Here is a 72,089-nt window from a genome sequence, read left to right as displayed (position 1 = left end):
TCAAATTTAATGGAGAACCACCTTTCATGTTATCGTGGCTCGTATAAAATCATTAGATCGGTTAATGGTAGGATTGGACGTTTAATGACCGGGGATAACATAGATGGGCCTCTGATTTACATCCAGCGATATTTTTTGACGATATTGAAGTATATATGGGCTAGGGGATCTCTTTCATTTATCCTAATAACTTGTGATTAAAAATAATAGATGACGTATTAACCAGAGTGTTGCATATTCACATTGTTTCGTTGACAGAGAAAAAATTGCTTTTTGACTGTTCCTCGGTCGGTCCTTTATTCTTGCAGCTCTACGGTTTTCGGTTAACACGGTATATTTGTCGCATCTAATTAACTTCTCTAAAGGGCAGTTTTTAATCTGGTTGATGTTCACTCGGTCTTCTTGGTCTAATTCTTAGACATCAGACAGTATGATACCCCATAGGCTGAACCTACTATTACTTTGGTCTAATTGCCATTTTGTGTACACTGCAACAGGGCCCTGTGAACGATTTTTTTGTGGGGATGCCGATGTAAATTTGAAAAGCCAAAAAAAAAATGAATAAAGGTTAACGTTTCCACTACAAAATTGAAATCAAATTGGTCCGAGAAATTTGCAAAGCAAAAAAAAAAAAAACGTTTCCACTACAAAATAGGAGTATCATTGGTCCCGAAAATTTTAAAAAGCAAAAAAAAAAAGGGGGGAGGTTCATTTCAAAATATAGGTCATTTTTCCATATTAACACGTCTTCCAGAATACCTAGGGGTGCTGCCTATGGAGAACAATACACGTATTCACCCCCAAGGATTTTTTTGGGGGGGGATGGGGGGGGGGTTCACCCTCTGACCCTCAGCACCCCCGCTTCCCAGGGGCATGCACTGCAATTGCGTTTATACCCAATAAGTCTACATCTCATTTACTCGAATGCCCATTGCTTTCTCAACTGCATCGGTACCGACCGTCAGACGTAGATTAGAACATAACATTCATGTCATATAATCTGACTAGAACATCAAGCCATGTGTCCGGCTGTAAGGTTGCAACATGCATGTCGCTAGCATGCAATTCCAGTTCATTTCATCTCTGGTCTTAAGTGAATCTTGTACGTAGCTTTACTGGTTTAAGAAAGTCCCCTTTTCATATTTGAGCAAGTACACATCTAATGTAGATAGATAATGCGTACATCTAAGTTAGATATAGACGTATCATATCCCTAATACATCCAGATATTTGGGAAAGAAGATCAATGCTGTTGATCAAACCCGAGTTTTGAAATGGTTTCAATATGATTATGATTGGATTCTCTCAATCAGCTGTAAGCGGAAAGTTTCTGCTCAGCATTAACAGATCTTCGATATGAATCAGACGACACCGCGTGCCTTTAAAAAGGTGGCGATTTTGTTTGCGCGCGCCGTGTTCTCGCAGAAATTTAATTAATGTCGCAAATCAAATGTAACCATGCACCCTACGACGAGAGGTCATTCTATAAACAGAGCGGGTCAAATGATATTAGCTGGGTTTCGGTGACTGCCTTTATGTCTGGCCTACTTGACACATTGTCTGAGTTTAGGAATGAAAGTGGGTTGCAGAACACCCCCCACCACACACACCCACACGCACACCCACCCACCCACACATACACCCTCCTACAAACGCAAACGCACTCATATACACACGCACACTTAGGCCAAATTTGCCTTAAAAACAGAAATCAGGGCCAAATAACTGGCCCCATTCTGATCAACGTCCCACTATAGCAGACACCAATGAACATCGACAAGTGACGCTTGGCTATATTTGGAATGGAGAAATAATGGTACGTATGCATATCAAATATATGAATTAAATTGGAATAAAGAGAATAGGTTCCCAATTAAGTAAAGTTGTATGTTTGCAGTGAGTTTATACAATCAACATTTACCATTCTCATCATCCACGGCTCCCATATATAGTTCAACATAAATACCTTAGACTTATCATAATTATGCAGCTTAATCTGCATACTGTTAATCATGGTCAGGCAATTATGATTATTTTTCTTTTCTTCATATGGAATGCAAATGACATAATTATTTGTTCAGCAAAAAGAGGCATTTATGAATTCCCGTAATTTTCAAGTAAGAAAACAATGGATATACCGTAAGAACTACACTCATATACGTATCCATACATTAAAATGACATAATTATTTGTTCAGCAAAAAGAGGCATTTATGAATTCCCGTCATTTTCAAGTAAGGAAACAATGGATATACCGTAAGAAATACACTCATATACGTATCCATATATTGCACATTCGTTGTATACGTAACCTTTTGAGAGAGACAATAAGACAAAAAGGAGAGAAAATGGCAAGACAATCTCATAACACCACATGGATCATTCACGAGCGACCTCGTACAGAGCATGACATTTCTCCCTGGCATAATGCATTCATTGGGAATATGCATTCATTGAGAATGTGCATAAGGCTTGCCTAGTAGCAGATAACCTGTTGCGTTTAACAGCGGTACAGTTGGGAAAGTGCGCTGCGCACTGCCGCGTGAGTTCTGGCCCGCCGCCACAACCCACCCCTGCTTGTTGATTCAAGAAGATAAAATTCTAAACAAGTTCTCGAGGCTTCCCAGTTTGACGTCATCAGGGATAGATTATCTGTAAATTATGATGCTCCTCGCAAAAGGTTCTGGGGATTCCAAATGGAGGAAAGCTATTTATAGGGCTCTTGTGTATTTTTCCTGCCGCATATTCAAATCGGGGAAAATGTTACTCGAAGACAGAGACTTGTTTGTATCTGTGAAATGATTGTATCATGTATTGGGGTGTTTTAATCGGGACGTTTTGAAATGTCAGTAAGTCATGTAAATTACATGGAATATCGAGGATTTTTCATGGCTAAGGTCATTTACCCCGATTAAACTTTTGTTACTGATCCCCCCAATCACGATTATCGTGATCATCATTGTCATCAATGCCGATGTTAATGAGTATCATTAAATTGACCGTTGTCATCACCGTCAGTATTATCATGGCTGTCATTCGTCAATATGAATACCCTCATGATATTTGATTACTATCATCATGATCAACCACAATAAAGACGATAGTATGATGATTACATAATACACACTTTGCGGAAATATTACAAACAAACCAGGATCAGCGAACGAATTTTTTTTTTAAATAGCCAAAACATTCGAATATTTCTGCACATGAGGGGACTCAGTCTGAGGGTGTGCCATGACATTTTCAGATCAAATAGCGTCGATTCTGCCAAAACTCTGTTGGACAACCTATCTCTCTCAGATCCATTGTCAGAAAGGTTCATTCCAGTATTAAAAATCCCTCCTAACACTCTTATCATCAAAGATATTACAATCGGGTAGTGCCTTGTCAATGTCTATAAAATTTAACAGGAGTAAAGTTGTTTAACTCCACCCTTTTTAGTATTCAAAATAAACGAATTGAAGTCTTATTTCATTAAATGTAGCCTGTATTCACCTGGCCAACCGGTCCAAAATAAAGTTTGTACTTATCTTTTGGTATAAAAATCTAATCCTCAGTTTGTCTCCTTTTTTTTACCTCAAAATGTGTTTTATTCACTTGTTATACTTTTCCTCTGTCTAATTCACAATATGTCATTCTTTCTACATGTACTTTGTTTCAGACCAAAAAATATGTATTTAGTAGATAGTAAAAATCACCTTTGAGAAGTTGAGCATCTTTTCACCAGTTCACGAAACATTTTTTTATGAATATTTCTGAAGACGGTGTCCTGAAAATATCTGTTTGCACCTTTCGGTTGCAAGGCAAACACAATCGTGATTCTTTCTCTGGTCGAATCTCACGCCCTATTTAATAGGTGATATAATGGTACACCATCCCTTCCTCAGTATCGACACCTTTCCATCTTTTGTATACCTTTAATATCCTCATCCCTGGTCAAAGTTTCTTAAGTGACGCCGTTGTCACTCCGTGTAGTCGAATACCGCGCATCTATCAATCTATCAACAATCCGCACCGGCGTCATGCATAACTAAGTTACCTTAATGGATGTCACATGAAGGGGCGACGGTGGCGTAACGAGTCCTTTGGTGTAGCCACGACCTGGTCATAGGTCTACCGGGGGCAAATGTAGACTCTTAAAAAATGTTGGAATACATACCGTCCACTCAACAATTGGTTAAAACTTCTGTGTAGTTTTAAACCAATAATGTGTGCTTTGGGTGAAAACTACACGGTATTGGTTGAAAACTACTCAGAGTTGGATACATTTTGTTTTTACCAAATGTTGTGTGGACAGTATGTTGCCCAACATTTTAAGAGTGTGGAACCATTTATCAGCTGTGATAAATCTATTATTTTGATTGTTTGTACAAATTATATGGTGATGAAAATGTATAATTGTTGGCTTGATCTTAAAGTTCAATCACTTTTTAAAAATCATTTTCATCCCTAATAGATGTATATCTGAATGACAGGGAAAAGCTGAAGTTAAAAAATAGAACAAATGAATGTAAATAGCAACACCATAACTTATTAATTGTAACTATGATAATAATAAAAATAATAAAAGAGCATTTATATTGTGAAGCTACTATAATATTCTGTTGCGCATCACAGTATTACTGAAAAGATAAGTCTTAAGATGTGTTTTCAACAATATACCTTCCGACATCCTTTGAGAGACAGAGAGAGAAACAACGAGAGAGAGAGAGATGGATATAGAAGGGAAGAGAAAAGTAAAGGGATTTTTTACATTCTATATTTATCGTGCAGTGTGAAAGCAGTTCATTCAAAGCCGAATAAATTCGAGGCTTCACGCACATGACAGGGGGGATGCTTCATCTTCACGCCTTTTGCATTCCTGGAATAGACGCCTCAATGAAATAACACCATGTAATTTACTCATGTCGGGACACCATCTTTCATTTTCACCTCCGACTCACCGTCCATATTATATCCATCATGGACCCATCACTATATCATCCCATCCATCATCGATTTAAAGACCCTACACTCTAAATCTCTTCCATTGGAAATTGATTTCAAACGGTTGCCTAAAGATTCCTACATCTTTTTTTGCGATCTGATTCCGTTTTGACCATCACTATTATGAATTTTCGTCTGCAAGTACTCCTTTTCAAGTAATAATGCTTTATAATAACAGGGGTACCAGCACGATCGTGGTAGCGGAAATCGACCACACAATGAGAACAATATTGGCTAGAATGTTAGCCATCTTATCAAAGAAACCGATCATCAATCAATAATAATCAATATTCCTGATACTGATATATTATTGATACGAATCTAGTACCAATTTCGAGGTTCAAGTCGTGTAACTTGACTAGAGCAATGCATCTTATGGGCAAGTTCAGGCTCTGGACCTATTTGTTACCAAAGTTAAAGTATTTTCTAAATTGATTCAGCCTAGAAAGTGTTGGATGCTTCATGCATACGACACTTCTCAACTGTAGCTTCATCGTCTTTGTGTATGACAGGCCGTTCACGCCATAAGCCGTCATTCATTCAGTCACTCACTAGGGTGAGTGAACGATTTGAACGCACTATTGCGGGTATATATGGGCGGCCCGCCATAGTGTGTAACACCCCCTCCACCCCTTGGGGCACGCTTTTCATACAACTTATCAGCTTTGAATCAACTTGAGACTACAAAGGTTTTTGTTACAATGACTTGGGTAAGGTAAAGTAAGGTGTTGTTGGGTGTTTCTTTGCGCTGTTATAAAGTTGAGCATGAAATTAAAAAACACCTGAATTTAGTTTATCAAATGCGTTACTCCATCATAATATACAGTTTTCGCTCTACGACGCACGACAGATTTAATAACATAGAAATGTATTGTCAAATGCCATTCATGACAACTAAAAACCAAGAAGTCTTTGTCGAGTATCGTTGAATAAAAACGGGTTGGTGAATCAAAACGCCAGTCTCATCCTGGACTCTGGACAAAAGACATATTGCAATTTTTAGTCAGCTTTGAAACTTGGGATGAAACTACTCTTTCGGTTAACCCATTTTCGAGAAAAAAAAAGACCTCCCACCTTTCATTGTCATTTGAAAACTTCCTATTGCATTAGATTTATATGGATACCCCATGAATGCATAATTTTGATTTGCTGTTTTGCTGTCGACCCAATATTACCAATCACTGGCTGGATAGTAGACTTTTGCCCTAATCATTTCTATTCAATGCCACCATACTTTGTGCAACCGTCAGCACAGATTCGGAGCTCACAATTTGGAACTTGTAATCTCGATAAAGGAATGCTAACATGAAGAAAGCTTGGTGAAACACCCTGTCATCTCAAACAGGAGCTGTTTTTAAATTCATCGCTGGTCTGATGCCTATTCTCAATGTGGTCAGGTCTAGTGACTTATTATGCATGGACTGGTGAATAATGATCACACCGTCTCCTGAGTCGTATCGGTGATATGATGCTAACAATCCTGGTGACACCAGTGAGTCGCGACGTGACCGGCACAAGACGAGAGTTTACCTGAATGGTTCACTTCTTCTTCGTTTTGAATGAAGCGTATAAAGACCGATTCACAGCAGGGCTGATAGCAAACTGGCAACAGACATTGACATGATAGTATTATCTACGACAGTCCAACGGCAGACCGATATGAAAATGGAGAGGAGATGGATAATAGCACGACGACAAAGCGACACGATATTAACGAAAACACAGCGACGATAAAACGACAGTTAAACTGCAACAGAACGACAACTTAGTTTAAAGTAAGCTTCATGTATGTATCATTCTTTATGTTAACTACGCTTCCCCTGTCGGTGTACAGGGTTGGTGAAATTAGGAATATCAGCTTGAGCCTTTCTTCAACCACATGCTCATCCATCACATCGTTATGTTATACCCCCGTACTCTTGTTTCTCTTTCTCCCTCTCGCTATTTTTTCTTCTTTCTTTCTCTCTTTATCTGTATCTCTCTTGCTTCATAGTTATCTGTTTTTCTGACACACTGTTTTCTCACTCTGCCAACCAGTGTCTATCTATCTTGTCCTCTGCATTTTCCACCTAATCCTTCACCACGAAACATGGGCCAGATTCTACTTCATCCCTAAAGACTCTCTAAAAGGAAGAAAGCCCCTTTTATTTTTAGTGAATTAAGAGCGATGTGTCCCCTAAGCCTTTCTCCTTGTCTCTATATTGGTTCGTCTTGTTATATCGGCCTCATCCGTGCAAGGAACCATGTCACATACAACTTCACCTCCACATGCAAACACCAAGTGCACAACTACTTTCGCCTCGTTTACCATGTTTACGGGCGACGTAGAGGCGGCTACGATGTCCTCGGAACGAGATGAATGTTACTTATGTGTTGCATCTACATGTTGCATGTAAACGGCCCCTCGAGTCCTTTCCAAGCAAGGATAACAATTCATCTGTCAAGCCGAGCACATTATGCGTTCCATGGAGCTCTCGAAGAAGGAGATGTTGTTAAACACCGGTGACGTCATTCACCTCGAGACATGTATGTTAGGTAGCCGTTTCATCGGCAACCTTGGCGGAGTGGGATCGTCAGTGACTGGATGCCCTCTGGCGTTCATGAAGGCACGAATGAGCTGTGTATGAATATCGTTATGTCTCTGCCCTGAATTATTTCATAATTACCGATGGGGTGTGGTACGTATACACAGTTCTGATGGATGCCCAGAAGATGTCTAGCTTCAGCGATGCGCAAGTAAGGGGTTGTGGGTAGAGAATAGATACGAGTTAATTAGTATTTCAATCACAGTTGTCAAGGATTAGAGGGGTGATAAATGATATCAAATTCGCATGCAACTGTAAATCTTGGCAGAGGGAAGAATTGATAGAGTCTGATTGTAGTATAGACCGAATGTGCTGTAGTTAGTGAGGACTTTGAGGAGTAATCGACGTGAAACCCGCTCTGAGAGTAAAGGACAGTACTATAAATCAAAAGATTAGAGGGTTAATTGGCATTGCAAAAATGCGGGTGCTCTATAGAAAAATGGTGAAAATGAGAAAGACGGAACGAGAGAAGAAGGGGAAGAGGGAGAGAGAGAGAGTAAAGACGAAGAAATTGATAGTAAGAGGCACAAATAAGGAGAGAAAGAATAGAGATTCATTAGAAGAGATGGATTGATAAGTCGGGATGAAAAATGATCGTCCTCGTGTATTCGACCCTTGCAATGTTTCAACCTGTCACTGAATGTTTACAATGATTTCTAGAGTTTCACGCAGTAGCGACTGTAAATGCTCCAAGCATATCACCACTTGTAAATGTAACCAAACCGTGCCTCCCAGAGGGATACGATTTTTAATCTCCTGTTTGCTAGGAAATACTGCTCTTGATACTTTCAAAGGCACCATAAAAAGCGAAGGGAAAGTAAAGCCATAAATGATAAATAAAGGTCAAAGTTGTTTATGATAACACGTAGAAAGTCCTGAAACGAGAAACTGATTGTCATTTTGCTACATTACTAGTTTCTTTCTATAGCTCCCATGGCTATTTCAAAACGATATAAGTAGCATCACAAGTACACAACTCGAGCTATGGCAATGGGGCTTGGATCCTTTTTTTATCAAAGTATTTTTTACATAGGCATTCCGATTTCTATTGTTCTTGCACTCTCTATCCACTCATTCATCAAATCTACCTGTTGGTTGGTTTAAAAATCTAACATTTCTTTCCTTTCAGTAAAAATTACACGAGAAAACATTTGATCAACATTGTGGAGGGGTTGTTTATTTATTTATTTTTTTATTAGAATTTATTTAGTCAGGTACAAAAGATCAGCAAAAAGCCGTTTTTCATTAATGATTTTATGAAATCAAAATCAAATTTACAACGAAAATCATCAATGTCATACATGTAAATAGAATCAAATTATCATGTGAAATTCTGATCTGCAGATTTCATGTAATAGGGATTGTAGACTATAAAATGAATATTGAGAGATTTTTGGATATACACCGGAGAAAATTGGGCTACAATCTTCGTCCTTCGACTATACTAAAAATAAAACCACTTGGGACACGATGACATGCTCCGACGACAGTTTTTGAAGTGGCAGTCTATGCCAGGTAGTTTGTCTTGCGACTTTATCCTTTTCTAAAATACTGATGGGACCACTGCGGAAAGTCCTTCAAACCACTTATATACGAACATTTTTGGTTTGTAAGACTTCAAAATATTGGATTTCCCTTGAGAAAACACATGTTGTCGGGGATCATGTTATAATAACATTCGATATATACATTGACTTAACCTAGCTCGACGTCCTTCTTTCTTATAGAGAAAATCTCGCACGGCAAATAATGATCAAAAGGATCGCTGGGGCACATTATCTATAACGCTAGCATTCATCATGTAACATAAACAACATAGGATTAGAATTGAATTAATTCAGTATATTATCCTACGTCGATTGTGAATGTTGAGAAACAAGTTCACCGGCGAAATCTAGAGTAGATATGAAGAAAACTGTACATATTAATTTATAAATCGCTGACATCAGGACATGTTGGATATTTTCAGTTGTTCTATGATATTACGGTAATTTGTAAAATTATTTTTATATAGTATAGAAAAATCCGAAATAAAGTGTAATTAGTGCTGAATTAGTCTATTGAGATACTGTTGAAATAAATCCATCGACCCTTCTTAATTTGCCTTGTATAGGTCATTCAATTAGAACTACTTGAAACAATAAATTTCGATTACCTTGAACATTTAAACATTTCATTAAAATGTTCGTGAACCAATAAGATTTGTTTTTCTGTTATGATCGATTTTTCATGGAATGATCGATACAAAAAAGATCAAGATTCCGTATTTAGCTATCGGTCCATATGGTGTTGTTCGTCTTGTGATCATACTTGTTGCACACACAACGCAAGTGCTAGAGTGTGCGCACGTTTCGATCCTCGCGCGCGCGTCGTCTGAGCATTCGCAAGTCGTTGACTTTGCCTCCACCGATTGCGGTTAATGTCAACCAAATAAAGCAATTTCGCCCCGAGCTTACAAGGGAGCGAAGGGTAAAAAGACAAGACAAGGGTCTGAAATGCTTTAATACCAAAATCCAATCGTACACACAGGCGGAGGTCTGTGCTTCAATGGGGAAGGCGCTGGAACTCGAAATCTCATTTTCAGGCGCTTGAGTCGGCCCGGAGGGTTCTTAATAACGAACATGTCTTCTTGTTACTCTATGCGTGGGCACACAGCAGTTAAGGACTTCTATTTCTTAACCCTGCATTTCTATTTCTTTTCTTTAACTTTGTCTTTTAGTCAGAGCCATGTGGAGAATGATAATCAATGCGATACATCATTTGTAGTCTGAATTAAATAAAAAACGCATTGAGATGTATACAATGGTAATCTGTAGAAAGAGAAAATTTGACAAGATTCGGTCGATTTCCAGAGTATATTTTCAGATTTGGTACTCATCTTTCTTGTTTCATATCGGAATTAGAAAGGCAAATGGAAAAAGCATTCCCTTGTAATAGATATATGTGTTTAGAAAAGTAGAAAAGTACAGTTGCGCCCGCACGTTTGCGCCCAACCTCACATACACACCCCAGCTCTCACCCCCACACACCCTCCCACACATCCTTCATGTACACACATACATAGACACTACACAAACGTCTCTAGTGTACACAAAGGATCTACAAACTTCAATATAGTGACATGTTCCCTTTCGAGGTTCACTTGCAGATTTCATATTTTGATTTAACGTCTTTATAACTAGTAATGCTTACGGTGTGTGATTTGTGATTCACACCCATATCGATGAGAGGGGGGTCGAACGAACGATATTAAGTGAAAAGAAGAATGACACCGGAGACGATGACGATATTTTAATATTCAAACTCGATTTTACTGACCTCTGTATCAAGCGATGTCCGATTTGTAATTTGAGCACGCTCCAAATATTGATTATAGAGGTAAAGTCTCTCAGATAAACGAAATATAGAATTTGATATATTATACGTGTGACATGAATTATGTGTTCTGAAATGTTAAATATCAATTGTCTCCTAACTCTGCTTTCTATCATATACCCCTCCCGTATCTATCTTTATATCCACCTTTGTTTCTCATATTTTCTTTATTTTTCTCCCTATCTGTTCTCTCTCTCTCTCTCTCTCCGCTCTATCCTTTTTCATCTCCCACCCCCTCTCCCCATTGGTCCCCTCTCTTTTCTCTTCTCGTCCTTCCTCTCCCACTCCCTATTTCTATCTCTCTCCCTCAAAGTTATATAAATATAAATATAGCACAATTGCAATCTCGTTACCCACAACATCTCTCCCACATTGCCTATGTTTTCTCTTCTCGCCCCTCTCTCTCTCCCTCCATATTTTTCTCTTCTCGTCCTCCCCCTACCTCATTTTCTATTTCTTCTTCAAAATTTTTTTTATTTAGAACGAGTGTCCTCTCCCCTCTCTTTCAATTTCCCTATTTTTCCCTTCCCGTCCTTCCCTACACCTTTTTCTCGAGATCTCTCCTTCAAAGTTATACATTCAGCACATTTATTGTCCTCTCTCTCCCTCCTTCTTGTCACATCCTGTTTTTCTATTCTCTCATCCTTCATGCCGTACTCGTCTCCGGAAGTTCTTTTCCTATATGCTTCTTTATATCACTCCTTCAACTACGATCTCACTGAATAAATCACTGGACACGCGTTCGCTCGTTTCTACTTGTTGATGCATTATAATTCGCCTCAGATGAACAATTATGAAAAAAAAACTCGAAAGACCTGCCCATATTCATTTCCCAATGTTACAATCAAATCCAAGAATTGAAATAGAAGTCTGCATTTTAACTACCTAGAAAGTCCCTCAAAACCTGTTTTAGCATTGATTTTTAACAAACTACAGTAACATTAGTGAACCAATAACGGCCGTACGCAGCGGGGGGGGGGGGGTTGTTGGCGGGGGGACAGTTGCCCCCCCCCCCCCGGAATTTTGAGAACTTACATTTTGTTGCTGCAAATTTTCACAAATTCACCGAAAATATGCATAAAATCCATCAATTACACTTTTCAAGATGCAAAAACGCCAAAAATGACTAAAATAAAACCAGGTCGAAGGGTGGGATATTGCAAAGTGCAAGTTCATTAATTCAATACAAATATTTATTCTCCTTTTATTAGAATTAACAATATTTTACGTAATAACCTATTACGTCATACATTATATAACAATTGAATAACCATGGTTCTGATATAAATCAGCAGCTAATACACGCAATGCAATTTGGTAAAACGTCAATGGAAAGCTATTATTTGCTAAATTGAACGACCATTTTACCTTTCAACTGCTTAACATTGTAGAATGCCAAGTAAATAAATAATGATTTAATCAAAGTTGCGACAAGAAAAGGTGTACATTTTGAATTCCATGAAACAAAGGATAACAAGTGATTAGCATACAGTGTGTGTGTGTGTGTATGAATTAAAAATTATGTTTATTGTACTTGATTTTATAGTTTTCTTGGCTGCACGGTATTTATAAGGTACATACAAAAAATAGAAATTGAGGTATAGGAGTTAGGACATTCCAATTCTGTTCAAATTATTCAAAATCTCCATTCCCCATTTTCTAATATACTGTAGGGCTCATAATGAAAGGCCATTGTTAATGTAGATTCGTCAGAGCATTTTATAATCTGTGTTTTGTTTCTAATTCTCTTTTAGTCCAAACACTTGCTGTCCAAATGCTTCATTAGATGTTTTTTTATCTTTTCAAAAATGTATGCTGGATCAGAGCTATCTATTTCAATGCTCTTCCTGAAGAGTGGTAACCAAACAGTCTACTTCCTTACATGCAAAGGTGGTAGGTTCATTCCTACTGGACCCTATTTCATTGAACAAGGCGTCGTTTACTCTTTCTAACATTTATTTGATTTATCCATATTTCAGTCTTCACGACATACTAATATTTTCAACGATATACAAACACTGCAAGACAAATGATACCAAAACAAAGGATTAAACATAAAAATGGTCCATAAGTGGAGTGATCTACTGAAAAGGTTAACTTGTGTGATTAGATTCCCGAGACTAGTTAAAACGACATTAAATACTTTTTTTATTAATCAATTATAGTAATTAGTCCAGGGACAAAATTACGAAATAAAATGTATCTACATTGTATACAAATGAGCAAGCATAATGTGCAACAAATGGTAACATGATAAACAAATAAAATTAGCTTAATGCAGTGGTAAATACGACATTAATTATTCACTATAAAATGTCAGGTGTTTCTTCAAAATATATTTGTATTCAAGTTGAATTTAAAATTATGGCGTTTGATAAATGCATACGTTTATTGTACATGTGCGGGGGGGGGGGTAACGGAGCTGGAAAATGTACATAAATATACATTGCTCAGATATACTTATGGACAAGCATGACAAGGGTTCAGTATGTTAGGACGCTGAGGAATTATGAGACCAAACCTTATAAAAGAAATGCTTTATAGTAATAAATGTCCTTCAATATAAAAATACATGAATCTACTCTAACCATTAAGTTACTCGTTCATCTCTCATACTTTGTGTAATTCATATCGATTATCTTGTTCTTAAAGTATATATCGGGGTTTTGGGGAAAAGCTCTAAAGCACGATATATCGTAGGATTATAAGACTTGTATTTATATTCATACTCATCATATCATCCCAAGTAGCCTATTTATTATGATGAATGATTTGACAGAGGAGAGATATAAGTTTTTTTGCTCTTGGAAAACAATTCTTTGGGTAAGATAACGTAGGATTTTTTGCAAAGCAGAATGAATATTGTAAATCAAAGCAAAAATTCAAATGATTTATCCTGATTTTGGTTTATTATTTAGCTAATGTGCCATTTTTAGCTTTCTGATTATTGGAAATTGTAATCTGCAATTTAATTTGATAACTTGTGCAGTCGTGGAATCGTAAAACAGAACATAATGTGTAATACAAAAAGACGATTTTAAATTGATTGGGTTTTCATATCATAGGCTACAGAGAGGCATACGAGCGTATGCACGATGCAGTTTGCACTTAAAATATGAAATATGAATTTGTGCCAATTTATCTTTTTTCTACGATCATAATATTCCTTGCTTGAGAGAAACGCATAATAAAGACTTCAATTCTAGAAAGAACTCGGTAATAGTCTACACTTTCTACGCTCAGTGAGTAATTTATGACGCCGTAGGGCTCCATTCTATCCAAGTATGACGTCATCATGCTTCATCATTTCCAAGAGGTAAGTGAATATTCCGTTGCCTTGGTGATATTCAAGCTTGGAATTGTCTACAAGTGAATTAGCGAGCTTTCGCGCCCGGTTCCCCTGATACATTATACATTGTATGCCTTACATGCTGTCAACTGATAAAGATTGTATATTAATATTATGCTGAAGATAAATGATGAGTGAATGTGACGTCATACATGTCAATATGGTCAAGATGTTTATGATGGGGAGTGTGATTAGTATGTGACCAAGCGGAATTGGACGTTTTTAGATCGTGTTTCTTGTTTTGAGGACCTGCTTCATTTGTCTCAGTTTGATTGAATATCATTCAGATGAGGTTCGTGTTGTCTTGATCATATTTTAAATCACTAATTTAAAAACGGTAATGCTGCTCCCAAGGCCTTTAAGCAATGCACTATTTGTGTGGTTTTTTTTCGATCACAAAAAAGGACGGTTTGCTTAGCAAGATGAAACTTTATTGCAAATAAGAATCAATGACATATTAATACATATATGTATATGTATTTCGGCAGAGCTTTGTCTCAGTGCACATTGTAGCAGCATTAAGAATTGCAGTATTACATAATTATGTTATCTGGGAATAAACCATGAAGACCTGATCTTTATGAACAGTATGTTATATAACTGAACCGTCGGCCATCTCATCCCTGATTTGTTAGCATTTTCCGTTTCTGAAAAGCACATTTGATTCGTCAGTAGTTTCTCTTTTCCCGATCGACAACCCTAAACATATTAATCGAAACCCACATCTGACAAAGTATAGAGCCGTCGCCCAAATTACTCATAACGATGAAGCAATGTAGATGGTAAAACCGGCTGGCTGCGGCGACTAACGAATTTAGAGAAAATGACATCATAAACAGGTTTTGAATAGAAGAGAGTGAGGAAAACATGGAAGAGGGAGAAAATACTGTTTTCTTATTGGTCCCCGGATAGTACAGGGGTAATGAAGCATGCGCAGTTCATCGATCGGCATGGCAGCTTTTCACCATATAGACCACGTGACTAAATTTTGTTCTTTACCTCCAGGCTTACTCACTTTTAACGAGTAGTCATTATGAATATACTAATTACAGGAGACAATAATGGAAGACACAGCCCTTTTTATACAATATTGAATAGATTAGGGACATTTGATTCCCCTCCCATGCAGCTTGTTCAAATTTGACAAGTATTATAGTTATTTTTGCCTATGGGGGCGGTATTGACTTTTAAAGGATGGGGATTTGGTGGTTGAAAGGAAGGAAACCAGAAAAAGAGTAATGATGTTATTTTGTTATTAAACTGAATGAGGGAAATGATAGGTAGGCAATGTGCATTTATTTTTATCAAGCCTATTTTTCTCATAACTTTAACACTCCTTTCCTGAAGTCTCATACTTACCACTTGATGACTACCACGACGGTTTCGCTGCAAAGACTCTGAATAATTGATGCAGGAACTATAATACATTTCGAGAGTCTTGAGTGTTTTGACGTCACCACAAGGATTTTAGTTGACCCGAACCTTTACCACGAACAAATGAATAATTTGATATTATGGCTTCTCATATAACCATAAATACGAATAATGAGTAATTTACGTCAACCTGGAATGACGAATTTCTGAATTGCATTTTGCGTATGTGACGATCTACAATGTAGCTTTCTTTATCCCTAATCATCAAATTGTGAAGAAAGTCGTAAAGTAAAGTATTAAGTTCTACTAAATCCTTCTTAAATCGATTGTCATCGCTAATTTTGAAGGGAAAATAATTGTGTATCAGTTATAATCACCTTGTTATCGAACATTATGGGCTCATTTTTATGATATATCAATTCGACTTAAGATTGTGGCATGTGGCGTACATTCAGCCGGAACGGGAGATGTTGAAAATGGGCTTTCCCGGCCGCGAGGCCCATATGGGCCCTTGGAGTCTTCAATATATTTGTCTTAAATGTGCGAAGAGTTAAAATGGGGAGGAACAGATATGGATTATATGGTGTTCTCTCGTCATCATAGTCAAGGTGTTTACGCTGTAAACCTTGAAAAGAAAAAAAAATGTAAACATGCTGAAATAACAAATTACCTTTTTTGTCGTTACTTATTCCATTTACACATGCATAATAATTTATGTTAGTCTACTCTGTGTTGTTTAAGCAATATTAATTCCAACTTTCCTTTTTTTGTAATTTGATGTGACTCTGCAGTGGTCTTTGTCTAATCCTATCTTGCCTATAGCGTACGATGTTAAAAAAACGTGATTTTACAGAAAAGAAACAGAAGATTTTGCAGAAAGCAATAACAAAATCATTCTGTAAATTCATAAAATAGGAATTTTTCTGCAATTTAACAACAGGTCTGTTTAAAAAGGGGAAAATTTGTAAGATTCCATACACCAAATACCTATTTCCTGTAAGATTACGCAATCTGGTATAAAGATTACATGTGTTCTGGAGACTCTGCTGCAGGAACTTCTTTTATTTTAAGAATAAATTTTCTAACAGTGTATAAGATTGTTATCTTTCTTAATCTTGTTCGATCAAAAAAAAATTAATTAATTCAATTTAATATTATGTTTTCGAATGCTATCTCATCATATCTTACCTTGTTTGATATAATTTTGTCTTAATGTATCTCTCTTATCTTAGAATATCGTATCTAACTTGTCTCGGGCTTCTTAAAATAGCTTACCTTTCTTTTTGCTGAACATGTCATTGCTCAGCGCTAGTTTTAAACTTTTTCGGGGGGAGCAAACGTTTTTCATTTATCCTAACTTATCTTATCTTGTTTAATCCTATGTTATCTTAATCTTATCATATCTTATCCCACGTTATCTAAACCTATCTTACCTTTATCTTGCATTTTCTTATCGTATTTTATCACATTTGTTTCGTTCAATTGGCATGTCTTTCAATTCTCAGTGCTGTTCAATGTTGGGGAAACAACAAAATTTTCGTTAATTCTTTTTCACCTCATCCTTATCTTGTCTTTCCTTTCTTTGTTTCATCTTGTCTTATCTATGCTTACATTATCATGTATGATTTTACCCTTTTTTCTTTCCTATTATCATATGCTACATCACTTAGTTTTATCTTATCTAACTGTAATTATCTTATCGCATGCTATCCCACATTAACTTAGCTTTTTTATCGCACCTTCTCTTATTTTATCGCCACTTGTCTTATCTTATAATTATTATATTTTCGTTATATTATAGTTTTCAATTATATACCTCATGCTTTCAGTTCATATCTGTTTTTACTTTAATCAGTACAAGTGGAAGGCTCGAGTTCGTCTTTTCAGATTTTGTTGTTATACTAAAAATCTTTTATTTTATCTTATTTCATCTTGTTTTATCTTCTTTTAACTTATCTTATTATCTTATCTGATCTTATCTTAATTTTTATTCCATGCCTGCCTTTATTGTGTAGGCTAATTTTTTAATGGACAACGCATAATGAAAAATGTGTTATTACACATATTACAATGTAGGAAACATGTAAAGATTGCCCTCTTTCCATCATTTCTGTCAGAATATGACAGAGACGATTAGCAAAGACGCCCGAATTTGAGAGGAATTCGAAAACTAGTTCAAACTGAACAATTGTTTTATTAGAGAGGTATGTAAATTGATCTAGGACTCATGTTCTTCCCTCTCGCCCCCCCCCCTCCCCTCCCCTCACACTCTCTCTCTCTCTCTCTCTCTCTTCTACTCATCCGACAGATATGTTCCGTGCGATAAAACATTGATAAAAAGGAGAAGCATCAAAACAACAACAGTCAAAACAAAAACAATTAGCAACCATCCAAAATGAATATACAGTCCGTTTCTCCCGAGGCATGTCCCGATGGGCCGTGTGCTGACTATTCGCAGTCGCAGGATTTTCAACCCGGCTGGGATACGTCTCAGCAACTGCATGCTGATTATTAGACAGCAGACCGAAAGAACTTGTCGTTGTTTACGATTTCGATTTCTCTTCCCTAAAATACATTATTCATCTTACTCAGTACTCCGATCTCACCCTTTCTTGCCATATTCAGCATTTCCACTCTTTTCTCCTTTTCAGCACTTCTCGTTTCCCCTTCTTACCCTCTTTGATTATCCATCTCAACGGCCAGCCCTCTCTGATCTTCTCTCACGTCTCTTTCGTTTGTATAATTCCCTTCCTCTCTCCGCCAAAACTATTCATCCCCCCCCTCCCTCTCTCCACTCTCTCTCCCTATCTATCACTTCCTAATTTCGTTTTCTTATTCGATTTTTCGAGATTTTGGTCACCTAAAGGCAAAACCCTGAATGATTGGGGGTACTCGTAGTTTGAATTCCCTTAAATTCCCTTAAATTCTCCTCTTTAAGGACTACCCATCCCATGCCTCCAGAGCGTTCGAGTTAAGAGTCTATAGAGTCCATTCAACAAAGCGAGACGATCTTATTGAATCGGAGATGTCAAAGCACCCTGGCAAATCAGGAACACCTTTCTTTTATAAGATGAAATACCTTGAAACCATAAAAAAACTATTCATACTGAATCTCGGTTTTTTTTTTATTAAACAGATCATATACGTAGGCCTACCAGTAGATATGATTACATGACATGGATGCATTGAAGGAATCCCTAAAATCCTAATGTAATCATGGTGATATTTATTCTGTTATGACCACGTCTTATATGTCATGGGTGCGCGTGATCTTTCCGCCGTATTTTGCGCCTCTTGGTTTTCCCGCCTTTTTCTGTGCATTTGCAGACGATGTCACTTGAGACATTCGGATTTGAAGCAAAAATGTCTCCTTCCCGCCAACTGAGCACCAAGTCCACTTAACCCTGTCCTCGTTAGGCTTCCGCAGTCCCTCTGCTGAACTTAACCATGTTGTCAAACGCTCTCTTTTCTTCAACGTTCTCCCCTCGTATATATATGCATTGTGCATATAAAAAAAATCTTGTTTTCTTGTTTCCTCGGCATGCAGGAATACTCATTTGTTCATAAACCTCTCTCTCTGCACCCCTTTCAACCATATTAAATATTTTTCTCTGTAGGATATCCTTCCCGTCGTTCCCTATACCTTTCCCTTTGATTAGAGAGGAAGAGGGGAGGGGCGGAGAAAAGAGAGAGAGAGAAGAGTTCTGCTCAGCCTTGTGTGCGCTGTGGGAATCGCGATCAAAGTAAACGAGATAATGCGCACAGGAGCACCCTCGCCATGTCTGTGGCGCTATCTGTGTCGGCACGGAATGGATCACACTAGCTCACCATGACTCGGTGGAACGAACGCCATCCAAGGTAAATTTGCCTCGATATTGGGAGATTTGTTAGGATTATCCCGACAACAGGATTGCAATTGCATTCGTGACCGGTTTGTCATTTTTAGCGGCAACTTGTTGGGCGTATTTACTCCCTGTCTGTGCTTTTTTCTGGCCGTTTATGTTCACTTGATCGCCAAAGGATAAGCTGAAACATAGGTTTAACATGGCCCCTCATGTTGAAAAAGGATCATACTAAACCGAGACTTAGCAGCCCTTGTAAGTATTGACTATTATGCAAACTGCTTTTCGTATGTTTTTTTTTTCGAAGTCGGGTTCTCTCTATCTTCACAATGTTGCCACAGTGTAGTCATTGTGAGAAATGATATCGAATGAACCTAAATACCGTGATTTTAACAGAATTTTGTGTCATTTTGATTGGAATTATTCCACCACGAGCTTAAAAATCATGATTTAGGCCTCGCTTGTTGTACATAATGAATTGTTCCAGTGATGCAATTTATCGAAATGGACAATGATTAATGTATATTATGTATTTCCTTGTCTTTCCGTTCTTCTTTTGACGTCAACACCGGGATAGGTTGACAAAATGTAATTATAGTCTTTTGTTACAGCATATCAAATTGAGTTTGTACGTGAAGGAGGACAAAGCAGTATACATTTTTATTGTGTCGCTGTTGCTGGTGTAATTGTCAAATGATTCATATCTGTTTCACGGATATTGGTGTATATTTACACTGCTAGAATTAATAACTGATGTAAACAGCTGCTTTAACTGGAAAATATCGAATCAACGTATTTTTTTCGCAAAGAACAACCATATGGACACAATTTGATGTGATGAATATCAAATAGATTCCATGTCATTTTCAGTAATCATGGTGATATATATGGTATACGCAATTATTGCTTGGTTATGCTAATGTATTCAGCTAGATGAATCTACATGATATAACACAATGAAGGGATATATATCTGTATGCATAACACGCAATGGGTGAACAAGGAGCAGGGGACACGCGGAATGTGGAGGTTCTAAGCATAAATAAAAGGGGGAAAAGACTTCGCTTATATAATCGTCACCTCGTTTATCTTCATCCAAAACCATAATGGCTATTGGGGGAAAAAATAGAAGTTCCAAAGAAAGGGTGTTTTGTGCAAGCTTGGCATCGCAGTCGGCTAAACTATTATGCAGGATGAAATACAGAGAAGTCTTTGAAAAATAAAAGGATGGGAAGTAATTGAGATGCATGTAATATATTATGATAGTAAATATTTATTAAATTATGTATAATTTATTATTTATTCATTTATATTATTGGCAGTTGAAAATGTTTGAAGGAAACAGGAAGAGGGGAAAGAGAGAGTTTAATAAGACGTATAGGATGGGGTGAGAAATAATATAGGAGAGAAAGAGAAAGGAATAGATAATATGAACATGGGATGAGGAGGGGGGGGGTGGTAAAGATAGAGATAGAAGGAGAGGTGTGTATGGGTGAGTGTGGGTGGTGAGATAAAGTCGAGTTGCTGATTTGAAATTTGTCGAACAAGGACGCATCCTATATACAGTTGCAATTTAGTGACACACAAATCACATATTGCTGTTACAATTGCGCGTTGATTATATAAGATTGAACATTTTCTGTTAATATTCAATTAAAAACATTAATAACAAGAAATATTTCTCTCTCTTTCTCTTTGACGGTCTGTACTATTTTTCAATGATAGCATTAAAATACATTTGCATGAAACGGGATATCGTGATATTGAATTTAAGCATTTAAATGTTATATATAACCCAAAGCTTCAAAAATACATATATTATTCACAACGAATATGTCAAGTATTATGCAGCTGTGGTGTTGTTGAACCATCTACCTCCATGGTTGAACCGTGTACTTTTTCATGTCAAGTTACTTCAAGTACATATTTCATAGGTATCTGTTGCGTCATCGCAATGCATAAGCCATTGACTTTCATTAACCGTTGAGCATATAATATGCTACGACAGGATCCACCAAATCCCTTTCATTTGTATTCTTGCGTACTCTATTATCAAAGGGATGATGAAGAAAAGATTTTGTTCATTTATCAAAACGCGTTGTAATTATGTGGCTGCATAGTTTGTGCCAGACTATAATGCCTGTACTTGTCAAAATCGTTGAAATTACAAATAACATGTCATTTACTTTATGCATTTGATAGCAATAGTGAGAGAGGGTTAAATGAATGGAGGACGGGTGTTAGATAGAGTGAGAGGGGAGGGATCAGTGAGATACTTTTAATGTACATTAGATTATCATAAGAAATGAAGAAACATTTATTTTGTATCATTTTAAGTACTAATAGAAAGAAAGAGAGAGAGAGAAAGGAGTTTAATAGAGACAGATTGAAAAATAGAAAGGGAGTGGGTGTCATGTATATTTCAGAAAGGAGAGAAAGAAAAACACATATCGTAGTGAGATACGCGATAGCAAGGCCATTTTAGTTTTGCATTTTGTATTTTGCCATGCTATTCATCAGCTTTCATAATACACATACATATTCTTCACATTACATCGAAATGATAATAGGTATTCCTTTCCAGTTACAGTTATATCATTGTATTATGATGAACAATGAAAGCAACTTTCTCGTATTTTGACCTCGTTTCCTTTAGGCAACAATGTAGTTTATTTATAATGAATTCAATGCCAATAGAAAAGGCAGCACTTTAGATAATGCAATGCTGTCTATGTACTGCAATCTCAAGGTACATGGGATTATCCAATTAGATGTATACTATGAATAGTAATATCAATGTAATGCAATTGAGTAAGATATAACTATTTAATTGTTTGATTGAAAATGGAGCAATTAATTTAATGAGATTGCATTGATTAGCAATTGATTTTCAGCTGAGCGTGAGAAAGCATTTACGTTTACAAGATCAACAAAATTAGATGGCACATTTCCTGGAGATCTCCACATGTCTACTACGGTAGGCAATATTGAACACTGGCGTGTTATTTATTAGAGCAAAATGAAATTATTTTAAAATTAATTATGGTTTGGGAAGATGCTGAGGTAAGAAACGGATTTTAATTCATTTTTTTTTGTTTACATAAAATGGACACAATCTTTTTTCCTTCAAATCATTGCAGAGTGTTGATAGGTTGAAGAGTACTAATACATGGTAAGATCCCTCCAACACATAAGTCATATCATTTTGCAAAGCATTGATTTCACATCTATATTCTTATAATGATTTCCTAAAATTTGAAATAAAGGAAACAAAATAAAAAATAGAAGCGAATCATATTAGCTTTTCATTTTTTTTTAACATTCTCTGGGTAAAGTTTTATATTCATATAACATTCAAACATTGAATCAAACTTCTAAGTATCCTTTTCTGTCTTCTATTTTTCTTACTCATATATATCTCTCTGTTCGTATGTCTCTCTCTCTTTCTCTCTCTCCTAAAGGTATACATTTATAACTATTCTTCAAGACTAGGATGGTGCAAGTTTGTATCTTTTAAGAATATTCAAATGTGGCTTTGGGTTGAACCAGTAAACAGTTTTTCTTAAATTGCATGTCTTTTTTGTATCCTATATTTGGTAAGAAACCTGTTTTACGCAGCATTTGCGTAAGATTACACAGCATCTGGCGTTATTTTACCCAACAATCAAGCATGCTACCCCTCAGCCGAGTATTGGATAAACTTTTTAGAGTGTACGTTTTATAGTCAATACAAAGTCCCCCATCCCCTCTCTTTCTCGCTTCCCCTCTCCCTCTCTCCATCTCTTCCCACCCCCTCTCTCACTCCATCAGTACCCCTAACTTTGAAAACAAGAATTAATCTACATGTATGTAAAACGGAACCATGTTATTGGGGTATGTTCACTTCAATCATTCAGAACATGTCCTTCATCGTGCAAACTATGCTGCATACATTTCATGCATTTTTATAACCCCAAACACCCACCCCATTCCCTGAATGACTATATAGAAAGTGCTGTTAATTTCGCTAGTTGCATAAATAACTCGTTTGACCGTGAAATGCAATGTGGACAACAAAATTGGGGTTTTCCCTTTAGTTGGTAAACATCTTCATGAGGTATCCGAGGTAGTTGACTCAATAATTAAAGATCCTTCTCATGACAAAGGTGACCTCGAGCACATGATTAGATTTTATTCATTTAACCTCTTAACTGAAGTGCCTGTTTGCCGATTTCTTTCTTCTTCTTCATTTTCATTTGTTGGTCTTCTCGATTTGTATCTTCATTTAGATCCTCTTCATCAGTGTTTTTATAGAGAGAGGTATGACACAAAACCACTTCATTACCACAAATATACTTTTTTAATTGTTTGAGAGCAACTAACTCGCCATTCAAATTTTGGTCTCCCTTTAAGAGAGAATCCATAAATATTACTGTTTCACATAACGGGATCCGAAAACATGCCATGGGGTATTTTGTATATTTAATATCAAGTCCATTCGATGTTGCAAGATTACCAATTTTTTTGCATTTGCTTTGACCTTGCAAGGGTCTACGGCTCGTATGATTATTATTATTTTGTCTTTCGAAAGACTGTGATGAAAAACCGATATACAGATATGAGAGTGTAATGATTACCTCGGGAAAGGTCACATAGTCCTCAATGATGTACTGTCTGAGATGTGCTTCTACAAAAATGTCCATTTGTAATTTTGAAGTTGACCTTTTCGCACTTATTGTAATAAACCTAAAACCTATTCAGGATTTTTTTTAAAGGAGATAAAAGTAGCGTATAACGTTTTCTTATGTCACTTCTTATTTTTTTTTTTTTTTTTTTCATTTTAACGAGTTAGCTTTTCATGCGGAAATGGATAGAGGCGCTTTGCCATAAACATCGAAAAACATCCACATTTCAATTGTGATATTTGAATATTTGAGAGAGATTCTAAACAAATTATAAGTTTATAGGGTATGCTCGTGTTTAGTGATTAAGTGTTTAGAATTTTACCTTTAAAATATTATAATGAAGGAACAATTGAACGAAATTGTTATAAACCAAGAGAAAGATTGCATCTTAATACTTGTTTCAACGTTTGTCATAACTTTATTCAAATTATATTGAAACGTGGCTACACGAAACATTGCATAACCTCTTTATCTAATTGGCAAACTTGTCAGTAATATAATAATAATAATAAACTATGATGATAACTTGAACGATACTTACCACTATACATAATTAAAAATAAATTATACGGTTTCAGCATCCCACACTCTCTCTATGTACATAATAGTACGATGACAATTCATGGTTGAAACATAAATCATCATATATCATTGTTGCTAATCAGATTATATTCGTATTGCTTTTGGATGTACCTGCTACAATATGCATACATTTTATGCAATTCATTTCATATATGCAAAATAATTGTTAGACGGGCATTTGGATGTTGCCCGTTTTCTGACAGCACGCAATCAGTCCGAGTCCTTAAATCCAATTAGGTTAACTTTAAAAAAGGACAAGAATGCCTCGTACTATCCAGTGTATAATTTGTACTAAACTAACACAGAAATGAACTCTTGGCAAAAACAAAAAATGCTAAGCTAAAAACAATTTAAAGAAACAGTGTTTTTCCTGTCGGAAAAGTATTTTTTACTGTCAAAGTTCAAAGATTTTATTTTCTAAGGTTACGATGCGATTGCAAAGAAACAAATGGATTTATGAATTATTAATCATTTTCAGCACACAAAGATTTGTGTTTACAGTCGACTGTGTAATGTATGCATTCCATATGGTAAATAATAATTTAACCATACATTGAACAATCAAGGACATGGGAATGATTTGTTTTAGCCGCCACTGTAATCATTAATATTTGTGTTGCTATTTTACCGTGGGCCTTAAACTAAAAATAGTTTGTTTTTATTGTGATTGATATGAAATAAATGTACCCATTATCATTATCATTGTCATTATTATTATTAATTCTATTAATAATAACAACAACAACAATAATAATAATCATCATCACTATTACTATTGTTGTTGCTCTAGATTTATAAAGTCACTTAAAACAAATGTTTCTTAGCGCTCAATTTTCTGACTTACAATTAACTACCGGAATTGTAAAAAACAAGTACTAGTATTCAATAAATTAAGATGTGCTCCTCCAACCCACCTATTCATGTGCCAATGACTAATGACATAAGACAAACAATTTTAGGGCTGATTTTTTTTTGTTCATTCTTGAATCATTCTTTGATCTTGAATCCTGGTGAAAACTCTCTTGAGAAATTTGCGAGTGAGTGAACCATATAACTATTAATACAAAAAGTGATTTTGTGATATTTTGACATCAGAAAAAAAAAAAAAAAATTCTGATGTTCAGCAAAATTCCACCAGAAATGAACATTGCAAATTATCATTTAAATATTTGACCACATCTGACTCCATGCAGATAATACTTATTGTAAATACAATAAAATAAATAAAGGAAAGAAACTTAATGAAGTATATAAGGAATATCCATGTCAAAGTTCAAAGATTGTAATATCAAAGGTTGCGTTACGATTGAAAAGAAAGGAATGGAATAATTAATTATTAATCAAAGTACAAATTACGGGACCTACCTTTTCCAACAATTTTCTGAATAATGTGTGACATACTGGGGAGCCGGCGCCTTCGAATGTTTTTTTTAACAGATAATTGGCGTTATACAAATGCTATTCATCATCACCATCATTTAGAGTAATATTTTTATTTCAGTTTTAACAAGAATAGTGTTCGCCCTCGGTAGGTCATAAATCATATTCAATTTACTTTTAAATCTGGTTATATTGACTATGTTTTATATGAATAGAAATGTTTTGTGAACTTTGGGATTTGGTCACTTATACTCCGGTTAGATTTTATAAGTCTTTTATAGATAATGTGCCGTTTGATCGAATAACTTATCCAGTCGGTGTATAAAATATACTTTTTTAATGGATCGAACTCGTCCTCCTTTATAAAGTAAGTCACTTTATTATTTTCTTTTAAACGAGAATCAATAAATGACGAGACTAAGTATGTAATTGGTACTGTTTGTTTCTTGAGATGTTTTTAAACCATTGTTTCCTTAAAAAATAAAGACGAACACAGAGTGACGTCAAGAACTAAAATTTCATTGAATAAAGGCAATGCCTTCTATTTTGTTTAGTGTATTCAATTCAAAACATGAAAAATATAGAATGTTATTGAAGGCAAGACATTTATGGTGCTAATTGCTCCTTTTGAAATTTTTGTTATTTCAAACCACTCAGACGTATGTTGGTTTAGATAGATCTCCATGTAATGTGGGCGAAGAATATGAGATAGGAATAGTGGACATACAAATAAAAGAATATCGTCCTCGGCCTCTGGTAGCCTATATTTCTTTTCCCATGGATAGTGCTGCGCTCGATAAGGCATCCATTTTTTAAATATACCTTTCTTGATTGATTCGCTGCCTTACCTTCTTGATCTACCATCTTTAATCTTTCTCAACATTATTGCAGGTTGTACATTATTTTTATACATGTTTTTAATCGTGATATTTATTCATTGTACTATAATATGTCACCCCCCCCCCCTTTTTTTTTTTACCCTAGGGGATACCCGCTTTTGTTGTGGGGTTTTTCAGTGAGGTAAAATGACTACCGACTTTTTTTACTCTCAGATTTTCAGGGTGATATATACATATCTAATCTCTCCGGTCGACTCTGTTTTTCTTGGCCCTCTGCCCCCACCCACATTTTTAAAATCTCGAATCCGTCGCTGGGCAACACACTCTCCTACAAAATAAAATGTGGGTAGGAGAGCGTGTGTTGGGGGTGAGAGGGCCTTTGTACCGTTATAAGGATTTTTTTGAAGTATTCAATTACCCATGTAGAAAGGAAACCGAGCATATACAGTTAGTATCATCAATTAACATGTCATTTACATCAGCTTTGAAAAAAACATTTTCTAGCAATTACACAAGCAGGTTTTCACTGACCCTTCATGAACATCCAAATCATTTAGTTTCGTGGCAATAAAACTAGGAATCATTATAACAAAATAATAATTAAAAACATATATTATATCAGGCCTGGCATTTGCTGCTTTTCACAGTAAAGTTCAGTTTCAGTTAATAATATCCATGAGACTTTATAGCCATAAATTGGAAGCCTTCAAAATAAAATACCTACAGCGTACAAAAACAAAACGTAACGAAACGACTGCGAGAATATCAAGTTTTGGAAGGAAGATGTTTATGAAGATAGATTAAATCTCAAAGGAAAAAATCTCGCAGAGGAGGGGGTGTCCATTGTCAAAAATCGATATTTTCTTCTGGTGGCATTTACCAAGTCATCGCAGCCATCGCAAACCAAGACAGCTGCACCAACGCTCTCCACGTCATCCAGACCTCGAAGGAACATATCCCTCTTAGTCTCTCTAAAAGTTTCTACCTTCTTCACCTAATACCTCCTTTCCTCCTACTTATTCCCCTTCTCAACATGCTGCTATCCTAAAAACGCACTCGACTAGTCCAAACTTATTTTCCCGATAACCATGATAACTTCTTCCTTCCGTTATGTTCGTCATAATTCCCCCTCTTTTGCACCCAGAGTCCCTATGTCACTCCATGTGTTTAATCCACTCCAATAGCACCCCTCCCCCCGTCATGTCAATCTCACTCTCAGCTATACACTTTACCTTTCTTCATCCCACTTTTATATTCCGCCATCAGTTCATTCTGCTTCTCCCAACCAGCTCGATTCTGATCATAATACACATATTCATCTTCTCCATCATTTTTTTAATCAGTTGTTTTATTGTTTCAAATCAAATCATAAAAATTTAATATAATTGGCGGTCATTTGGAGTAAAAAAAAATAAAAAAGTGATTCCTCCTACTCTTCCTCTTTCGCCCCCTCGCCATCTTTCCTTGGTTTATCTTTCCTTGGTTTCCTTTGTGTATTGATATTTCCAACAATTTTTTTAGTCTTTATGGAGTACGCAAAATTAAACCTTTTTCAGACGAAATATTATGCACTATCAAGGTTGCAGTGAACTTTTGGAAGGTAGATTTGGAACCTTTCTAAACCCCTTAAACTAGTATTATTACATTTGATTTGGGGTGCAGGATATTTGTGGTTGCAAAATGGGCATATCTTATTTCTATCATGAAGGTTTCAAAATTAATTCTTACTGGTGCTGTTATGATTTGGGGGTAAGAATCAGATCTTCATATCGTTTTTTAAATATTTATTTTACAAATCTTTACTTGTTTTTGCTTTGCGATGTTTTCTAGCAGATATCCATTTTGCTATTTTCACTTCCCTCTTTCTCCCTCTCTTTCCAGATATTTCAGTCATTACTTCAGCCTTCATCTTGCTTTTTTCTTCTGCAGAAAAATCAATGGCTTGCATTAATACAACCTTAGAGAGATGGGGGTAAAACCAGATAGATCTGGAAAATAGAGAAATTTGGAAAAGAAACACAAATATGGAGCAGAGATTTCATATTATCGATTACAATATTTACTGGAAAGAACACAGTGTCCTAAAGTGTGCGCCACAGTGTGCTCACAGTGTGGATCACAATGTGAAATCACCTTCACACTGTTAAATTTGAGCATTTCAACAGTGTGAATCACATGTTCACATAGTCGACCATGTGAACACTCTGTTTACAGTCACACTGTCAAGGTGTGAAAATATCTCGACACTGAGTTCTCACAAGCAGGGGCTGTGACTTGAAATCATTCTAGTATGTTCAAAATTTCAATTTTTTTTTTCTCTCTCTCGTTAAATTTGAAATATAATTATTTTTGTATGTTTAGGAGTAATTCTTGGATAGGGCATTGAACTAACAACATACGAGGGAAGAAAGGTTATTTCCTTGAGGATATTTTTTCCTGATTTCACTTTCTTCTTTATTCCAATTTCTCAAGATTAGCTTTATTAAAAGGAAATAAAGAAATCTCTGATGATTTGGTATTTTTGCTTATGTTTTTCCGAGGTCCGCTAAATCACGAACTTTCGATATTTATATATTACTGACCGAGTATAAACTGATTTCTGGGAGTTATTAGTTAATGATTTTCTTTGTAATAATTGGAGAGTGATATCAGGGATTACAACAACAACAACACGGCCTTAAAATACAGTTGAAAATTGTATTGATATTAAATATCATGTTTGGCCCTTTGCTGATAAGCTCTCTGCTTTTTTTTTCTTAAGAGTATGCATGTAAGCTTTATGTATTAATTTTTCATGCAATTGAAAACATTGTAAATATAAATTTTCATTGATTTTACACAAGTCATGAAGTTTGAATGAATGAAATGAAAGATAAAGATGGGCAAAGGACGAATGGGAAGGAGGGTGGAAATACAGAAAAGGAAAAAGGGCAGTAGATGTATAAATGCCTGACACACGTAGATGAATAGAGAGAGAGTGAGAGAGAGAGAGAGCTGGAGAGCTGGGAATAGGGAACAGTGCAAAAAATAAACTTGAAATCTGATTCGGGCGATTAAGATATTGGTAGGACATTCGGCGCCATGCAGTACACCCGACTAACAGAGCGACTCCATCAGAAACATAAAAAGAAGGGAGAGGGGCAGAGAGGTAGAGAATACAGAAAGATGGAGACAAAGACAGAGATGCAAAATGGGACAAACAGAGATCAGAGAAAAAAAAAGGATAGCTAGGAGACAGGAAAGAAAGGAAAGACAAAAGAACGAAAACAAGAGAGAGAGAGAGAGAGAGAGAGGGAGAAAGAAAGAAACAAATAAAGAAAGAAAGAAGAGACAAATAGGGTAAGAGAAAGACAAACAGATAGGAAGACCGACGGTCGAGAAACAGCGAGGGAGTGTGTACGTGAGGGTGTGTTGTGGTGGGTGTTCTTGTGTGTTTATACATTGCAAGCTGCAATGGAAATATTTCATCTTTCTAGCGATGACAATCATCTTGTAATGGTCATGTAAAAAAATAACACAACTCCAAACCGTGATTGCAAGAACAACAACACATGACTACAATACGTTCATGGTCGCGGTAGTGCCTGCATCTAATGTGCCTTCTTTATGCAAATCTGTCCAGTCAACGTTACAACATCAATCTTGGGAGATTTCGGCGAAGGATCTTGTATCTGGGCGCTAAGGCATACTGTCAAAGATTACCCCACATTTTGGCGAAGAGTGTTTAGCTTGGGGCGAGTTCTCCTATACAAGCTTGTGAGGTTTTTTTGTGTCTTCCTTCTTTATAAAAGCAGGTGAGATAAGTGATCGCCATCATGACGCTTATCCATTTCTGTCGGCTGACAGCAAGGGCTCCGGTGTTCGTTACTGAAACCAATGAGTATAGAACAGCTTCCTGAGTTAGAGTCTGAATGTATATGTATGAGAACATGTGAACATAGTGACAATCAATGTTGGTGAAACACATTCATTTAGATAACATCCACGGACAGTCACATTCGGCGATTCACTCGAATTAATTTTATTCAGAACCTTCTTATCTTGTTAAACAGTATAACATACAATATGAATTAGGCAATATGTTCCCACGGTCATGGATAAGAGTTTTCAAAATAAACCTAATGAATTATTAATAATCTAGAGCAAAGGGAAAAAATACTTATAATACTATATTAACACAACCTAATGATCCTTTTTATATACAAACACACAAACACCCCACACCCACACACGTTTCACGAGCGATGTTCATCCGTTCTAGATGATCAAAAAAAAATCCCAATGCGAAGAAGATGCATGCCTTTTCTCATTTGACTCAGATGAAAATCTCCAAGTGGTTGCCCTCAGATAAAGGCAGTTCAGGGGTATCGTTTTGCCAATAACGAGGAAAACGAACCTAGAAAGTAGGTTTATTACTAATTTAAACTCCAAGCTCAAAGTGTAGTCATTGACGTATTCTACATGTAGAGGCCCCAGGCCTAACCTTGATCTTCCTTCAATACGCATTTAAAGGCAGGATGCGATGTACACAAATATCAATTGAGCCATCATAATGATGACAAAATGTCTTTATTAGGAGGAATAATATGAAGCTTAATATTCTGGTGGTATTGTCAATCTAGATATTTGTGATTGTATTTTTATGGCATATCCTTTGACATAATATGCACACTGTATTTATGTAAACTAAGGGATTCAACTAATTTTCAGAAGATAATACTGTCTAATCAATATCACACTACCAGTTCAACATAGCATGACTTTACACACTGGAAACCATTTAAAGAATGAATGAAAAGCGAAAGCTAATAAAATGCTTATATTCTTTATGAATGAACCATAGGAATATTTGAAAAGAAATTTAGTAGAATTAAAGAAATTTATGGTCGCTAATTTTGATTTAAAAAATCAAATGCTGAAACTCATACAAAGTAGTCATTTTGGTTTCTATATCTAATGATAAATCGCGAATTATGGAATTCATTATCATTGTCAGGCTGGATCTTGGCCATAGATTACGGGAAGAAAATTTGCATGTGATGTTTATAAAGTATACATTTTAATACAATAACACAAATCTGTTTCTCTTCAATTTAACTCTTGTCTATTCTTTGATTGATAAATCAATTATGTAGGGTCATTTTACATAGTGTTTTAATTGTTGTTAATTACAAACAGTTTTTACACATCGGCCTTGCTGGCCAAAAGCAAGCCTAGGATTGGACAGAAATGATATAAATACATTATTCCGAATTTCTCATTACGACAAAGTAATTGTTTCCAAAGCATATCCAATATGGGTTTATCGTTTAGAGTGGGGATATCATTTTAGGTAGTATAACAAAGACAACCCCGCATTCTGTGGAGCATGCATGCATCATATAAATACCAAAATGAGATTTGAGCCATTATGATTATGATAATGATTATTTTAAGGTTGAGTTGTAGCAGATTCTCCAAGATTTATGTAATCAACGAGCATGTATCTGGAGCACGCTAGCTAATGTATCCTTATGAATAAATTAGAGAGGTAATGGTTCTGTCGTGTCGGAGAGCTGCAGCGTAGATCCTGAGATTTACCCCTAGGGAATTCATATCCTCTCGTTTTTTCGTGTTTATATTCTATTTTCTCCGTTGTTTGTCTTTATACGGTGGTTAATGGGGCGCGACAGGCCTTGCGCTTTTGTATGGTTCTTTCATTGAATAAAGGAGGCGCATAATGTGATTGCGAATGTCAGGGATTGGAAAGGTCAGGTTTGAAGGGAGGAAGAGCGGTGTCAACCTCTTTCATCGTCCTGGGAAATGGCAGGGATGGAATTGGAAGAGAATGATGGTGAAAGCAAAGATATCTTTTAGCCACCATCCTCATAGGTAAAGAGGGAGCTAGGGAAGAAGGAAAAGGTAAAAATGTGATCAAACTATACATAATTGCGTTCAACTGTAGCTACATGAAGAGGGAATTAAAAACGAGGATTTACCAAAATGGGTGAGGAGAGAAAGTTATATACAGTAGTTTGTGCAGAGGAAGAGAGACAGGAGGGAAGGGCGTGATTGTCACACTATATTATTACACGTCTTTGTGTCGTTATGACCACGCAATGTTTCACTTAACGCTTGCAGTAAGTAGCCTTCAAGATGATATTATTTCCCACTTTACAGAAAGCCATGATACTGGTAATGCCACACTTGTATGTAGTATTTTTTAAACTAACTTGCATTTTTCCTTAAAAAATAATTGAGTCTGAGACCCTTAAGAACTTTCATTCCAGTCGGTGGTTTTGATGACACCTGATACCCAGCCCTGTAATTATTCTTTACCATTAGTTCCCAGAACCCGCAATCTTGCCATGATTATTCAAGAGCACGGGGCGTGAGACCGCATCATCTCTCCTAGACACACAGAAGAGGTTAACCCGCTACGAAATACACCACCCCTTTATTCCTAACCGCCCATCTCCCGAATCTCATCTCAGTTAAATAATAAAAAAAGAAGGAGTAGATGCGGTAAGCCATCAGCATTCTCCGATGTCGATGGACTCTAAGAGGCTCTTATGGAAAGAAGTATGTATAAATTCATTCTTAGATGTCACTATGTTCCAAAGTGACTAAGATATTCCGTCGCACGATTTTGATGGCGTCTTCTATGCCACAACAGACTATTCCATGCCAAAACAGACCACTACATTTTTTTTCCAGAATATGTTTGCTGTAAGATAAATGCATGCATGCATGAGGCACTTTCACTTGTTTTTTTTCAAGAAAATGTAGTTGTTCTTGTCCAGAAGCTCGATAAATCCTCTTGTTTCTAATTTCCTTTGCTTTCGAAATCTCCTTCCCAAATCTTGATGTTCTTCTAGAGTTTCAGCTTTATTATTCATGGCGACATTTTCTAAAAACAGATTAGTCTTTCCATTTCTCTTTTTTTTAAACAAAGGAACGTGGACCCCAGATTTTAATCCTTTTTTGTGGTTCCTTTCCCAACTGGAAAGAATACAGTGTGTTCGCAATGTGTTCACAGTGAGGAGGACAGTGAACACGATGTGAAGTCACCTACATACTGTTAAATTTGAAGATTTTAACAGTGTGTATCCCGTATTCACATATTCGACCATGTTAATACGCTGTAAACAGTCACACTGTCCACGTGTCCACAGTGTTTAAATTGGGCATTTCAACAGTGTGAATAATATTTTCACATAGTCCACTACATGAACACAGGGTTATCATACCGTGTGATACTGTGTTCTTTCCTGCAGTGTTGACTCCTTAAGGGGCACGTTTTATATATATGTATATAAACTCCTCAAAAAAAGTTTGGAAATTTGTCTTTGATCGAAAATCCCTCCTCGGTTTTAGTAAATAACAATGTGTAATTAATATCAATGAATAGAACATTTAATCTTCTTTAAAATGATACCCTACATGATATGATTATGGTTCACATGGAGGTACAGTGCCTTGAAATGTGGGGCAAGGTCAAAATTCAAAAGTTGCAAAATGACACAATATTGCAGGTCAGTGTTCTTTTTTCCGTGGTGATGAGTGAGTTTCTCAGCGGTTTCTTTTAATTATTTTCATGGACCTTAACATCAACATTAACATGGAATCAAACACAACTCTGCACAAGCAAACACAGCAAGGTCAAAATTCAAAAGTTGCAAAATGACACAATATTGCAGGTCAGTGTTCTTTTTTCCGTGGTGATGAGTGAGTTTCTCAGCGGTTTCTTTTAATTATTTTCATGGACCTTAACATCAACATTAACATGGAATCAAACACAACTCTGCACAAGCAAACACATAACAAACAAACAAACATGCATGGGTATTTCAAACCACGACTCAAACCATGTTATCTCACAGAACCATTACTACAGAAGCAGTGGCTTGATTTGAATGGATGTTCATCTCTATTGACACAGACAAAGGAATCATGTTCTGTATTGACCCTTCATGACTATTTCAGCTCATTTTGCAGCTTTTCAATTCAGACCTCATCCAGCACTTTTGAATCCTGCTCTTTTCGTGATGGCATGATCATAACAAGCATGGTATCATTTTGAATAGAATTGAATGATCTTTTGAATAATATCAAATATGCATTGTTTGAAATTGGGAGCTGGGAAAAATGAATGGCCAAACTCAGATTTCCAAACTTTTTTTGCTCGTTTTGCAGCTTTTTAATTCAGACCTCATCCAGCACTTTTGAATCCTGCTCTTTCCGTGATGGCATGATCATAACAAGCATGGTATCATTTTGAAGAAAAATAAATGATCTTTTGAATGATGTAAAATATGCATTGTGTGAAATTGTGAGTTATGAGGAATTAATGGCCAAACACAGATTTCCAAACTTTTTTGAGGGGTTTATATATATATACATATCTTTCTTGTCATGCACCCACACCTTGTTACATGAAGACATGTCCTTGCTATTTACAACTGATTAATTGTTTCATTGTGTATGGTTTGCCATTGGCGTAAAATTACGCTTAATCTTACAATAGGTTACACTGCCCTGGTAATTAGGTTAAGTTCCATTGCTTTTTTTTAAAACTACTTGCATCTTCGGTTTCGCGAAGTTCATATCTTACGAAGATCACTCCTATCCTACTTCATTATCGTTCTTTCTCTCTTTCGGTCTTCTCTACTTATCTTTCAGTCCGTGATCTCCCCGTGTCTCCCTCCCTCTCCCTCTTTTTCTTTCTCTCTATCTCCCTTTTCTCTTACTCTCTCTATCTCATTATCTCTTTCTCTATTGGCGTCACAAAGTCCCCATGCAGTAACACAATTGCTCAACTGTTTATCAATGATTGTTTCCATCATGGAAGTATAAAAAAAAGAACTGTCGGGAATTCCTAATTGATAACTATCATGAAATAAACTACTTGGTTCCAATTTACCCTCACACTCGTTGCTTAGCCCGCCTATCAGGCTTGAAAGGGCCTCATGTTTTCCCAATAGCCACTACGGGTAAAGCCCCCATCGACAGACGTCTCCATGTTATACTTTAAAGGCGAGGTGCGATGAAATCGATTTAGCTGCTGACTTCTGTTGGTATACATGGTATAGTGGTCATTACAAAATGCTGTTGCTACTTCATTGTTTTCATTATGTAAAGGAAGTCGCAATCGTGGAATTGTATTTTTTTCCTCTCTTTCATACAAATGTCATGATCCTTCGGGGAGGTATTTGATGAGAATGTTGTGCTCTCAGTACAATTGAATAAGTGAGACTTTGCTTTTTCATAGATGCAATAAAATACATTCTTGGTTTAAAAATGCTCCCATGTTTCACTGAGAACGGTTGACAGCTTGATTCCAAGGACAATAACTAATGTTTGCCATTGGATTATTGAGCGTCGTGTAGGCATACTTGTTTTGTTTTTCGTGACTAGAATTCAGAATAGGAATCTCGTTGAAACATGATGGAATGCCTCAAGTCGAGCCATTACTGCTTGGCCAATGTTGTCTGACCGTAATTATAGGAAGCAGAAGAACATGTTTTCGTGAACTTGATTGAAGGGGTCTACAGAGGGGTTAATTTTGAGTCATTATTTATCAAGACTCGGCATGGACGCCATGGCACAAGCTGGGGAAGGGAGTGCTTTTACGGACCCCTCTTCAATGATGTAGGGGGAATGATCACAAGTCTCCTTCGGGATAAATGATGAAGGATAGTTATATTTTTAGTTCTTATATTTAGATAGCATCCATGGCTGTAAAATATGATATCCCATGACCACCAAATATTACAATATAACACCAAACTCGCAAAGGAAACTTTTTCGGGGGCACAGCCCGCAAGCCCCCCCCCCCCTCTCTCTCTCTCCCGTCATCTATATGCCAGTTCATGCTGTCATACCCAATTATCATTTGTTAAAGAAAAATTAATAATTCCCCGGAATCCAAAATCTCAATTGAATGTGAAGTTTTATGACAATTTTAGTGCGTCCAATTTCCAATGACTGTCCAAAATAGGAGAAGCTCGCATTTGAAATGTTTGCACTGCTTTTATCATGTTTATGGCCGGATCAAACGGATTCGTAGAATATGAGATCGTAAACATGTCTCTCAAGCGATTCTCTCTTCTTCAACATCTTCAAAGAATCCTGAAGCCGTGCTCTTCAAAATGTCCGGGAGATAACTATCTGTCTTCACCTGTTTCGATATTTCTCCGCTGGCACAGATTACCCCATAATCCGGTTGCAATGCTATGATGTTTACATACATGTGCACGTCCAAGCTACGTGATGAAAGGCAAGCACTGTGTTTTCGTTTTCCCGCCCTTTTTTCAGTCTCACTTTCAACGCAAGCCGATGCCCTTCCGTTGAGATTAGGTATCGATATCGTCATATCGATCTACATGCGATTTTCATAAAATAGTAATCTAAACGTTATAATATAGAACAGGCACTAAACATATCGAAGCAAGATATAGGGCAAGGGATTTTTACTAAGTTTCATTTTCGTGCTTGTTTTAGGGGCCGGTAACTTTGGCCCGATTATCGAGAAACTGATATTTCATAAATATCATTGAATTTTCCTGTACAGATTGCAAGAAGAAATTGAGAGCAAAAAGCAGGGAACTTAAGAAACGAAAAAGGGAGATCAATTGCCAGAGTGTATAATATTAATTGGTAGACTCTTTTTTTTTTTAGCATGAGTAGGTTGATGTCAAAGCTGGCCAGATGGTCATGAAGGGATTAATCACTTGATTGCTTTGCTTCACGTGAATGCTACCGAAATTGATCTGACGACCGTGTTCATACTTTATCTAAGTTCGATTTAATTCACAGAGCCCGTAAAAGAATAATGTATGTTGCATCATCTGCCATCGTAAGGGCACGATCATTGAGCATGCCAGGAGTCTGCAATACGTGTAACATTGTTCATATGATCATCGGCAAGTTCAGTCGAAGAGATGTGTCAATGATAGTATGGACACAGAGGGTTGACTGCAAGTGCATGCAGTTACCAAGGACATTAATGTCAGTGAGATCATGGATGTTATGTGTATCGTTTTCGACACATGAAGGGCATTGCAAGTAGGTACATTTATAATTAGGGCAATAACTTTAGTAAAATTACGGATGGAAATGGACTAAGCTTGGACACAAGAAACACGCGCGACTAATATGTCAGTGTTCACCAGGGGCCCGTTGCATAAAACTTTTTACCTGAGAAAACTCAGGTTGTTTTTACCGGAGTTTTTGCCCTGTGTTAAAGTCGATGGCAGAAATCACACTAACCTTAGTTTTCAGTTTTTACCAGAGTTTTCTCAGGTAAAAAGTTTTATGTAACAGGCCCCATATGAAGCAAGAGCATTGGTGTGTGTGGGGGGGGGGGGGGTTGGGGTGGGGGTGGGTGTATTTTTTATCACTTTGACATTTATACAGTAGGCACTCATACCGTTACAGAATAGCTTCATGGCTACAATAGGCCCATAAGGCTATAGAACTATATTGTAACCCCGGGGTTCCAGTCAAATGTATTGCTGTACACATGGGTGACCAAAGTATTTCCAAACACCCCCTAAACGAGTTTTTATCTGTGTGCAAAATAAGCCCTTGAACAAGTTTTTCGAGGGCTTTATTTACACATTTTGGCCCCTAAACAAGTTGTCGCCAGAATATGACCCTGGGGAAAAAAAACATACCCTAAAAACGTTTGACTAGTCTTAAAAAAAAAAATTGGAAAAAAGAAACATACCCTAAACACGTTTGACCCCGCAGTTGACCATTGACCATGCAGTCTTTCAAAACCACCCTTTTTTGAGAAAATCGGTGTTTTTGATACCCTTAACGAGTGCACGCGCGGCCCACACCCAAAACTGAACAAAACACCAATTTAAACGCGTTTTTTTGGGTCACGCATGTGTACAGCAATATATTTGACTGCCCCTCCCCCCCCCCCCCCCCCGGGATGGTAACATTATTATCCGAGTGCAGCCTTGAACCACGGACTACTAACCCTGCATTTGCTTGTGACTTTCAACCCCTTATCTATATTTTGGGCTCTCTTTCGTAGCCTATACAACTCTACATCTGAAGTAAAGATTTTTTCAGACGAGGAATTCTTGGCCTCGAGGTTGTAATCAGTACCCAATTATAGGACCAGTTTTAATATCGTGAGTAAATAAGGTTTCTTGATACTATTTTGCTTTGAAGAGACCAAAATTTCCTTTATGAATATCGAAAGAAAGGGTTAATGTGATAAATAATGTTAGAATGGCCACGATATATACAGTCGCTGGAAGAAATTGTGACTGTAATCTTAATTTGGTCGTTGCAATATGTCCATCGACTGGGCATATTTATTAAAAGATGCAATGTCTTTACACATGTTGGGGATCATCCAAGTAGCTGGCTCAGCCTTGAATTGAATTCGTATCACTTCACTTTTGAAAAAAATAAATCAATACTAATGGAATAATATGAGAGCATATATCATGCAAAGCGTACTGCTTAGATTACTTATCGGACAGTATAAAGATAGCCAAGAGCCTATAGAACGCAGGTTTTTTTTTTTTAGTAATTAGGGTAAATCGCTTGTGCATGTTGCGTCAAAGCCTGCCGAGGAAACAACACAAGACACTTGCGTATTTTCATGAATACTGAATGCATCGCAAGCTCTTAATGCGCAATTCCGATCGGCCGAGAATCAAGATGATATTAATGTTGTATTAGTTGCATTTGATTACAACCGTATCCGTAACGAGCCTCTGGGGATTGAAGTCCAGTGGAGATCGTTAGAAGGAAAGGAGTAAGTTGTATGTCAAGGTGGATATTCAAAGAGCCTACTTTTAGACATCTCGCGCGGTGATCTTTGCAACGGTAGATGCCTCACGGATCAGCGCCACAGCAAGGCTCGGTCCGACGCGTGTATGTTTACGGCATATCAGTAACAACTCGAGATATCTTTCTCTCGAAAGACATCATCAGCAATTTGCAGTGATGATGACTTCCTACAGAATGATGACGTTTCCGCCCGAGGAGTGTGTTAAAGGAAACATTGAAACACCGGAGGCGAGTCGTGATATGAGGAAAGTATCTGGTAAACGAAGTCTGATAGATACACTGGAGATCACCAGCATTATCATTATGCGAATCTTATCCAAGCTACCCCTTCATTACACCTTTCATCGGTTGGTCTATGACTGATTCAACACACCTTAATCAAATGGTAGTGTGTATTTACTGCCTGTTCTAACTTGAGTTTTCTTCGTCTTGAGAATATTTGTCGTTCTGTTTTTTCATTAGAAATATCGTTCTTATCAAAATATTTTACCTCATTATTCCAAATGAATTTTGTAATTTTAAATGAATAATTTGCAGCATTTGTTCACCCCACTTTCCGAAAAACCAATCAATAAAAATGAATACTAACCCCTTCATAAGTATAATCCTGATTACGATCCTACTCATGTACTTAATGCTACATCATTCAGTTGATTATTCCATGAGAGGTAAATTGTGCAAAACTTAAGGCAAAAAAGAATGAATGATGAATCTAAGAATTGAATAAAGAAACTAAAAAGTAATAAAAATTCAGATTATTGCAAATCACTTTCAAAAGTGTATTTCATTCAGACTTTCTTGAATAGTACGACAGTAAACTAGGTGAAAACTTATTCAACAGATTGTGAGTGTGTTGTTGCTTGCGACTAAAACACGCCGGGGCATGCACGTAGCAAGCAAGATTCGTGCATTCATATTACAACATTAATGTATAGCTGTAAGTCAACTCTCTTGCCATGGGGCATTGGAATCATATTTTACTTGATCGGCATTCAGGTCGTTCATGTTGATATCCTACTTGAAAGGGATTGCTACGCCAGCTGAGGCGCTAAATGGATGAGATAGAAGCACGCAGGGAATAAACGCCACCTTACCAGCGGGAGAGGAAAGCGGTTTATGAGTAGGGGCTCACAGGGGAAAACCCCAACCCTTTATGTATCAAACGAGTCAGATATAAACACAATGGCAGTTACAGATGGAATCTCCTTTCTATTATGCATAAGGGGTGATCAATTTGGGGCTGCGTCAAAGCAGTTGATTATGACCACGGGGACTGACGCCTTCTGTGACGCACCCAATACATCCGCCATGGAGATAACTCGATGCCAATTCCAAATACATTAAACTCTCTCTACGAGTTGACTGGAAGATGTTTTTCCTTCGCATTACAGATCGTTCACACATGAAACGAAACGGAAAAAGGAAGAATGAGTTTAGGACCACATTCTGAGACGTCTCCATAACAGTCCAGTTTTGACCCAGTTTACCATATTTTCTGGCGTATATCCCAAGTAGTTGGCCTATGAGGTGATCGTTTTCAAATGCCTCTTCGTCTTGAAGTATATTTCTAGAACCCTTTGTTACGCAAATGTACCAATAATGTCTTCATCCTGTCCCCTTACATTGGGTTGATGAGAGCCTACGCCGCGCCATATTCTCCAAGACACTGCACATACCCTGATCTCATGTTGACGAAGTGCTGGAAGTAATTGTATTGAGAGGGGAACCATAGACGTCAGGGCCACAAACAGAGAGCCTTTCTCAAACTAAGTTATCGATTTGTAACATGAAGCATAGGAGTTTGCCAAGAAAAGCATAGACGGCAGTAGACAAGGTGGCTGCGTGTTGGGTTAGGGCCACATTATTATTATGATTATCATTGGTCGCGTATACGCTGCTCCCGTCTCGAAAAAGGCCACATGTTTCTCCTGATGGGTGCAATTCAATGCCAACGACTCTCACATGATAGGAAACTAAATATGTACATTTTAAAAGCAGAAGTAGGCCTGTGTAGTCGTAAATATAAAACGACTTTCATTAACAACAAAACAATGTTAATTCTGCAGCTGCTACTGATGCTACTACGACCATTGTCGAACTTAGGGGGTATAGGAGACCTGCACCCTCACCGCTGGAATGTTGGGGCGCCACTCGTGGCGTCAAGGAAAGGCGATTGTGATGAAAACTTTTTTTTGGCATGTCATTTTTGTCTACTACTACTTCTGTTAATGTTTATAATGGTCTTGCTCTTTTGGACGTTACGTGTAATTATTGCCGGCAAATTTAGCTTACTCCCCTTCCAGAATGCAGCTTACTTCGGCCTTTGATTTTATATCCCTCTTCCGCTTGTGGAAAATAATGGATGGTATGACGTACTAATAGACCGAGATGAACCCCTTACACTCAAGTAGGATACATAAGAGTGCACCATGACAGTGTGTATCATTTCTGGAGATAAAAATAGCGCATCTCTCTATGAATTAAGAAGGTGTTGAGTGTATGCATAATCAAAATAATGGTCTGGTCGCTTGGGACACGAGGACGACTGCAATTATGAATAGGACAGAATCCATCCAGCGACAGTCCTAATGCACCGACGACGAATAATTACAGTGAGGAGTAGAAGTAGATCAATGCCAGGAAAGAGAGACAGAAAGATAGAGGGGGTGGGGTGGGGGCAAAATGAAGAGAGTTGGGTAGAAGTGGTTGTGAATGATATGGTGATGATGATGATAGGACGATAGAGACGAATGGGAAAGAGGGAAACATCTTAACATTATTTTCATATCCTTATTTTTCTCCCCCCCCCCTAGAAAAAGGGGCAATTCCAGTTATAAAGTGTTGATCGTAATTAGATCTAATATTTGAAACTCAGTAAGTGTCGTGACCGGTAAATTGTATTATTTACCAGTTGATTCTTTGCAAAAAAAAAAATCGAATTTTAAGTTTGATGATATCAAGCGCCCTCTTTGCTCATTTTTAATATTTTCATTTAAAATTGCGCTTTGAGCAATTGACTTACATATCAAATGATTGCATATCAGAAAACTGGAATAAAATATTTATACAGATATTGCCTACCGAGAGTTTTAATATAAAATTTCATTTCCCCGACGGCGTTATGTTTTTCTCAAGGGAAAATATAACTTCGGGGCGGGGGGGGGGTTGAAATGTTATTTACTTAAAAATATAGACATGATAGACCAGGCAATATATGTTATTTTATATAGTCTATGTACAGTCACCACTTGCATTTATGTTATGGCTTGCTGATGAACTCGCAATACTTGCTGAAGCTCTCATCCTTCAACGTCATAAGATAAAAAAATTAAAGAAAAATACAGTAAGCGCGTGCTTCATGACATCGACGCGTACGCACTAGCGCGTACTTCATCAAGTGCCTGATTATGCAGCTTTTAAGAAGCGATGACGTCACCTTAGTGAATGTAACGCCGCGGTTTACAATTTACAACGTAGTTCTATTCACCGTGATGATGTCAACATATAAAATATAACAATGCGATTCGTGCCACTATGGTCCGGTGATGGTGTATTGAAATATCACTGATTCGAATCTGTTATGATAACTATGACAACCTATGAAATACAATATACTCATATTTTCAGTCCATTCCATGCATGAGATACATGTATGGTGTTATATTATATGGAAAACAGATACCCAGTCGGGATCCTAACGAAATTGCATCATCTAATCATCTACCTATACTCCGTGACAGTCATATAACACAGAACCAATCATATGCTGTAGAAAAAATAGACTGAAATAGTGAACAAAACATTTAAGAAATTTACCAATTTACCAAAAGAGGTTAATTTAATGAATTTCATACGAAGTGAATAAATATCCATTCTATCCATTCTACTACTTGATAACCATTTACCAAATTACTAAAATAGTAGTTACCACCTATTCATACTGCTGCTACTATACTACTACTATTGCTACCACCACTATTGCTGCTGCTGCTACTAATTCTACTACTACTGCTGCTGCTGCTGCTACTACTACTGCTACTACTGCTGCTGCTTCTACTATACTACTTCTGCTGCTGCTGCTGCTACTACTACAACTACTGCTGTTGCTGCTACTTCTACTATTAATGCTGTTGCTGCTACTTCTACTATTAATGCTGCTGCTGCTACTTCTACTACTACTACTACTACCACCACTACTAAACAAACATATACTTCTTTTATGCTTAGTAACCAACAACCTCACTAACAAATGATCCGTCCTTTCTGATTTTTGATTCGTTCTTTCTGTCTATACTTGTCGCCATTACCAATCAACATGGAGTAGGTGAAATTAGGCAGAATCTAATACATTAATGATATGAATAATATAGGCCTCAGTAGAATCGCACAATTTATTGGAGGTAAAAATAGTTGGACTGACCCATTTCATGTTGCACCTAAATGCATTAATTGCCCATTCAACTGACATTAAGCTATTATTAATCGTGTCATCGTCATATAGTAGTTAACCTAACATCAAGAGCAATTATATAACTTCGCTTTAGGGTAATATTCGTTCATTCCAATTTTAATAATAATGATAATGCTGATGATTTTGATAATAATAATGATGATGATAATGATAATACTAATTCAAGGTTTATATATCACACATATCTGTCGATAATGTCATTTAAGGCGCACAATGAAGATTTGACAAGTTATACAATACATAAAATGAAATAAATAGATCGAAATTAAAGGTCAAGTCCACCCCAGAAAAATGTTGATTTGAATAAATAGAGAAAAATCAAACTAGCATAACGCTGAAAATTTCATCAAAATCGGATGTAAAATAAGAAAGTTATTGCATTTTAAAGTTTCGCTTATTTTTCACAAAACAGTGATATGCACAACTCAGTGACACGCAAATGAGTCGGCAAATGATGTCCATCACTCACTATTTCTTTTGTTTTTTATTGTTTGAATAATACAATATTTCATTTTTTTACAGATTTGACAATGACGACCAACTTGACTGAACCATATATTATCAAAAAATGCTAATTCCATATGTTCAGGGAGGAATTAATCTTTGTTTCACTTGTCAATGAGGAGAATATTAGAATATTTCATATTTCATATAATAAAATACAAAAGAAATAGTGAGTGGATGACGTCATCAGTCTCCTCATTTGCATACCGACCAGGATGTGCACATAACTGTTATGTGAAATAAGCAAAACTATAAATGTCATAACTTTCTTATTTTACATCCGATTTAGATGAAATTTTCAGTGTTATGCTTGTTGGATTTTTCTCTTTTTATTCAAATCAACTTTTTGATGGGGTGAACTTGTCCTTTAAACAGATTATTGGCAAGAAAACTACACAGGCAGTATTTAACTTAGACCTTTACTTCGTTGTGTACTGGGTATCGTAAACAAAATAATCTTAACAAAGTCCAGTTCACATCGTATACACCCTCTCTCGTATTTTTCTAAATGCTATACGTAACGACTTTTTTAATAACAGGGCACACCAAAACGAGTAATCACCGAAATCACTCCAGATCATGGGAGTGGATAGCGTGAAAAGGAGTGAAAATTCATTCTTTAGTGAACTGGCATTATGACGTGATCAGCGAGCCCTCCTTCCCATGCGTGAACCCCACTTCGCTGCAGTCAGAAGAAAGAAAGCGACGCCAGACCGATCAACGCTAATACGTTATTTCGACGGACACAATCGGTCGGTTCGGATATGATCTCGTGGTGTGACTGGAACTTAAATCTGTTTCTGTGGGTAATGGTATTAGAAGAAAAATGATCCAGTACCGATTGACCAGTGTTTCGTCCTGGACATGTTGGAGTGGCATCCCCTTCCGTACGCCAAGGTCGGATTGTTATTTCCCAAGAGAAATTAGAAGATTGCTTGGTATTGGCCTTGAACCAAAAACAGCTATCAGCCAATCCGATAATATTTTATAGGCCTACCTCATGATTGTTTCATATTATGACGTTTTGGTTTTATAAGAGATATATATATTGAGACTGGTGTTGGCTTTGATGATGTAACATGCGTCAGGGTTTTAATGACCAGGAAAGAAAAATAAGTGTGTTCTATGCTTAATGCATATAGCAGTCGTAAACCGTTCATTGAAAATAAATTCTTGCATCGTGATTAATGTCGTAATACGACTATTCTCCGCTGTTAAAAATTGTGGTGAACAAAAACGAAATAACGCTTGTGTAGTAAAGTGAACAAATGAGTTACAAAAGTCATTAAAACAGTTAAGACATGCTAATATATTGATGGACGCATTCACTGTAAAAAATGAAGTGCTAATAATTGATGAATGGATGTAATGAATTGATGAATGAATTTACTGTATAATTAAGTAGAGCCTACGCAATGTGTATTATTGAAAAGTCAAATTTTAGTTCTATTTCTGATGTCATTCCGTCAACCTCCTTTGCAAAACCAATCATCTAGCTTATGATTCACGATCTGGCTGGATGGAAATCATTATTTTATGAGAGCTTCGCCCTACATTTGAAAAGAGTACACCCCTTTAGTGATCCCTCGCTGCTTATGCAATCAGGTTCGTTGGCTGGTGAATCCAGGCCTTTCCCCTGACATGGTTGCCCGATTTTTGCAAGAGCACTGGGAAAGAAAAGGAGCGAATAATAACGAGATGGATTTTCAGGGAGACTTGGTTTGGGAATGTGACGAAAGCAAATTACTGCTTATGAGCCGTGACGGGAAGGGAGAAGAACGTCATTGCCCGACCATCATTGCCGCCATAATGCGATTGGTCTTGGCAGGCGAGCTGCGTAACATGCAACAGCGTGCAAACTGTGCGGAACATGTAAAATACAACAACTAACAGTATTTTTAACCAATTTAACAGGAATACTGTAGTCACGTGCACGAAGAGAGCAAAAAACCTTGAGTGTGCTTTACAAATTTAATATGAATTACATTCTAAATAGATATGAATTACAATTTTTAGGCAGTGATAAATTGATTCCAGCAAAATAAATATGCCGAGAGAGAAAAGGATTTCTTAAATGCCTGAGTTGGCTTATTCTTACATGATGACACCTATGTATTTCCATGTACAATTCAGTCACTTTTTTACGAATATACCCAGTCATTTGTGTGTCATATACCGTGTTTACACGCTTCAGACTCGGCTCGCGGGTTATCTTGCCTCGCGTTTGCACGCTGTCCCAGCTCGCGGATCAGAGTCGGCTCGCGGGGCAAAAACATAGATCAGCAGTGGATAGAATAAAACAGGCGAGTCTGCACCGCGATCCGATGCAGCGTGTAAACAAGGTATTAGTGTGAAAAATACGTATCTTGTGCCAACTACGCCACGATATAATTTCTATCTAGATCATTTCCTTCAGAAGGTCACAAGGCGTATGCGACTTGCTTCGATTCTTAAATGAATTTTTCATCTTGCATCTTAGATGTTTTTGACCTGCTTTTGATTTGATATAAACAAAATCACCTGTCCGTATTCTAGTTCGAGTGGATGTAAGACGAGGGGATGTATTTTCCCTGAACAAATAATGATATAGATTAAGAGGTAGCTCAGCATTTGCTGAAGTCACAGGTTTTTCTTTTTAGAATAGGTATTGGTATTGTTTTAATGTCCAAGAGCAAGTAAAATGAACAAAAATTATACATGGGCTACAGCGAGAAAAATAATTTGTTTGACACCGTCGATTTCTTCGAAATATAAACATATCTTTAGAACCTCTTAAGCAACATGAAACTTATTATTCATTAACTCATTTATTCAACAATTTAAGTTTTGTATAAAAATATAGGATAAGTACATTTTGGTAGTATACCAAAAATGCTTTACAAGACCCTCTGAAGCTTCATGAAATAGGATATAGAAAATATGATACACCCAAGGCCAAAAAAAATGTTATACTTTTATTTTGTACCATAATCCTCACAGCTTAATGATTGAGTTTGAAAAAGAAGTTGATATAGCTATTTATTTGAAATCAACAAATTATTATTTAACCCTTTGCCCCTTAAAGTAAGTAACCGTGATACTTTCCTTGATTTTCTGCTGGTAATTTTCTAGGTCAGACGTTTTCGGATCCTGTTTCATATCTTTGGTTCAGTTCTTTGTGAAACAGTGTATTGGTACCTTTTTTCCAATCACTGTTTTGTTTGTTAATTAAATGTGTTCATAATTTAGCACCTTCTTACCTTCAGGTAAACTTAACCAATCCAAATGATGTACATGAACATCATACCAGACAGAGAGACAGTGGATATTTACGCGTGCCCAAGTTTCGCACTGATTGTTATAAGTGTAGTCCAATTGTTTCTTCAATATTTGAATGGAATAAGCTTGAAAATTCAATTAGAACAGCTCCTTCTGTCATTTCATTTAAGAGAATGTTTAGAAGAACTTGTAATTTATAAATAACTTGCGGAACATCCACTGTTGTGCGTATTTTGTGTTAGCATGACCGTGACGATTTGGTGTATATTATCAGTATTTTCAAGATGTCGTTCTAGTTAATTTGATTTATTGATATTTAATTATACTTCAAACGAGTGCCCGTCTGCGTTTTGTTTGCTGCTAAGTTTGTTAATGTTTCGTTTTACATTCAAATCCTAATGTGAATCTTAATGCCGTAAAATTCTGTACATACGTTATGCATTTTGTAAATATGTTTATTGTTATTCAGGGCCCCATGGAAGACCACTACTTATTGGTGAATGGGCTACCCTGTCAAAATATCAGAAATAAATAAATAAATAAATAAATAAAGATCTGATTATACCTCTCCCCCATGCAGTGAACAGGATTTATTTCCCTACATAGTGGCCCCATGAAGGATAGTGCTGCATGGAGATGGGTTTTTTATGCATATATAATTTACTGGGCTGTAAGAATATTTATGCTTAAGCGAAATAAATAACATGTTGCATTATCCACTGAATCATATACTCTTCTTCGTTTTGATTCAGCAGCTATGGCATTCAACAGATAATCTCCCATTTCTTGTTGGAAACTGGATGATGTAGACCTTATTCATGTTATTATAAATGGAACCCGTCGACAGCGCCACGTTGGTGCATCTAATACAGTACACCATCAAGCATTGTACCGAATATCTTCTGTTAACATGGAAACCTCAGTATAGTGCGGGATCTTTTGAAGGGAACGCTACAAGCGACCAGTAGTGACATTTACCTGGAAATCACCATGCACTAGAAAATGGTTTTAGAGGGGGAAATTACTCCGAGAGAAGATGCTGATAATTATGACTGCATATTCGTTGAAAGATTATCTACTTATTAGAGTGGGTCTTGTCTGCACTTTCTTAATGCACTTGGTATATGGATGATAAGTGCATCAGGAGAATTGCATTGATACAGTGATCATGGTGATAGGTTTGTTTCTTCTGTCGTCTGTGACCCGAACGGGATTGTTTTGAAAGCAAAAGAGGTCGGGATGAAGGCATCCAATCGATAATAAGACGCTTTCTTATTCATACGAGAGAAGGGAATAAAAATGACCTGGTGGCATTTGAATCTCTGCCAGTCTGTGTTTCTAACAGGACATGTATATTTATGGCATAAATTATATCTCTTGAGATGGGATAGAGAGTGGCTTGCATAAGAGCTTCAGAGAGGCAACGATACATGAGGAGTCAGTCACTGCGAGCAAGGACATAGGCGGATCCAGGGGGGCCGAGGGGCCCGCCCCCCCCCCCCTATTGGCGGAGCAAAAAAAAATGAAATGAAAAAGGAAAGAAAGAAAGAAAAAAAAAGGAAAAGAGAGGAGAAAAAAAGAAGAGGAAGACGAGTGAATAAAAAAATATTAAAATGAGGGGAAAACTTGAAAAGAATCTTTCGTGTCACTATATAAAATTTTCGCTCGAGCTCCGCGCTCGCATTGCCTGTTAGGTGATTTACATAGCTTCTTCAATATTGAGCTTAAATACCAAGTTTGGAAGTCAATATACAAAACATATTTCCCTCAGAAATCAAACTTTCATTATTTTGTGTGATTTACAAATTGATTTTTATAAAGTGCTATGTAAAAATGTCAGTTTCATGGTCTGAATATTAACATTTTCTGCTCGCGCTGCGCGCTCACAAATTTTGATTTACCAGGTACTCATTATTTTCGTGTATTCCATAAAGTTTTCAAAACATTCCTTTCCAGGTCTGATTGTCAATACGTATCAGCTAGCGCTGCACGCTCGCATTTTGAATGACTATGTATTGATTACACAACAAACTACTTTAAATCTTTTCATGACAGTTTTAAAAAAAAATTCGGCTCGCGATTTGTGCTCGCATTAATTCCGCGCCCTCATTATGCATTAATAAAAAAGATATCAATTTAATAATTAAATTGTCCTTTTTGTTTCATCTCGCGCTTAGCAAGAGGAATAGAAAGATAGTCATCATTTTCACATGATGACATGTCCTCTGGATGTCCCGGTCCTATGTCAAAACTAAAAATAATAATGATGAAAATCAGCTTCTTACTAAATGCGATCCATATCCACCTCATAATTTTCCTACAAAGTGCTTGAAATATAGAGCCGTAATTGATTTTTTTTAGATCGAAATATCCAATATTTTATGCTCGCGCTTCGCGCTCGCTTTGAATTTCATGATAAAATATGTATTTAGAATGCCTAGATTCTTGGATCTCTGAAACACGCGCGTGCATCTGCTCGCGCTTTGTGCTCGCATTATCAATCCGCGATTAGTCATCCTTTTCATGATTTACAAAACATGAATAGAGTGTCCCGTTTTTAGGTCTAAATCTCGAATTTTTCCGCTCGCGCTCGCATCAATAGTTGAGTTATATAGCTATCCTGTTCACGATTACAAATATTGATTAAAATTTTCAATTCTTTGTGTAGAATGTCAAAATTTTTCAGCTCGCGCTTCGCGCTCGCATTATTTGATTATTGAAATATTTAACTTCTTCAAGGCTAAGTGCAAACAGTCCTTAGCAGGTAGGGCCTACCTTTTCGATCGGTTCAAAACGTATGTAAAAATTTTCTGCTTGCGCTCGCATTATTAATGTAAGGAAGATCCCCAATTTATTTATTTATTTATTTATTAAACAATATTCAATAGGGTGCCTTTTCAGCAAAAGCTGGTATCAAAAGGGGCCCTAAAAGCATAAAAACAAAACATGTATATACAAGTAATAAAAAAATAAAAAAAATAAAAACATTATATAAATCATACATATTAGAACACAGAAAGGCATGCAAAATTGGAGTCATAAAAGTATTTGTAACACAGGAACCATTGACATTTTAACATTTGATGGACATTATATATGATTTGAGTTCTTTTTTAAAACTAGAGAGGGTAGATAGGGTTTTTAAATGAAGGGGCAAGAAATTGAACATTGATATTGAGGAAATAACGAATGAGCATTTATAGTATTCAGTATTGCATTTTGGGACCTCGAGTTGTAGATTTGAGGCAGATCTTGTATTTACGTTATGTTTTTCGGATTCTAATTTAAAGTTATCATTAAAGAAATCGGAAGATAAATTATTTAAACTCTTAAAAATAAATATACATCGGAAATACATTACTCTTTGGGATTAAGAGAACCATTCAAGTTTTTTTAATAATCGATCAGACGGGGTGAGGACGTTAGCTTTGAGTATTATTCTAGCAGCACGTTTCTGAAGTTTTATTATTTGATTCGTTTATTTACAAAACATAAATAGAGTGTCTCGTTTTTAGGTCTAAATCTCGAAATTTTCGGCTCGCGCTTCAATTGTTAAGTTATATACCTATTCTGTTTAAGTTACAAAAAGTGCATAGAATTTCCATTCTTTAGGTAAAAGTGTCAACAATTTTCAGCTCGCACTTGCATTATTTTATTGTTAAATATGTAACGTCTTCATTGCTAACTGCAAGCAGTAGGTAGGCCTACCTTTTCGATCAGTTCAAAACGTGTATCAACAATTTCTACTCGCGCTTCGCGTTCGTAGTATAGTTGCATACACATCTTTTTCAGGATAACAAACATTGCCTAGGATGTCAAAATTTTAGGAAAAAATACATAAAATTTCAGAAAAAGTGCTCGCGCTTCGCGCTCGCATTATATAAATAAGAATTATGATATTATATATTTATGTTGATTTATAAGAATAAAAGCTAAGAAGTAACAATGGCCGATCGGAGAAAATATGGCTGAAAAAAATTCCGGCCCCCCCCCCTATTGGCGAAGGCTGGATCCGCCCCTGAAGGGGTGCGTAAAGGCGACGCTTGTTCCCCCTTTTTATTTTATCTCATGGAACTAAAACGAGAATAAGAACGTATATTTTATCGATAGCAGAAATGTTCCAGAATATTTACATTGCTTTCTAAGTGCTTTTCACCTTTCATTCCCCAAATAAATATCCATCCTTTCCATCCTTATTTGAATTTCTTTAGTAAGTAAACATTTTTAGTGGTGTGGGTTGTTTCCAAAATATTGATTGGGATCAGGGCTAGTGATGGGAGGAGAGTGGATCTAATTTGAGTGATGATTTATTGCCCCAAGTGAATACTGAATATGGAATAAAGATGCAATATTAAATCCTCCTTCCCTTTTTTAGGGAATGTTTCTTTTTAAATTGAATTACCATTTCCGCATTGTTTGTACCTCAATGAAATCTCTTAATTTGTTTCTCCTGATATTTCAAAATTTAACAATTTCGCAATATATTTGGAAATTGAATCTGCGAAAATTGATCCCTTTATCCCAAATACCGTCATGATATAAATGCACTTGCTGTTGCATGCTGCTATTACTACTACTACTACTACTACTACTACACCGCCACTACTACTACTACTACTACTACTACTACTACTACTGCTACTACTGCTGCTGCTAGTACTACTACTACTACTGCTACTACTGATACAACTAATAATAATAACAGAACTACTTCTTCTAATGCTGCTACATACTATTACTACTTTTCCCAATATCGACAAATCATTGTTAGCCCGTGTCTCTAATCTTATTAAAATATATGCTTTTCTGTGGAGTTTGAGGGATTTTCTTTGGAGTTTGACGGATGGAGTGTAATGCTCTATTCTCCAAGAGCCTGCACACAGAGACGCACAATTGCAAATGTGGATCGACGTCTTCGTGCAATGCGCTAAGTTCGATGGTGGGATTCGAATCTTTACCCCTTTTCTGCTTCCTGTCCTTTGGACTTACCCACTAGTCAACGAACAGGATTCTTATGCTACAACATTTAAAAGAAATGGAGTTGTTCGTTTCAATATTATTACATTTCCTACTAACCGTATTCTGCCGTGTTTAACACCCACCGTCATTTCTCACCACAACCTTGATACAGCCTGTTCTGCATTCTTACAACGTGTGAGATACTTGAAACAGATACTACGAGTTGACACTTCTGATGTAACTAACGCAGCACCTTGAGGAGACAATGTGTATACTGTATAGTGCTATGTACTGCTACATGTATTCTAATCGGAGACAGAAGAGATACCCCAATAATCTATATGAGCCTTGTTTGTTTGGCATTTATTTCCGCTGATCTCGCGTTGCACAGAGGTGGAGAGGCAGGCTTGCGCTTCATTCGCAGGAAGTCTCGGTGTTGCTACATCGTGCATTAGTAGCGACTTCCCGTACTAAATGACTTTCTTATGCTGATCACCGAATGACAATTGTGAAGCATTGCTTGATCCTGGTTCAATGATTGGAATATTTACCTTACCTTTACACAGGAAGATCATCGGGAGTTGCACGCAACGTTGAGGTCAGGAAATAATGTTTAATCTTCGAGAGATGTGGAACAACCACAATTTTCCAGGATTTAACCAGCTATTACGAATTACTCAAACTTGAATTGCTATTCTCCGGTCACTATGTAGGTATTGTGATGTAATCAGGTCTGTCCCAACAAGTTATAGACATTGATATTTTTTACCCGATGACAGCGTTTGTGATTTATAATAATATCATGATTATTTGTCATGCGAGGGTTCTTTTTTTAGGTCTTCTTTCTGGTTTATCCAAGAACTAATGTATCCCACAATGGTTTCATTTTATAATAATATTGATAATAATGATAATGTAGGATTTGTATAGCGCACGTATCCACCTTGCCAGGTGCTCAAAGCGCTCCTATATTACCCTGGCTAAGCTAGTCTACCGATTCCGGTGTGCACAGCTTTTTGAGGAATTACTTTCTGCCGGCATCCGTTTACCTCACCTGGGTTGAGTGCAGCACAATGTGGGAAAATTTCTTGCCGAAGGAAAACACGCCATGGCTTGGAATCGAACCCACGTCCTTTAGATTGATAGACGAGAGTCTTAACCATGCACTAGACCACGACGCCCCCACATCGTGGTGTTATGTAGTATAAGCCACAAAGATTGCACGATGCCAATCATTTTCGATACTGCATAACTTATGTCACTGAGTAATATAAAATAAAGTTGCAACACACATTAAAAATGTGAATACCAATCGGATGAAGCTAAAATAATAACGTTTTAAGGTGTCTGATGCTTACATTGGTCTTGTAAATAAGGCCAGATTGTAACCTTACAGTTTGTTTAACATGGTTTAATTTGAAGTTTGGAAGTGAACAAGACAATTGCATGGTAAGAGAAAACAGATGGGTTGGTTCTATCAGATGACTCTTTCTACGAATTCTTATTTCGTAAATGATATAGTCCAGGGTCCTCGTTGAGGGCCATCTGCTTTTCTAGTCCTATCTTATACAAGAAATTGATATTATTGCTGCAATATGAGTTGAAGACTATGTTGACTATATCAATCTTGAGATGTTATGTTTTCATGGCGAACTCGCAACATGATATCTCCTCATGCTCAGGGCTGTTTCAAGATTACCAGAGATCAATCAATAACTATTATCTCGTTATTTTCAATGACATACTATTTTCCGTTTGGCTGTGACATTGCTTCCATGAAATGTCGCGAAGGAAAGTCTCTGCATCTAATAATAATAATAATAAAAATATTATTACTACTACTACTACTACTACTACTACTACTAAAAATAATGATAACACTTTCAGGGTAGCTACTATCAGCTGTAAGCTGTTCTTCCGATGGGCCCTGCAATATATAAAATGTTATCGTTACCCTTCTCCATTCTATACGTCGAGCGCCTGACAAGAAGGCATAAGGCCCCATTTTAAAAGTCATTGGTATCTATTGAGGTAATCTCACATTAGTTAAAGGAAGATAAATGTTTCGAAAAACTGCAGCCACCTCGCGTCACACTTTTGCCATTAAAAGCAAGCGGGTGTATGCTTTGGTACTGGCAGGGTAAATATAAATCGCTGACATTAGTTAAGTACCTAAACGTGCTTTTCTAGTACGACACCATCCCCCTCTCCGTGCGATAGTTACGAAGTACGGCGTATTCTTTGACATGCTTTGCTCGCTCCGTCGGGATTTAGCCCTGGGGCTCTCATAGTCAAACGACTCCATTCCCTTTCGATTTTCCCCCTGTTCGCGTTCGATCTCGGATTGGGTCACGACTATGTGATGGGGTGAAGAATGTGAGCCACCAGAAGATGGAGGTCTTCGAGGTCGGGGCTTGCCCCAAGGAAGCGTGTTATGCCCAGTTGTATTTGTGAGATGAGGTGTTCGACATGTCTTACCTTACCCGATTCACGACTGCGTTGCCTAACCTTTCCGAGACTGAACTTTATGTTGTAATTAAGAATGTCGGCAAGTTCAAAACGATAGGCAAGTTTACAAAACTGGTATGCATGGAGATAGAAGGAGAAATGAAAATCAAATGCCGATGTAATGGCCTTTGAACATAAAATATTTCCTACTCTCGGCCCCTTTACACACGAGAGTTGCAACGATGCACTCTCATACAATGTATAAATTCAACAATCGCAATGATAAGTGTTCTCCGTCACCTCTGTACGGTATACTCAAAGAAAGAAATAGCTACAATCCTTAGTTTCATCTATAGAGTGATTACACTGCAAAAACTCTGGTGTTGATTTAACACCAGCCCAGAATCTATATATGTCCACACTAGAGAAGTATTGAAACAACACCAGTTTGGAATCAAACCAATGCAGTTTTAATACTAATTGGTGTTGTATAAACACCTATCTGGTGTTAGATTTAAACCAAACTGGTGTTGTTTAACACGATTTCTGGTGTGGACATATATAGATTCCGGGCTGGTGTTAGATCTACACCGAAGTTTTTGCAGTGTACAAGTATAAATGGTGGGAGAATGAAAGCTAACTTGAAATGAAATATTATATATTCTCTTTAAAAGTTTTCTACAAAAAAATAATTATGCTTTGTTATCATTACTGTTTATGCTGTATTATACTGCTAAACAATATAGGCAATGATGATACGACCAACATCACTATCTATAATACCCCTACTGCATTATTATTACCTCGCTTTAACTTTCACCATGAATTCTACTTCTTCTACTACTACACCTACCACTTCTACTACGACGACATCTTCTACTTCAACTTCTACTACACAAGCATCAACATTGTTGCAGCTGTTTCCCATTTTTCTTCTACTGTTTAAATGTAAACTACCAATTCCACTATCTATTACGACTTACCAAAAATATTAATAATGATCAATATTTATGTGTGTTTTTTGTAAACCCCCCAAAACCACTTCTTCTGAAGACGAAATTAATGGCACCCATACACGTTATAGATAGGTATTTGTTCATTGATAGTGTAATCACAGCAAAGTATAGGTGAAGTATAATGATCGTACATACATGAAGATGAAATCAAATACTAACGCCACATTTTAGTTAATGCATTTTTAAACAAATATTGCACCATGAAAAAAATAAAAAAATAAGTTACAACTAAAAAATTTACATGTGCATGGCTTTTTCGTCATAAATGCATATTTTGTTAAGTCTAATCAATTGTTCCTGAATGAATTTAAAAAATACGAATGTTCCCTAAACTTATCAGAACAGAATCCGTTGTCTTCATGACCCTGTGGAAAATTTTCCTTTGCATTTTCAAAGATTTATATTTCGCTGTCGTGCAATTCTAATGATTGTTTCTGTTATATTTTTATCATTTGATTATTTCAATTAACTGATAATGTTGTTTTGTTTTTATTTCTGTTCTACAGACTCGATTGCACAGCCGGCAGGATACACTCGACACATTTGACGAGAACACAGACCGCAATCTGGGACAGGCTAAAAAGTAAGAGTGCGCCAGCTATCGGTTACGGAGCACATGTTCCACAGTTTGCAGTTTCTCCCAAATCAGACGTCAGAGGCTGTGAAGTAATGAGACTTCAAATGTCGGGAATGCAGACGATATAATTGTCGTTTTGAATTGTTAGTCGGCCCCCTGCCGATGTTCTGCCATTTTTTTTTCTGGCCTGGACAAACGTCCTAGAAATCGACGCCTTTAGCCAGAAGCAGCACAGCCGTCTATTGTTACGAAGACGAGCCACTTTCTGCGCAGTGAGCAAGAAATAATTCGATATCTTGAGTGAAATATCATCGTTGTTTGTTGCTAAACTGGTTCATCAGACAGCGAATGATCAACTAGAGCCAAGAAAGGAGAAAGAACGAGAAAAGTCATGACAATGAATCTTGGAGTTGGATTCTTACAATAACAATGCTAGGTGATTGGAGCAGCAAAGTGGGTGGAACCCAGGTAGAATATATCCCACTCGTGGAAAGAGTATTTTGACATTCTAAAGGCACCTACCTTCATGTTCCGCTCGGATACATCCAATTAAATTCTCACTGGGCTAATTAAGGATAAAATTCAACATGTGATATCAGTCTGTAAACTGACAGTGTCTAAACAAATATTTGTTAAAGACGACAAAGTAAATGCGTGTCATATTTTCACCGTATCATTTGGAATAAATGGATCTTAATCGCAAACAGCTTCTAAAAAAAGCTCTTGATATTAGTTGGTAAATACATCGGAATAAAATTTTGTTCATAGGATAATACCTCCATGGATTTCGCTTTTTTTTTTCCTCGAATGACATTTTGATGGATGTTTCACCGGAGTTGTTCGTTGTGATAACATTTGAAGGATTTCCAAGATGAAGAGATCAAACGTTTTACCTCGTACCCATTGTTTGCGGGAGTATAGCGGTGTAGATTGAAGGAAAAGTGACGAATTAATACAATTATCACCATTAGGTATATGGGATTTGCAGCGATGACCAAACGTTGTCGACAGGGTCTCGGTTCGATTCTCCGCTGCTGAGATGTCGTCTCCGATACTCATGGTTTCGCCAGCGTGTGAGGGCGCTCGCCTAGAGTCATCTAGAGATAGGGTGGACGTGGGCGCCCAATGCGACCCACCCAAATGCCTTGTCGACACCGATGTCGTTAAACCAACGACCAGCGATGAGTTGGCAAGGTCGACGTCGTCACAGGCAGTCTGGACGCCTCGCGACGATCGGCAGCTCATCATCACGTCAGGCGCCGACAACAGTTTGTCGCCCCCTAGCGGTACAACCACATTACTCGATAAGCACACGGCCGCTGCGGCAGCTCGCAGGAGAGATGCATCTGCAATTAGCACCAACTGCTCTGACGCTCAGAAAAGTATGGACTGTCATGGCCGGAGCGGCTGGGGTCGATACGGTGAGAATGACAAGAGTCATACGTGTCCTGAAGAATACGAATTGGAACCCCGCGATGAACTGCAGGACGCTTGCCCCCACACCGGGTTATTACGGCGACGAGATAGTTTCCACGACGCTGTTTCAACGGATTGCCCCCCTACTAGCACTGCAACTGATACACAGGGTAGTAGTACTAATAGCAGCAGTGCAGCATCGACAGCTCAACCCAAAGCCAGATCAAGTCCTTTCACGTTATCTGTGCCAGATGTGAGCCCGGTTGAACGGAGACTCAGTAATAATAACGAATTTGTGAATCTTGCACATCGATCTGCCATCGTGAACGGGGCCATTCCACGTTTCAGTCCCCTATCTCTGAAAGTGGGTCCTGACGGGAAGGAACCCGGACAAGCTGCCGCTGACATGCGCGGCAACGGGAATCACGACCACACCGTCAAACAGAGCCGAAACATCATGAGTTCGGCTGGTGGTAGGAGGAGGAAATCGAACCATAATAACACAAGTTATAGGCTTGGACTTCGGAAGACATTATTTGAAAAAAGGAAGCGATTAAGCGATTATGCCTTGCTCACGGCTGTTTTTGGAATCGTCATAATGATTCTGGAGACGGAATTATCGTGGTTTGTCTACGGCAAGGTAAGAAAAGAAAATATTTTCATTATTTATATACAACACTTTCTTTTTATTACGTGTAACAATTTTTTTCACTTCAATTGCATCGTTAGATTCAACATATGAAGATACACCTCATTATATATATGAATGATGCTGAGACATGAAAGTACCCCCCCCCCCCTGCCTACAAGAGAATTCGAATGTAGTATTGTCTTACGTAAGAGTCTAGTTATTTTGAACTGAATTGTGGCGCCTGTCTTGGGACGCCACAAAATCACATAATCTCATTACGTTGTACAATGTCCGTGCTAGCCAAAAGGATTAAAGTACAGTATGTGTGTGTTGGGGGCGGGATGTGGATAATTTTTTTTTCAAACTCTATGATTGGAAAAGGTGAATGAAATTTAAACTATATTGTTTACTTGGGCAATCCTTTATTTATGGTATCAAAGAGGAAACAAAAATCAACAAAATCCAGTTTTTAAAGTTTGGCAATATAAATACCATGTCGTCCCGAAGGGGAGTGGGTACTAAAAAAAAATAGTGAATATCTTGTTCGGTGTTCAGATAATTTATGATGTTTGTAATATGTTTGTACGCCACGATAACGGCGAACGTTTTTGTCAGTGCAGGTACATGTATAAGCCTATATATCCCACCAAACTTCAACCCACACTTGTAAACAACATCCTAATGCAATTGCTATATTGAGATGATATAATTTGTAGTGAAAATTATCGACTGGTTAATATGCTCGTGAGTAAAACACACACATAGGGACGGGATGCATATTGCCTTTTTTAATTAGGTCACCGTGTATACATTTCGTCGTGCACTGCGTGTACACATGAGAGATATTTGCATGCATATGCGACACATGTATGACATGTTCTTCCCTAATTAGTCATACCCAAACGGAACGGTTGTCAGTAACTTCGCCTGTACATTTATGTGCATGTCATTAAAACAGAAAATGAACTACATGGAGGATTGATTTTTTTAGCACTTAACACGGTCTGGTTATAAGCATTGGTTATGATATAATTCCAATTTCTATCTCAGTCACTTTATGCTACTTGTTAGAAAAAAAAAATCATTCTAGTTTTGTACCACTGACAATAACGATAATTGTATGAATAACATCATTGATTCAGAATTTATTAATGAGACACAAATTATAACCAGTTAACTCATTCTATTCCGGAGCTAAAGCCCTAATATTGCTACACAGGGTACTTGGCAAGCACACTTTCATGTGAGCATAGCGAACTTGATATCTTGTGAAGTGGTGGCCACCTTGAATGCATTACCAACTCATTTGCCACTTTGTCATAATATGTCATCTCTTATTCGCTAAAGCACGAACAGACTATCACCCAAAACATGGATAGATTATTGAAAGCATCTCCCCTTGAAATGAGGCATGTTAAATGTAAATACAATAGCACTGAGCTGGAGAGAAGGCTTGTCTTAGGCCGACGTTTCACTTTGAATGTTTCGGGTCACTGGTTCAGCTCAGACGATTAGCTGACGAGGGCAGAGATTTTAGTATTGTATTGAAGAAGGGGTTTAAAGTACACAGACATCCCAAATATAGCTTTGTTCACGAAATAATGAAAGAGCATCGGTTGAGCGCACTCCGGCAAATGAACTGGTTTCGGGATGACGTCTATGGGGAGGCCCATTCAAGGAGACCTATATTTAACAGATAAAGAAGAGAAAATAGGAGTAGAGGGAGGGGGAGAGACAGGGGTGGGGTATAGTGTGTCTATATGAAGAGATAAAACGAAAGAGTAGGCCTACTGTTTCAATACATTTCAAATCTTTATTTCCTTGACCATGTCAACTTAATGCAAAAAAATATTTTTGAATTAAACTGAATGTCTTTTAACCACAAGATTAATCTAGTCGATTATAGGCCTACCATCGGCATATATGCGTGTTAGAAAGTACGCAATTTCTTTGTTATAAGAACCTTGAAATGTCAGGGTAGCCTTACAATAACTGTGTATACCGTATGTAAGGATATACCAACTCCTAATTCATATGGCATAAATGGGCAAAAGTGCAGGCCGTCCATAAACTAGCATGTTATTACCATCGGACAACTGCAGCCTTTATAATCCTCATAATGCACAGGCCGGGTGTAGAGCTGCATTATGAATTATTTGAAATTTGAGAGATTGCCTATATTTATCATAAGATATGCTTGCATGATTATTCCCAAAAATTGAGAGCCATGGACAATAGCTGTCTGTAAAAAAAGAAAAGGGGTGAAACGCAAAACCTATTAAGACAAAGTAGGCTATATGAGAAAGCTATGAGCAACGCTGTCGCCAGGATGAACACGATGTAATCAACCCGCGTCCTCATAAGCACTCCAATTGCTATGCATGGGGTTGTTGTGGAAGTTTAATGCATGCATAGACAAGGTATGTCATGCACTCATGTACTGCCATGCACTTAGCCTAATGAAGATGTGTTATGAATCATTGATGACCTACTGTATTTTCATTTTTCCTCCTAAAAACAACATTTTCCACCATGCTTTTTACATGCTCACTGAACATAGTGAACAGTCATTTATAATTTGTTGACTGTCAATCACAAGGCGCCCTTACGTTATGCATGAAATATCGAAAAGTCGTTGTTTAGTAAACAGGCGTCTGCATCTAGTTTCAGATGATTATATAGGAAATTAAGTGTATCTTATCAATATCATATTTGCTAGCTGTTACATGTTTGCTTCGGGTTAATATTAATGATTTAGGAAATAATTACACGTCAATGAAATTCCAATATTTTAAAGATGTTTCACGTCAAAGCTGGTCAATTAAATTGATCCTTGTCACTTTGTACGACTCCTCCATAAGACGCCATGAAGGTGTTTAAAGACGGGATGTGTCATCAGAGTCGGGAAACTAAATCAAATTGCTTGTTTTTAATTCAGATTAAGTGTAAATTTCTAATTATCTAATAGAAGGTTGGACCGTTATTGAGGCCTCGAGAAAGGCTGTTTTTACCTGTGCCTGCCATTTAATGTTTCTGGAAAGAACTGATGTATGCATGGTCTTTCTGTCCTTATTTGGTCGATAAATAATATGGCCCGGTCTCGTCCGTCCCATCTTTGGTGAAAGCATTAAATAGGCCTGCATCATAATAGGCCTTCATGCAAAAAATTAAGTAAAACTAATTTGGTCGTCTGGGTAAGTTTACAGGTCTTTTTCTTTCATATAATTCTACATTGTTAACGATTATTGATACAGAAAGCTTTCACTGGGTGGGGATGATCTATTGTGATTTCTGAATTGGATTTAACATGCACCAGACTTATCCGTTTTTGTCCATCCGTGCTTTGAGAGCAAGTACAGGACTCATCTTTTCTGTACCATGCATTACCCTCCACGTCTATCGAGTCAATAATGTAATTGAAGGAAACGTCACATAACAGTTATTCTATTCTATACACACGCTATAAAATCCTGCACGTCGAAGAATGAAGATATTAAATGTCAAATACATTATGAAGCGATACGCATAATGCAATGACTACATGCATATAATGCATGGGGATTTGTAATGCATGCATATGAGATGCGACATGCAGTTCCTCCATTCGAGGCAGGCTTTCATTCAAATATATCGACATTAAGATTCCAAAAATTACACTGTATGGCCAGATGTTTGGATGTTGAAGATAAAGCACTAAATTTTCATTAGAAACGTAAGTGAATCTTGCATTTCTAACAATGAACCCCTTGCCTGGCGGTTTAGTTCTGCAATAATGAAAATAGATGAATCACCACTTAAGATCTGTACGCTGAAATTTCAATGAACCATACTATTAATCCATTCAGATTCGGTTTGGGAAGCCTGTAAAACGTATGAATAGGGTTTTTATGATAGTTACAGCTTTCAGTAAAATTATGTTGCCTTACGTTCCTCGTCCACTTTTCATCTATTAAATCAATCCAGGTCAGCTGTAGTGGTATTGTCACTGGATTTAGTCTTAAATACTTAAACAATCTTAGTAAGATATTTGAATTTCAATCATGAGATATGAAGAGAAATCTTGGGTTAAAATCAAATCAACACCATCAAGGAGTAATCGGTGTGTTTAAAATTCAGGTAATTTCAAATTTTACACTTTTCAAACTACTTATTTACTTTGTTGGTCTTCAAGTCGGATTTTTTTTTGTTACAAGCTTTATGTTACGAGTTTAATCTTCAGTACATTGTGAATGTTCGTTTGCTCATCTCGCCCCAATTTTTATGGAAAGGCTTTTCATTCCCTCAAACCAAATGATACATTAGGGCAAAAATGCCCTTAAAACTTAAAACTTACAAAGTAATTTAGGAAGTGTTTGTTTATCAGCAAATAATTTACAGCAAATACAAACTTTTCATATCGAAATTGGTAGGATAGTTTTGCTCTCATTTTGACCAACTTTTATAGTTTCAAATCCCGTTAAGATTAAAACAATACATGCTCGTAAATTAACGTCGATTCTATTTACAATAGTTTCCTTTATTATTTTCATTTACTGTATGCATGATTTAGGTATGAACCTCATATATTCATGAGTTTTTCTCAATCAGACTTTTATTATATTGCCCTTCTAATCACTTAAATACAGCTACTCAATGTCAGTAGTCGTATCCGATGTTCACTTGAGTATAATATGATACGAAGGTTGAAAGGGCATTCATATTAAGGCTGCATTGGGTGTGTTGAGTGGCAAATGGCTTTGACTTTATTTCAAGTTTTTATCGTACAGTCTTTGATTTCAAAGTGTTGGAATGTGTCGTCGAAACTATTCAAAGCATTTCAAATAGGATTTATTTATCTGTTTCCACTCTGTTTTATGAAACAAATTGTTCGAATGATTTCCGTAATAAGAACGCATTTGGTTTTGCACGTGTGGTATAGTACATCACTATGCTATATATTTACCGCGTTAGCAAGTTCACCTCAAAATAACATAACAGCAACACGGCACACAGTAACCGTTTTTGCAGTCTGTATACAGCGTGAATGGGCGCCATATTTTCGTCTTCTTCTGAAGGGCAACCAACAATACAGGTGCCAATCCAAACAGATGGTATAGTATTTTTTTAACAATACTTGTCGTCCCGGAACAACATATTTTATTGTTCTCGAACAGAGTTTCAGGCCCTTAATATTTGCTTTCTTTTCCTTCATCTTTTGAAGTAGTATTTTTATTGCCCACGCAGGTCGATTATTGTATCATCTACATGCATTCGTCAAAATGGCGGCTCCAAAATGTTTCCCATCAAATCAATACGAGTCGATTCCGTGCGGGTCCTTTATGAGTGACGTACCCAATGCTGAAGGTTTTAAAGATTTTTGACGTTTTATATGATGCATAATAGTTGCATACCGTATATCTGATGTATCATGAAACGTAATTAAAGCATGCGTTCATGCACTAAGCAAACAACGCGAGACCATGCACAATAACTTCAAAGTTTTACACGATGTTCACCGATTCTCATTATTATTTCATTAGCTTAGTTATGCAGGTTTTCTACAAAAAGAAAATCCAGTATAACTGCTGATGATCACGAGTTGTATTCTCGTTTACAAAGTCAAAGTATCCCAAGTCGAACAAAGGTACAGGAAATTAATTCTTTAATTTTTTTTTATTCAAGCGTAGAAGTGGTAGTAGCAGTGATAGTGGCAAAAGTAGAAGCAGTAGCAGTAGAAGCAGTAGTAGTAAAAGTAGTAGTAGTAATAGTGTGGTAGTAGTAGTAGTAGTATTAGTAGTAGTAGTAGTAGTAGTAGTAGTAGCAGTAGCAGAAGTAGTAGTAGAAGTCGTCGTCGTAGTAGTAGTAGCAGCAGCAGCAGTAGTAGTAGTAGTAGTAGTAGTAGTAGTAGTAGTAGTAGTAGTAGTAGTAGTACTACTAGTAGTAGTAGTAGTAGTATAGTACTAGTAGTAGTAGTAGTAGTAGTATTAAGTGTTGCAGGCCTAATAGGCCTAACTTGGAGGAGGGACATGACTCGCCAAACTTAAGATGACAATATTGTCATCTTAATTTTAACTGGATATGAAATTGTTATTTTACTTTTCATCCATTTCATATTTTTGTTTACTATTTATTGCATATAAATTCACACTCAACACCAGGAACCAGGACCCTGTTGCATAAAAGTTACTTCTTTGGTAACTACCGTTGTTACTAGAGGTAACAACCAATCAAAATCAAGGATTCCATTGGATAGCTAATACCATAATAGTATTACTTTCATGCAAGGGGCTCCTAGTATGCATTTCATAACAAAGAACAAGTTAGATGATAATTAAAAAGAAATTGTTCGAAATGAGGTGTTGCTTTTACCTTACAGAGTAAAATAATGAAGAAGAGGTGTGCTTTACAAATAAAACTTGGGTTTTTGACGGATTTGCAGGATTATAGTATAATGCTGAAGCTTGTTTGGCGGTAGCTAACGATTATTTGTTTTTCATCCATGAGCGTGGAATTGGAAGTAGAATAGCAAAAGGTCATGCCAATTAAACTGGCATCATGAGTCAGTCGTTCATGTTTGACTGTCCCCTTGCTTCTCACAACCATGTGCAAGTAGAAGCCATCATCATTGGTGCCTCCTTTAAAGGGGCAAGTCAAACTTTGAAGGAGGCCTGTAATGATCACCAAACCTAAGACACAGAATTCAAATGTTGCGACTCTTTGGCGCTTTAAATAGTTTCAGATTTATTAGATTGTATGAGACATGTGTTAAACATGTTAAAAGGGACGCATTTTTATAGAGGCATTTTCCCTCATACCCTAAAAAAGAGTAATTGGGACAATCTGTAGTATGAAATGTTTTGTCTTTGAAAAGTTGTGGACCTATTTTGTGATACAGTAGGTCCATGGAAATATCTATTGCCCTGACTTGATAATGCAAATAAACGTTTCTTTTTAGAGCTCAGATTTCTTTCAATATTTAACTCTACATGAAATGTATACAAATAACTTTAAAATTTGTTTAAAACCAAACTTTTGCAAGAGACACTGTCCAATATAGGATAAGGTACATGAAGAATAGGCAAAGTAACTCAATATCAGCTTTAAAAAAATAGGTGGAAAACAAAAACTACTTTGTAGCCCTTACAAAGTGTTTCGTGAAAATTACATGGCACATGCTTTGTACAAAATATTTTCCCAATCAAATGTCAAGTTTCCCTTATATTCAATAATGAATGAATTTTAACTTTAAAGATTTTATCATATTCTTTGCATTTTACTTCCAAATTCGCAACCATTTCACTTAACATGGTTTAGAAAAAGTTACGTGATGGACGATAAAGATTCAAAATTTTATTGTTTTGTTTAAGCTTTATTTTTGTTAATATTACTCTTTTTTACAATAACTCTAATCTGTTTAATAAGTTGTAAATATTGTAATTTTACCTTATTATTTGATAATACATACAAATATTTAAAAAATCAAAATTACTAGAAATAAGACTATATATGTCATGAATTATATAAATACAAACAAAAGGTAACTCTCCCTTTTCAAGCTTGTGGAGGGGGTACTGATCAGAACATTTAGATATGTTTCTTGGTATGCGTTTGGGATTTTAATGTGATTCTTCTATTCGCTGAAGCCCTAATAATTCACTTTTTTGCAGCATAATGTTTTTCACAATTTGTTTAATGTAGAAAAAACGGACATTTCTCATTGCAATATATCTTAACATGCTGTTAACAATTTCATGTTTGGGCGAGCACAAGTTTTACTTAAGGGGAGATGGTTTTATTTAATATCATTTTAACACAATAACTTTTGTAACTTTGGGAATAATCATTTCGATTTTTTTGTTCCTTTAATTTTTTTATTTCTTCGAATTTTTACCTATGCATTTCTAATTGATGAAACTCAAAACAGCATATGAGTTTTGTTAGAAACGAGGAGAGCAATTTGACATATGGATATACACAAGAAACGTTTTCTTGCTTTGCATTTTAATGTGAATATTGACGAAATGAGTGACGTCATGCGAGCAAGTTTTTTTTTATAAAGTCAAGTACCCGTTTCTTAGCAACAATCCTTTAAGGAGCTTGAGTTGAGAATGAGTATATGGGTGTAGAAAAAATATGAAGGCTGAATAAAGATCAGTCCTCCGTGAAATGGAAATGCACCAGCGAAAACTGTATCAAAGTTTTGCTTCTAAAAAATGTCTATCAACAGCAGCCCGCTAATAACAAGGAATTTAATATGGATTTTAAAGAGTGTGCTGAAATTTTAGTTTGTGAATAAAAGTTGCTACTGATGTGAGAAACATTTCGTCAAAGTTCATAAATCGTGTCAGAAATTGTGTTTTGAAACCTTTATTCTTAGTCCTCTAACCATGCTAACGTTCAATCTGAAAGGGGAGTTGAAAAGTCCTTCGTGGAACGGATGAATTTCTCTCTTTTGCATTTCTATCTTATGTCTCTTTCTCCAAAACGAAATATCTGCGAGAAAATTTATAATGTGAGAGGTCAGTATGCTCCCCGGAAAAACCTTAAAAAACACATTGAAACATGAAACCATGAAACGCCCAGTCAAACTACAATTTACTAAGATTGCACATGGTTTGTGATCTTTTAACGCTTATATCTTTGAGTATAGGAAATGCAAAACGGTAGAAAGCGATTGATGCCATTTGCATTTAGATTAAAATACTGTTCGAAAAAAAAACCCGAAAGTAAAGGAGAACAGAACAGGGATCAAAATAGAACTAATCTTATATTCGTAGAATAATTATTGATATGAAATGCCATCGTTTTTCCGTGGTGTGTCCGCCCTTCTGACCGGTATTTTGATGAAATCTAATTCCATTTGAGTTTCCAATCATCCTACAATCGGCATAATGTACCGACAGTGAACTTGGTTTGTAAATGGAAGCTTTCTATTTCTAATCAAATTTAAAAGGAAGAGGAAAAACGTATTATCCTTCTATATACATATATCCCAAGCTATACAGTGCGTATCAAAAAAAAGTTTACACTTAGAAAAAATCCTGTAAAATTATACATTTGTAATATATTTGTAATATATTTGCTTTACAATAAGCTTTGATTTACATGAAATGGCTTAGGCTTGATTTTCATTTTGTTAATCATTGTCAAGCTTGGAAAAAGTGTGGAGAAACAAGTATTAAATGAAAAATTAAATGTAAACCCACTTTAAATGATAAAAACTTAGTGAAAAAATGCTAGAGATGTCTGATATAAACTTTTGTTCAGATTTAGTTATGTCCTCAGATCCAGCTGGCACAAAACGGGTACAGGTTGTGCTTACTAAGTGTTGAATTTGGGTGGCAAAATTGTTACAAAATGCTTGAATGTATCCATTTATTACAATTCACAAAAAGTGCAATGGGAAATGTATGAAAAATGTTTCCCAGTGTAAGTTTGATTTCGCCCTTTCCCCTTGACACAGCGTGAAAACGAGCATTTCTGCGCAAACAGATTTCTGCGAGCTTTACAAAAATGGACAGTGCTCACTCAAGTGTAACATTCTGTCAAAACTTTTACTTTCATTGGATAGATGAGACCCAAACCCAAGAATATATGTGAAAATATTACCAACATGTTGTATGTTTTTTAATTCCCAGGGCTTTTTCAAAGTGTAAACTTTTATTTGATATGCACTGTATAGCGCTTTAAAAAATCTTTGAAACATTTATTATGTGAAAGTACACTGACATTTTCACACATAAAGATGCTTGTTTTTATTGTTTATGTAATAATTTGGTATATCATTATTTATGGTTAACATTTTAATCTTTTAATTTGAATTTTAATGATTATTGAATGGGTTATTATCATCAATTTTTATTTTCAACGTTTAATATGTGTCAATTGGTGGATCCGTATATACACTTCATTTATAATAAATCATCAAAATATGATTAAAATTATAGGTGATAGTTTATGTATTGCATATTAAAGTAACATTAAATGGGTTGATTTTATAATCTGTTTCGCGACCTTATTTTTGCCAAATGATAAAAAAATTATTTCGCTACTAAAAGATCGACTTGAATTGAAGAAGAGCTTTATATATATCTCCTTTCTACACACATACAGCTACTCGTGTTTTAGTCATGGTATGCAAAGGGATTTAAAATTAAAACATACCAGGCCCCTCCTTTGCAGAGTTACACATTTTTGTTAATTTTTCTTAATTTATCTTCAGTATTGAAACACAGCAATGTCTTAATTCTTAATCGAGTACTCCTTTTATAAAAAGAGCTGTATATCTCTTAAAAACACTTTGACTAAGCGACTTCCCATTATTTCAGATAACTATCATCTTAAGAGTTGTGATTTTGAGAATTATGCAATTTTAATTCAACACTATTGACTACTCAAAACCCTTTTAATTATCACTTGAAATCATTCATGCAATTGACTATGATTGAAAACTATCGATGCGTTTTTCCCAATCGCAGAAGAAAGAAGATATACGAAGTGTTCTACAGGTATTTACGAGGATCGAAGTATGATAGGTGTTTAATCACCAGCAATGACTGTTGTCATTAATTCAATGCTTGTCCGTATGGTATGTACGCCGCCATTTTGTTTTTAAGTATCCACATTCTGTACACACAGTGTGTCTGCGTCCACGCGCCATGGAACGACCCACAACACACACAAGCACCAACAGTGTATATCTATCGCAAGCTTGTTTAATACCTTCTGGTATATAGCGGTCATGTGTATAATATGTACACCGAATACATCGATGGTTTGTCAGCATGCCAGTGAGCGGTAACGAAGATATGAATTGCGTGGGGGTTATTGACTTAGCGTTGAAATCAATTTTTTTCTGAACAATTTGTCAGTAAGAATATAGTTGATCCCCTGGAAAACGAGGATATTTGCCGCGATGACGCAAATTGGGTTTGAATTGAAGATGCTTTTTCGAACAGATATCTCATTCCTTCTGAGTATTGGAATTCATAGTCTTCAAACTTGATTTATTTTTTCGAAAAAATATGAAATACGTTCTCGCCTTTAATATTTTGCTAGTTTTCTCGAAATCATTTATATCATGAATAAAAAAATTGTATGTATAATTAGTAAGTCATAGTAGAGATTAGCTTTCTGTAATGTTTTTCATGCTTTCATATTTCTTCCTGGGATAATATTTTTTGGTTGCTTACAATGCTACTTCTTAGAACAATGAATGCGATATAATGACACCGTTTACATTTGCAATTCATTTAAACATGTTGAATAAATACGTCACAAAGTATCTCTTAAAGCAGCTTCTTCAAAACATATATTGGATTATCTATGGTTCCAACATTACCAGGGGCACTTTTAATCTCGCTTGGTTTCTCATCTAAAGTCCATTAGAAGATATGATGCATTCATTATTGCTCGATAAATGTAGTACCACTGTCTTTTACTCCCTTCTCGCTCGTGAGGAGGAAATAAATTCATCCGTCAGCGGGCGATTCGCAATAATACCTCGACGAAAGGCCCCCATTCAGCCTGTAGCTCTATTCAAGCAGTGACATTTTAAATGCTAAACCATCGCACTGTAGCTCGCTCGTCTCTCCGAGCAATTCGCCATATCTCCTCCCCACCTCTCACACTCCCCATTCCCAAGTACGTTCTTTCAGTATTCAAAATCCATGCATATTTTACCAATTCCATTTTGTTTAAGCCGGAATGCCCGCGTCTGATTCCTCACTTGCTTATCGACAACCACAATTCTCATATTAGGCCTTTACCTGCATACATCGCGATATTATGAAAACAAAAATAGCAACTGTGAAGCAATCCCCAAATCACCTCCCTTTATCATTCTAGCGCCCGTATCTGTTCGTCTACATGTATTTTCGAATAACTAATATTCTTGACAATGAAAAGTGTTATTTCTTACAAGGACACAATGCAAACACAAATACACATACACTTACGCACACACACACCAACATCAGCAAAATGGGATATGAAACTTCGGTGCATCCATGATGTTCCTTTTAAAAAATGGAAAAGAATCAATAACAAAAAAAGGCTAGTAACTAGTCAGTTGTCTATTCATCACAAGTATGATTGGCGATTTACTTTATTTACAGCGTGTGTGTGTGTGTGTGTGTGTATTTGAGTTTTGTCAGACGTGTATCAATCAAATATGATTATTTACGTCTGGGACCGACCTTTAACGTCACCATCCGAAAGACGTGACCAGGGCTCGAACCTCGAACCTCTGCATCAATTTGTAACTTCCCCCACATAGCTTGGATTACAGGCGCACGCCACAATGACCAGCATCAATGTGTCTCCCAGTTATCGATAATGGCGTCATATTGTAAACTAGTTTATCAGTGAACCCGACCATTGTGACAGAGGAACAATTTGCAGTTTATTAAACAATCTCGCTATCGATTTCATTGATTTTCGTTTCGATTCCGCATGTAATTATCCATGCTTGAATCTTGGCACGATTTCGAACGAGTTCTCCTTCGACTCATGGCTGTACTGTGTACAGGACACAGAAAAACATGTAAATGTTTAATGTGTTATATGGAAATCTATCATCAGACGAGAAATACAGTTTTCGATTTATCATTATTTATGTTAGGTGTATTTACGGACTGATTTTAGACGCATTTTTTTTTCAAAATTGTTTATCTGAAAAAGAGACAGAAAAAAAGTTGAATTCAATGAAACCAAAAAAATGACATAAATTATTGGGTTTTTTACTTTGATTTTTGTTTTATTTAGTAATAGTTGATATTTTTCCATAAATCAAATCTTCGATTAGGGAGGACAATTAAAAATATTCGTAGGCAGATTATCAATTATTTGTTAATTGATTTATGTAAACTGTTAATAAATAGTCTTAAACTGTTGTCTGTATTTATCATGTTTATGAACTTGAACAGTTTTTTTTTGGATGGTATTAAAACATACGTGGATGTAGTCATGACCTTAATACGGCAGGTATGAAGTTGAATCCTGACCTATTAAACCCTACAGTATTGTAGACTTCCCAAAGTCCGCACCGTTGAAC

General features: G+C 36.7%; 1 protein-coding gene across 2 annotated transcripts; it reads left to right on the top strand.

The window, feature by feature from the left end:
• The first annotated feature begins 19,487 nt into the window (after positions 1-19,487).
• LOC129262113 (uncharacterized) lies at positions 19,488-62,211 on the top strand. 2 transcript variants are annotated; one of them, XM_064100239.1, is made up of 2 exons: positions 19,488-19,768; positions 56,939-62,211. In XM_064100239.1, exon 2 carries the CDS (start codon positions 58,049-58,051, stop codon positions 59,165-59,167), a length of 1,119 nt encoding a protein of 372 aa, XP_063956309.1. In that variant the 5' UTR covers positions 19,488-19,768; positions 56,939-58,048; the 3' UTR covers positions 59,168-62,211. The 2 variants fall into 2 exon arrangements, with proteins under 2 accessions (XP_063956309.1, XP_063956310.1); XM_064100240.1 differs by lacking the exon at positions 19,488-19,768 and adding an exon at positions 53,280-53,677.
• Positions 62,212-72,089: the final 9,878 nt, after the last annotated feature.

The sequence above is a fragment of the Lytechinus pictus genome, chromosome 5, assembly GCF_037042905.1.
Source record: "Lytechinus pictus isolate F3 Inbred chromosome 5, Lp3.0, whole genome shotgun sequence".
Classification (NCBI taxonomy): domain Eukaryota; kingdom Metazoa; phylum Echinodermata; class Echinoidea; order Temnopleuroida; family Toxopneustidae; genus Lytechinus; species Lytechinus pictus.
The sequence above is the reverse complement of the archived record's forward strand: the minus strand, read 5'-3'. Positions and strand labels throughout refer to the sequence as shown.

Excerpts from the sequence above, each read along its gene's own strand:
- LOC129262113 (XM_064100239.1), top strand. The coding sequence starts at position 58,049 with ATGTCGTCTCCGATACTCATGGTTTCGCCAGCGTGTGAGGGCGCTCGC.